Source organism: Euleptes europaea, chromosome 4 (genome assembly GCF_029931775.1).
Source record: "Euleptes europaea isolate rEulEur1 chromosome 4, rEulEur1.hap1, whole genome shotgun sequence".
Taxonomy (NCBI): Eukaryota; Metazoa; Chordata; class Lepidosauria; order Squamata; family Sphaerodactylidae; genus Euleptes; species Euleptes europaea.
The window spans coordinates 43,037,439-43,109,527 of NC_079315.1; positions in this window are offsets into that span (position 1 = coordinate 43,037,439).

Sequence of the window (72,089 nt, forward strand, 5' to 3'; positions counted from 1 at the left end):
TCAAAAATCCAACAGATAGGATGTAGGATGTTGATGTTAGAAAGAGCAGATCTATCAACTGGATTTCATAATATATTAGGGACTTTTAAAGCAACCAGGATTCCGGTTATATCTAAACAAACAACAGAATGTGATGTAAAGCCAGCTCTTTTAAAAATCTGGAATAATGATAGGAAAAAGATAAGTCCCTCACCACCTATAATAATGTCTCCTCTAGAAGCCTATTATGAGGAATCCATTTGAAAGAGCTGTAAATATTTAACCTACCGAGACAAGATCAATGAGACTGGGGAAATTAAACACATATCTGCCTTGAAAAGAGAGAATAAGGATTTAAATTGGTTGACCTATCTTAAATTGAGATAAAGATTAAAAGAAGATTGTCTGAGAACACAAACAGAATTTGAAACTATAATAGTTAAACATCAGATCATCTACTTGGGAGGATATATAAATTATTACTAAAGTATGATGCAGAAATGTAACAAGTCAAGACAAATATCATCAAATGGATGCAGAATTCTGGTGGAATGATTACAATGGAGAAATGGGAATCACTATGTACCACAGAGATAAAATTCACAGCCAGCCAGGAAATTTGAGAAAATAGGTACAACATGTTCTATAGATGGCATTTTACACCAAACATGGTAAAGAAGATGCATAAAACAAGAAAAAATGAATCGAGCTGTTGGAAATGCAGTGCGCAAGAGGGCTCATATTATCATGTATGATGGACCTGCTTTAAGTTACAGTTATATTGGAGAACCATCCATCAGGAACTTCAAAAGAAGTTTCAGCAGAAATTCCCATTAGACTGTAAGAACATGTTGTAAGGTATTACACTATCAAAATTGCCTCTGCAACTAAAAGTCCTATTTAAGTATGCTACAACTGCCGCCAGAATAGTTCTGGCGAGGAAATGGAAACAACCACTTCTCACGGATATAGAAGAATGGAAAGAAAAATTGATGGAATATGCTACTATGGCGAATCAATTTCATTGGTAGCCCTAAGTTCTTCTATAATGGGAGAGTAAGAAAAAGTTCTTTCTTACTACTTTCTTGATGCCAAGCATAATTTTATTCTCCAACAGAAGCATTGTATCAGGAAGCCAAAATGAGAGACTTGGTGTATGTGGTATTAAAACAGAAACCCATTACAGTGGGCATATAAAAAAAATTGGAGTGACACGGGAATCTTATTCCTAGGCAGGAACAGCAGTTTCTCATAGGTGGGAGAAAGTAGGTGTGAAAGATGAGTGGTGATGGAGAGTATGAGAAAGGGTGTGTGTGTTCTTATCCCTTTTTAATCTGGACCTTCCATTCAAAGTTTGAAAATTTCCGTTCAGCACCTTCATAAACTGCTTTTTAAAAATATAAACTGGAGGTAAATAAATATATAAAACGATGAAATATTGCTCAGAAAATCCAAAGTCAAGCATTTCATTTGAAAAGGATAAATTACTCGGAAATGTTGTTGCACTGTGTGCTCTTGATTCTATAAAGTAGCATATGTCCTAGAATCAGAGATTAACATATTTGGCATGCATTTCTGTTGTTTCTTTCTACCAATACTACCCCTTGCTGGAGAAAGAGGGCTACCTATCAAGGAGTATTTTAATTAATGATTTTTCCCTCTAAGCTCTTGTTTTCTGTTTATCATAATAAGCACAGCAACAAACTATTAGTAAACCAGATTAAAAATGGTTTTAAAAATATTGTTGACTATGAAAGCAAATGAACAACAAAGCACAGTTAGAAAGCCACATTAAACTGATCATGCCTCCACTCCAAGCACTAGCAAAAGCTGATTTTCTAATTGTCATCCTAAAAGGCAAAAAAGAATTCTTCTTAAACCACTGAAAAAAAAACTGTGTAATATCCATGTCCCCTTTGTTGCATTTCCCATAATCAGTAATTTTTCATGAAAGACTTTTTCTTATTTTTTTCTTAACAATATGCCAGCATCACTAATTCATGAGAGCTAATAATTATGGTACAGGTTGGTTTAATGAGATTAGTCTTTTTGCAATTATTATGGTAATACATTGCCTCTGAATTGTACATGGTCCTCTTCTATTAATTAGGCTGTGATTGCTTTGCTATAATTTAGTTTGTCTCATCATTTACGTTTGATAATTGTAAGTTATATATGGTTTTGACTTTAATATATACAGCTTACTTTACCCAACTGGAGTTTTATTGGCCCAACCAGGGTTTTATTTTTGTACTCAGTTGCTAGAAATTGAAGATGCAATGCCAGAAAAATTCCAGGCAAGCATTTCTTGCTATTAATGCACATCTGCATCCTATTTAGTGATGGGACCAAATTTTGCAATGGGTTATTTTTAAGAAATAAATTCTCCTGGTTGAGAATTTCAGGGCCAATTTGGATATGAGACCAATCACTCTTTTTAAAAAAAAAGATATTTTATTAACTTTTTTTTTAAAAGCCAAAAAAGAAAAATTATACACACACTTACATTTACACAGATTATGCTCCTTCAGGGAGTAAATGTCACCTTACATCTTATACATCTGAAAGGTTATTTCAGTGTCCAATCACTCTTGGAAGTTTGGACCTGGCTCATAATGGACTTGGCAGCATCTTGGCCAGCCACTGCCACAGAAACCTACTCGGTACACAATAAAGGGATTTCCATTATGCCTGAGGATGCTACAGTAGCTGTATCCCAGGTGCAAGGACCTCTAAGATATGAAAACATTTCCTCAGTGAGCCTTCTTCCTCGCTTGTTATAATGGCAGAGGTTTTAGACATAATTAAGGTACCAACCCTCCTTATTTCAATGTTTCTCTTCTACTGCAACGTCAGGTAAGCACAAAAGGGTCCAGTTGTAAGAATGGGTTCAGAAATAATCATTTGCTATACAATCCTATGCAGAGTTATTCCAGTTAAAGCCTATTTATTTTGACTGGCTTAGACTAGAGTAACTCTGCATGGGATTTCAATTAGGAGAATAATTTTTATCCCTCCTATTCTGATGGGGGAAATCATAATAATTTCTGCAGACGTTGTATATGTATGCACCTTAACATACCTCATGAGAGGTATGCCTCTTCATGCAGAAAGTATGAAAGTGAATGGCAAATTTGATCCCCCCCCCCCCCCCCGATTTTGCACATATGTGCTTGCCGGTACAAGTTAACCAGCCAGCCTACTAAAGCAAGTGACTGCTGACTGCCTGCCATTTCATCTCAGGCCATTCTCAAGCTGTACAGCATGCAGGCACATGGCAAACCTAGGCAGGCATAGAATAGGGTACAGAAAGCATTTCCTTCAGAAAGGAAAGGCATGCAACATTTGCTCTGTGTTATTTTTTCAGTTATTTTCTTGGAGACAGAGAACTCTTCATGTGCTCAGAGGCATGTGATGAGAATGGTGGCTATCATGCTGGATTGCTGTATGAATACTGGAGCCCCAACCTGTACCAGCATTCTTGAATTGGGGCTGGTATTATTATTCCATAGACAATGCCATACATAAACACTGCTGTTGAAACTCTTGGCTTTGGGAGATGTTGTTTATATCTGCTGTAGGAGGCTAAAGTGATCCTGTAAATAAAGTTCCAATCACATACAAGGTATACATTTCCCCCCCCCCCCACAGAAACGTTTTTGGTTTGCTGGGGAAAAAATCTTGATTATTACAAATCCTGACATTTGCCCTAAATACAGATCATGAAAAATAATCACTCTCAGAGCATTCCTTAACAATAATGCCAGGCATGATTTTAGAATATGCTACAGCTCAATCAACGCTCTACTGTCCCTGTCGACTGCTGCTACATAGGATCCATTCTCCGGCAGAGACAGCAAACGGCCGGTTGGGGTCCCGACATATTGCCAGTTCATTTGAGAATCCGAATGCATAGTTCCTAGACTATAACTCTTTGCTGCCTGTCATTTTTTAAAGTAGCGTACAAGTGTGAGATTTCTTTCCCAATTAATTTACCACTCAGAGAATGTAAAAGATTTATGTTGAAGTCTCTATATAACTATGCAGTATTCCTCCCGAAAGGAATTAGTGTTATATATTAAAGAGACTGAATTATACTGAAAGTCTACTGCAGAGTACTTCCCTCCCCTAATTACTAGGGTGTCATTTATTGAGCTATCTTCATGTGCTTTGATAAAGTCATGTTTTTCTGAACATGGCTAAGGACATTTTCCAGCATTGACCTTAATCCTTGGGCCTCTTGCTAGCCTTTTTTTTTTCTCAGCCTGAAATGGAATTGAAGGACACTTGACAGCTAAGAGGTATAAAGATGGGGAATGATCATAAACCTAATTTCTTTGGAAGTTTTAAAAACCTATATCAACTTGTAAGCCTGAAACATTATTTGGAACCCTTCTCTCAGGGGGAAAAAGTTTTAAACAGAAAACCTAAAACATAAAACCTTAATTACAGGGTGGAGAAATACCATATTTGGGGGAAAATAATGTTCTGTGTGATAAGTAGAATGCTAGTGATTTTCACTATTTTGTCCCATTACTTTCACATTGTCAAGCACTACAATGTGTGACCAGGTTCATAAAAAGGTCTTTGATTTTTCATCCCCTGGAAACCATGCTCTCTGTTGCCAGGTGCAGAAGTTTGACAGGGTATCCAAGTCCTTCATAAACATGGCATAGAAGGGCTCCTGAGGGGAAAATCTACCATACAGGGACTGTCTGTGGTTATGTAGTAAAAGAAGGAACTTCTTTAAAAAGAGAAACCTGGTAAAAAGGGAAGTTGAAAAGAACAGTTAGTAGGGTTAAATCTCTGGAAAAGGCTTGGGGGTTATTCAAGTCCGCAATACTAGAAGCTCAGCTAGATTGTATACTCAGGTCAGGAAAAGTGGAACAGGCTTCCTCGGGAGGTGGTAAGCTCTCCTTCCCTGGAGGTTTTTAAGCAGAGGCTAGATGGCCATCTATCAGCAATGCTGTTTCTATGAACTTAGGCAGATCATGAGAGGAAGGACATCTTGGCCATCTTCAGGCATGGAGTAGGAGCCACTGGGGTGTGGGAGGGAGGTAGTTCTGAATTTCCTGCATTGTGGAGGCGGTTGGACTAGATGACCCTGGTGGTACCTTCCAACTGTATGATTCTATGATTCTATGTCCAAGAGGTCCAAGAGGTCCAAGAGGTCCAAGAGGTCACCACCATGTCCAAGAGGACATCACCATGGCTAATGGGTAAGGTGAAGGAAGCTATAAGAGGAGGGAAAGGGCTCCTTCAGAAATTGGAAGAATTGCCCAAACGTGGCAAACAAAAGCTAACACAAACTTGCACAAAGGAAATGCAAGCAAACAATTAGAGATGCAAAAAAAGATTTTGAGGGACATATTGCTAAACACATCAAGACCAACAATAAGAAATTCTTCAAGTACATTAGGAGTAGGAAACCAGCTAGGGAAGCGGTTGGACCACTGGATGAAGAAGCTTTTCTCCCTCTCTCATAATACGAGAACATGGGGTCATCTGCTGAAGCTGGAGGGTGAGAGATTCAAAACAGATAAAAGGAAATATGACTTCACACAACACATAGTTAAATTGTGGAACTCCCTGCCCTGGGATATGGTGATGGCTGCCAACTTGGAAGGCTTTAAGAGGGAAGTGGACATGTTCATGGAGGAGAGGGGTATTCATGGCTACTAGTAAAAATGGATACTAATCATGATGCATACCTATTCTCTCCAGGATCAAAGGAGCATGCCTATTATATTAGGTGGTTTAGAACACAGGCAGGATAATACTGCTGCAGTTGTCTTGTTTGTGGGCTTCCTAGAGGCACCTGGTTGGTCACTGTGTGAACAGACTGCTGGACTTGTTGTACCTTGGTCTGATCCAGCATGGTTTTTCTTATTTTATTTTCTTATGCAAGCACAGCCACTGGAGCAACTAAAACTGTCCATTATATCAGCTGCAAGTTACTGACTTCCATGGCATCATGTGAGACCAGATTCGGGCAGAGCAAAAGTGTCTATTTAATTTCTTGTTTACATTTTTGTCAGTTGTTCATTTCTCCACTTTTGGCTGTTACATTTGTTGTTGTGTGCACATGTTGTATGGATTTTATATTCATAAAGCATTTGTGGTTATAGCATATGTAATTTTCATGTACAATACACATATGAAATATAATGCTGATATACTGATGCACAAATAACATTGAAAAATGCATATGCTTTTCAGGAATATTTAATGTGAAGAAGTGGGACATGTGCAAATAATTAATAGTTCATCTCGCAGACAGGACAAGCAAAACTAAAATGGGGGTCTTGAAGTTAAAAGAACAGGGAGGAGAAATTGAAAAGAATCTATAGATCTGACATAGGAGGAAAATAATCCTTGAAGACTGTAGATTAAGAGAAAGAACTTGGAGATAAATTCCATGTAAAATAAAAAATGACCTGTTGGAAAGGAGAGAATATTGAGTACTATGTGACTAGCAAGTAGACCAAGAGATCTTGAAATCGTAGCCCTGAGAACAAATTTTGTGGATCTCAGTAGTTCCTTGAGGTCTTCAAGAGAGCCTATTACTGGTTGTAGAGAAGTTCTTTGAAATGTCATCATGTATATTATTGCCAGAACATGTCTTTTATATCAGGAAGGGCCTAATGGACATTTTTAAAACAGCATACAAGTGGAGGATTCTTTTGGAACACAAATATATCTGGCTAGCTTCCTTCCATTGCTATCTTCTTGTGCCAGACTCAAAAGATCTGTCAGCTGTGTCAGGGCAACCTTTGGGGGAGTGGGTCATTCATATAAACTTTGGTGCTGCATAAAGTCTGGCTGGTAGAAGACAACCAGTAAGGTTAAAATCTCATGTCTAAAAATGTGCCTCTCTGTTTCCTCTTGGAACACTTCCTGCACAAACTTCACATAAGGGCATGCTTGTTCTAATTGTTACTTGGAAGAAATTAGATCTATGACATTTTAAGTAAGGAAATACAGAAATGGTGATCGGAAATGCTAGTGGAACCAGTGCTGCCATTATCAGCTGCAATAAAAAATGTCGTTCTTAGGACTACTTCCACTTTACATTTAAAAAATATGGCTGTACATATGAATGTCTTATGATGTATGAGGATGTTAATTGAACACATATAGAGAAAGCCAACCTCCAAAAATGAGTCACACAACTTCATTGACTGATAGATATATTGTTGCATATGTTTGTTAGTCTTCTAAATGTTTGTTAGTCTTCTGACGTGGCATATGCTTTCAGACCGCTCGATCTCCCTCTGGAGCAGGACCATCACGGATAAAATTAAATCCATAGGGATCTCCTTTGAAGCGTTACTTCCCTTAGAATCCTAAAACGAAGGATCACAGACATCGGGAAACAATCTCTTCTTGCTAGTTCCATAAGCTCTTGCTCGCCTCTACTCTATGGTATCTCCATGACTCTGAGCTCTCTACCTGGTTACTTCCACACTCTGACCTCCCCCTCCCTCAGACGCCTTTTTATGCAGGCCCACTTAAATATCCTTCCCTCAGCCTGGACCAGGGGCAGATATGCTAAGATCCCCCACACAAAAAGGCTATGTTCGTGTGCTCATGGCCAAGCCGAAACAGTGGCCCATGTTTTGCTACACTGTGAGCATGGCGCACCCTTTCGCAAACAGATCATTGAACCCCTCTTGAAAGACAGACCCGGCGGCACTGACAAGGAGCTAGTCAGATTTCTCTTAAGCGATAGTCACTCTCAGGTTACTGCAGGGGTTGCCAGCTTCCTGGGACTTATTTTAAATTACCCTAATCCACGTTTATGATTTTAAGTAATAGTCCCACTTTAGTTTTAAAATCTTCTTTTTACCTAAATATGTATATATTTATTTTATGCCAATAAAGGTTTTGATATTAGTCTTCTAAAAGCTGCCCAATATTTCTGAAGATCTTGAGCTGGGATTCAAATTAAGGCAGACCAATTATACCCCAATGAATTCATTCTAAAGCACAAGTATCAAGGGATCTTCAGACCACAGCTAATTTAAAACATTTAAGTGTTTGTTTGTTTTTGCGGGATGGTGGTGGATCTAATGATCCCCTTCTATAATGGGAATGATGATCTACTTGAGGAAGGACACTGTCTCATAAAACCAGAATAGGTGCCCTACTAGATCATCCAGTGATCCATCCAGTTCAGCATCCTATATTACAGAACAGATAGCCAGTTGCCCTGGAGAGCCAACAGACAGGTCACAGAGGCCAAAACCTTCCCCTGATGATGCCTCCAAGCATTAGTATGCAGAGTTTCACTGTCCTCAGCACGTGGGCTGCCTTAGCAGCCACTGATGGACATATCCTCCATAAATCTGTCTAATCTCCAACTGTGCTAGTGGCTATCACTACATCCACTGTCAGCGAATTCCACAATTTAATTACTTGTTGAGTAAAGAAATAGTTTTTTTGGTCTGTCCTGCATCTGTTAGCCATCGATTGCATTGGTAGCCCTAAGTTCTTCTATAATGGGAAAGTAAGAAAAAATTATTTCTAACTACTTTCTTGACACCAAGCATAATTTTATTCTCCAACAGAAGCATCGTATCAGGAAGTTAGGTTGTCAAGTACCATTGGCAGAGCATTTTCTGAAAGTACCCCAAATGTTTGGAACTCTTCTCCATGGAGACTAAAAAGGTGTCATCTTTTAGAAGACTAACAAGCTTAAGTCTTTTCTTTATGCAAATATTCTTTGAGGGCCTTTAAAAGTGATGGATTTATATACTGATTTACATATGATTTTAACAGATTTTAATTTGAAGGTTCTTTCTTTTTACTGGTTGTTTTGTTAGACTTGCTATCTTCTGTTGTGTTTTATCATTGTGTTTCTAATTTTGGTAAACTGAGTTAAATATAATTTTAATATAAAAGCATATACATATTTTCTAAAGTAATTCAGAAGTTTTAAGACGTTCTTACAGTGCAATTCTAACAAAGTCACACACTTGTAACTCTATGCTTAAGACTGCACTGTAAACGTCCAAGATCATTGAAGATATAGAATCCTCAAAGCCAAAAGTATACATTAAGAACAATGAAAAAGTATTAAAATCATTCAGGCTAACTGTTATGGTCTGAGTTTTACAGCAAAATTCCTTAACAAGCACTGATGCAGTCTTTCTTGTCAACATCCTTAGTCACCATTTCAGGGTTTATTGAAATGTTCAACTTTTAAAATATAAAAGTCATATCAAAAATACTTGTTTAAATCTTATATAGTGTCAGTGCCTACTTACTCCCAAACTTACTCCCAAACTACTTACTCCCAAACTCTTTAACTTGGTCTGCCAGGATAATCTACAATAGTATTGGGAAATCTACAATAATATTTCTTCTTTATCTTCTACCTTGCCTATTAAAGCAGCATTAAAATAGATGTCAGAAGTTCTTGAAAATTAACCATATGGTAGCATGGTTTTGTGGTTCTGAGAAGTAACTTAGCAACATTTTGCTTCCCTTCCTGAAAATATTATCTTGTAACTGCTGTACAGATGTCTTCAGTAATGCTTTGTATCTTTATGACATACACAAAATTGACTCTGGCTAACCTTTTGGAATGTTGATTTAGCTTCCTCTGTGACCTAGAGCTATACTACATTGACCACTGAATTGGTCACATTTGTGAGGCTCAAAAGCTTCCTACTCATTAATACCTGGTTTGATGATCTCTGGTGTACATTGCATACCACAGAGACTATATCAGTAACTTAGCAAAAATAATGTTTTCATACAAACCATTATTAGATCTTTTGGCTGAATAACGTTCTAAGAAAGGCATTTGGGAAAGGTACAGTACAGAGTCTAAGTGCTGTGTGGAACTTGGGGATCACAGAACATGGTGGCTGTCTGGGGAGGCTCAGTGCCTCCGCAGCATCTTCCCCAATGGGAACTTTCCCACCCAGCCGCTTGCCCTCCCAGTCTGCCCCTGGATTCAAATGAGCCAATCAGGCCTGTGCTCTTTGGGGGCAGGGCCTGGCAGGTGGACCAAAGGCCTGAGTTTTTAACTGAACCGCCAGCTGGGTATTTAATCAGCCCTCACCCAAACTCTGCCCAATTGCCCGCTGATTGTCCCACCTTCCTTCCCTATGGGGTATTCTTCATGGAGATTTGGTGCTGTTTCGACGCTGTTTTGCGTCGGAGGCAAATTTTGGTTATTCACTGCAGAGCCGTGTTTTCCCCCACTGAGCAAAATAAGCCGGTTTAAAAGAGAGGCAATCCAAACCACTTCTGAGCCGTACTTTCCAGTAAAAGAGCATTTTGTTGCTCGGATGCCCATGAAGAAATGTTTGCTTCGCTCCCCGGGACGTCTCCTTTCTCCTCCCCCAAGAACGGTGATTGGCTGGGGGAGTTGCCACTCTAACAGCATCGCACAGGCAGGAGGGAGACCCAAAGCAGACTGGCTGCCCCTCTTCAGAAGGGTGATGGGGGTTTTGGCTTGGATTTGCCGCTCTCAGGATGCCCCTCCCCAACACACACACACATAGGATCGCACCGGCTGGAGGGAGACCCAGAGCAGACTGGCTGCCCCTCTTGAGAAGGGTGATGGGAGTTTTGGCTTGGATTTGCCGCTCTCAGGATGCCCCTCCCCAACACACACACACATAGGATCGCACCGGCTGGAGGGAGACCCAGAGCAGACTGGCTCCCCTCTTGAGAAGGGTGACGGGAGTTTTGGCTTGGATTTGCTGCTCTCATGGTCCCCCCCCCACACACACACACACATAGGATCACACCGGCTGGAGGGAGACCCAGAGCAGACTGGCTGCCCCTCTTCAGAAGGGTGACGGGAGTTTTGGCTTGGATTTGCTGCTCCCGGGATGCCCCCCCCCCAAACACACACACACAGGATCATGGGAAGAGTGGGCGGGATTAGGCGGATTTGGAGCGGTGAGTCATGAGCGGCAGCAGACGTAAGCAGCGCAGAGAAGTGCGCTGTTTCTCCCGTGAAAAATTGGGATGGGGGGAGAATCTGCACTGCCATGAAAAAGCTATTTAAATCAGTTTATTATTTGCTCCGATTCGAAACCGAAGCAAAATCCACCGTGAAGAATACCCCTATATTTTGGCTGTTGGTTGTGTTCTTTTGCTTTCTTTTGATATCATCAAACCTTTGGCAGTGTTTGCATGGGGCCAGATCTTTTCCCCCACTCTGGGGATCCCAATAAGGGATTTCAGGGGAGGCCTGGAATGGGGCATGCCCAGTTGGGGGCTGTCAGAATGGCCTCCCACTGAATAGCAGCGAACCACACAGCAGACTCCCATCCTAGTGGGTCTCGCATACTGCTATCCCAGGCTACTCCCAGAAAGTCCTCCCAGGCAGTTGGGCTGAGAGTAGGAGGTACATCACCAGTCAGCAGGCAGGCCAGCCGATGCCCTGGATCCAGCCCCTATGCTACGCCAATGCCCTTACACTGTAACCAATAAAAATTGTGTCCGTTTTTCATCCCAGCCAGTTGTCTGTGTCTTTAATTGTGTGCCAGGGGCTTGGTTATCATGGGGGGTTTCACATACTATTTGGCCTGCTCCAGTCACTCCCCAGTTAAGCGCTGGGTCAGCAAATCAGTTTTCAACATATTATTTGAGTAGTCTTCTGTCAAACTGTTTAATTTGTATACATTTTTTTAAAAATAGTGTTTTATGCTTCCCGTCTACCACTCTAAATACAACAGCATTTTATAATGCCACTTTTGAACAGCAAGATAGTTAAAGTGGCACAGCCATTATTGCTATATTGTAATTTATTATATTAAATGCTTCTGAAATGTCAACTTATGAAAGAGTCTTGTGGGACTTTTGACTCACACATTTATTGTAGCATAAACTGTTGTAAGCCAGAGCCCACCACATCAGCTGAAGAAGTGCACTCTGGCTCACAAACGTTTATGCCACCATAAATGTGTTGCTGTCCATTCCTGAGGTTCTGGGCTGAAAGTCCTCAGGAAGGCACACAAGTGGCTATGCTGGTGCCTGTGCCACTTGTGCCAGCACCCGTGCCACTTGCACCGCCAACACTGGCATGGAAGCTGGCATTGGGGCACTCATGCCAGCCTCTCTGGACTGCCTCGGCAGCACAGCCCTGGGACGCTGGCTCAGCCTCCTGCTGGCATCCCATCAGTGCAAGCCCACACACCATCATCCTCAGGGGCATTTTTGGAGCATTCTGTGAGGCAGAGCTACCGGTAGGCAGCTTCCTGACCCCTTTCAGGCTGGGAATGCCCCCTCACACCTCAGCAGTGCTGCAGCAGGTTTTTGCTGGCGCAGCCTCGCTTTTCTCTATGGGACTATTTTACTCATTTTCTATTTTCTATTTTTAAAAGGCTTTTTTAAGCCTTGCGGTGGCCAAGGAACATGGAGGCACTGTGGTAGCTCCTTGGCTATGCCGTTCCTGGCCATTGCAATACTCAGGAATGGGCTGTTAGACTTCAGAATAATTCCTTGTTTTTGATGCACTAGATTAAAAGATATAAGAACATAGTAACTTATGTCTTGCAGCAACTGCAAACTGGGTTGACATCTGCATTCAGTAATCCACTACCACCCCAAGATCCCTTTCTTGGTCTGTCGCTGCCAGCACAGATCCCATCAGTGTATATGTGAAGTTGGGATTTTTTGCCCCAATATGCATCACTTTACACTTAACTCACATTGAATTTCATTTGCCATTTTAACGCCCATTCTTCCAGTATGTAGAGATCCTTTTGGAGCTCTTCACAGTCCGATTTTGTTTTAACCACCCTGTAATTTCCTGAGTCCCCCCTGGAACCTTTTTTATAAATGGGTGTTACATTGGCCATTCTCCAATCCTCTGGTACAGAGGCTGATCGAAGGGACGTATTACATATCTTTGTTAGAAGTTCAGCAATTTCCCATTTGAGTTCTTGAAGAACTCTGGTCCCTGTGACTTATTAGTTTGCAGTTTGTCTAGACGTTCTAGGACTTCCTGCCTTGTTACCGCTATTTGCCTCAGTTCTTCATTTTCCCCTCTCCAAAATCTCTGTCCAGGAGAAGGAATTTGCCCTGTATCTTCAACAGTGAAGACAGATGAGAAGAATTCATTTAGTTTTTCAGCAATCGCTTTATCCTCCCTTAGAGTTCCTTTACTCCCATTGTCATCCATTACTCCCATTGTCAACAACAAACCATATAAGCAATTTCACAGGAAAAAGAACTCAATATGAAAACAATTGTGTTTCATGTTACTATCACTGCCCAACACAGAAGAGGAGCAGGTGGTGTTCTAAATTCTTCATTTATTGATCTTTGTGGTGCATTCGATTCCATATCTCTTGTTAGACTTGGCGGGGAGGGGACTCTTTAATATGGGCTTGCCTGGCAGATTATTGATGCTTATTAGAAATTTATCTTCTGAAAATCTTACATGGATTTGTATATCAGGTAGCTCTACCCTCTTGAACTCAATCAAGATAAGAAGAGGTGTAAGGCAGGGCTGCATCCTGGCTCCACATCTATTAAATATATACATAAATTATTTTCTACCTAGCCAGGACTGTAGATCCTGTTCTCCTCAGCTAAGTGGCCAGCCAATACCATACTTAGCATATGTAGACAATCTAGTATTGTTAGCCTGTACACTCCCAGGTGAAAATTTTAGTGAACATTTTAAATGAGTTTTATGATTATTGCACTAAATAATATTTAGAAATAAATTTTGATAAAACGAAAGTTTTAATTTTCACTAAATCTAAATTTTAAAGGGTGCGTACCTTGCGGTCATGTTTACACACAATCTTTCTTGGGACTTACATATCCATATGTTAATGCAAAAGTTAAATTCCTTGTTTATCTTCCCTAAATATATATATATTTTGCAAAGGAGGGCAATTAGTACTGGCCCTTATGATCGTATATAAAGCAATCATACATTTTATTGTTAGATATGCTGCTCCAGCTTGGTACACTGGCCATATAGAACATCCTGATAGTCTTCAAGTTAAATTTTTTAGAAACCTGCTGGATATTCCATGATGTATCTCCTCCTCCACTATATGGTTAGAACTGGGGCTCCCAAACCTATAATCCATTATATATCAAACAGTCATTAAATTTTGGAGCTCCCTCTTTGAGCAATCAGCACCTCCTGATATGTTTCAGTTGTTGATCACAGTTATCTCTGTGTCCACCTGGACTAGTAGGTTAGAAAAAAGATTTTCCTTTGCAATAGAACAACTGAAAGCTGCAAGGAATAGTATTCAGAAAGCAAGCTGTAAATAATTACAAAATAGGATCTTAAATGAGGATTGGTCCTTAGTGTTTAAGGATGCAAATCGTAAATGTTCACCTTGTTTCTTCCAGATAACCTTTAACAGAACTTTCTCCTTGCCAGACTATTCCAGCTGGTTAGAAACCCATAAATTTAGACTAGCTTTCTTATCGGTAAGATTTGTAATGCTTTACTCAGCTGAGACACAAGGATAATACAATAAAATTATTGCAGAAGAATGCAAATGCCCATTTTGTTCAGCTCAAGTACAGGGCCTAGCCAACATTGTTTTAGCATGTCCACAAAATAATACTGCATGAAATAAATATATCACTCCCTGGATAAAACAACTAAAGACACTTTCTGAGAAGTGGATACTGCATTATCTACTGTCAAGTACATTGGTCAATTGCATGAGAGATATGGCAACTTTTCTTTTTATAGTGTCAAGAAAAAATAGATTTAATTTCCCCTTTTAAAATTTTTGAAATGGTAGATGAATAGCCAATGGCTATTTAATCTAGGGAAAGGAAAACAGTTGTGTACAAGAAGTAGGAAAGCTCTAACAGCCACATCAGTTCTTTCCAGCTCCAGTGCCTCTCCTTTCTCCTTATCAGTCAATGAAAGCAGAGCTGAGTCTGTGCACAGCAGAATGCTATAGCAGAATGCTATAGTTTGGCTGCTTTAGGAATAAGTTCACACTCAGGCTTATTACTTTAGAAAAGAAATAGAAGTTCTTTATTGTAGGTGAACTCTGTACTAGATAGGAAAGGCAAAGGCTTCTAACTATCTAAGTAAGCTAAGATGGAGAGAGATTGTAGAACACATGTCCAGGCCTCATGGTGGACAAAAGAGAGAGAGAGAAGGAAGGAACTGGAAGGAAAAGAAACCCAGGGTAGCATTCTGGGTAACAAAGGGACAGCAGTGGGAGTGGTTAAAAGGAAAAAAGGTCCTATCTACCCCTATACTCTCTACTGCCCTCCCCTGTACCTCCAAGGCCTGTGCTAGCATTAAGCGATATTGCACAGTCCATTCCTTCCAACAGTCCATTATCCTTTAATGAACAGGCTACAACACCCACACATCCAAATCCAGATGATTTTCATTTAAAATTGCAAAGATGTACAAATATAAGAAACATTCAGTACTTAGAAACAGTTATAACTGACAGCAACCTTATCACAATGGCATTTGCATGGCATTTGTGGCACATGAGTCACTCACCTACTCTAATCTTTATTTCCAGCCATAAATATTGTTTCATTTTGTACTTCTTAATGGACAACTTCTGTTGGATGGATTAAAATGTTATTAAAAACAGGAAATAATAGAGTTGAAATAAATGGACACTTGTTGCAATGGAAGGAAATGAGCAGGAGGTTTTCACAAGGATCAGTATTGGGACTAGTACTATTTAATTTGTTCATAAATTATTTGGAACTAGGGGTGGAACCTGTGGTAGCTGAATATGTGGATGCTACCAAATTATTCAAGATTAATAGGAGCCAAAGTGAGTTGGGAAGAGTTACAGGAAGATCTCTCTAAATTGAGTGAGTGGTCAACAACGTGGGAAGTGAAGTTCAGTATAAGTAAGTGTAAAGTGATGCACATTGGAACAAAAAAAATCCTAACTTAAAAATATCCTGATGGGGTCTGAACATGCTGAGACTAAGAGGAAAAGAGATTTTTGGGTTTTAATGGATAGCGTGATGAAAATGCCGACTTAGTTTGTGTCAGCAGTGAAAAAAGGAACCTCCATGCTGGGGACTATCAGGAAAAATAATTAAAATAAAATAAAATTGCCAGTATTGTAATGCCCCTATTTAGATCTATGGTGTGGCCTCATTTAGGTTACTGTGTACAGTTCTGGTTTATGTATCTCAAAAAGGATATTGTAGACCTGGAAGAAGTACAAAAAAAAGCAACCAAGATGATGGTCAAGTTTGCAGATGATACCCTATTATTTAGAGTGGTTAGAACAAAAATGGACTGTGAAGAGCTCCAAAAGGATCTCTCCATACTGGAGGAGTGGGCATTAAAATGGAAAATGTGATTCAATGTGAGCAAGTATAAAATGTAAATTCCATGCTGGCCAATATTAGACAAGGAATAGAGAATAGAACTGCTGCCATCATACTGCCCTTGTACAAATCTATGGTGAGACCACACTTGGAAAAGTGTGTACAGTTCTAGTCACCACACCTAAAAAAGGATATTGCAGAGCCTGCGAAGGTGCAGAAAAGAGCAACCAAAATGATCAGGGGGTTAGAGCAACTACCCTACAAGGAGTAGTTGAAACATTTGGGGCTGTTTAGCTTAGAAAGAAGGCAGTTAATTAATTAATTAATACATAAGTTTGTTTAACCTTATCTATCCAGTTATTTAGATCTGGGAATTTGTTTCCTTTCCATTATCTGGCAAAGTTAATTCTAGCTGATGTTATCATATAAAGGAATATGTCTTGAAGATCTTTTTGTATATCTGGTATATAATTTAGTAAAATTGTTTCAGGATTTGTGGGAATACAGCCAAGCCAACCACAGCAGAAGCCCCCCCCCCTAAATCAGTAGCCTGATTTCACACCATCAAATCACCGCCTGGAGGCTGGTGAACTGGATCCCCCCACAGGCAGAAATCACACAGCTAAGGCAAGGCAACACTTTAGGAACCAAAATTAACCTCTGGCAAGGAACACTCAATCAATGCAGCTGTGTGAGTTTGTTTGTGATCTAAACTCAGCCTTGCTTGGAGCCAGTCAAGCCAACCACAGCAGTAGCCCCTCCACCCAACTCTGCAGCCTGAGAGATTCAAGCCAGAGATTCACCAGCAGCAAAAAGGTGAACTGCCCACCACACACACAGCCAGAAAACCAACTGGGAAGGCAAGCAAAGAACTTCAGTAGCAAACCAAGGAACTTATCAGCAAGTCACCACTTGCAAAGAGTGACTTAAACCAGGAAAAAAGAGCTGAGCTCAAACCCCACAGCCCACAAGTTCACTGGAAAACAGCCCCCCAAAAAACTCTGCAGCCTGAGAGAGATTCAAGCCAGAGATTCACCACCAGCAGGAAGCCAGTGCCCCCCCCCTGCACACAAACACACAGTCAGACACAGGAATCAAGTTTAGAAATAAAGCCCCAAGTAAAATAAAATGATAGGCAAACTGTTGGATGTCTTCTCCTCCTCCAGGTAGCAGGCAGGAAATAGTCCAATGAAGCAGGCTGTAATACACCAGGTCTGCTCAGGATGAGGCTGCAGGAGCAAAAGACAAGGTTTTTGCACCAGAACAAACACTCTCTCTCTGTGAGCAACAGCCAGACTAGGTAGTATAGCTTTTGGCCAAAACACAGAAAAGAATCCAGCTTCTGTGATTGGCCAAACAACACTCTTCTCTCAGGGCTAGCCACTATCTGGGAGTTAATTTCCCTCCTCCCTCCCCCTTGTTCAGTTGTCCAGGAAAGGTAGGTTGCACCAAGTAGAGCTTGAAAAAACACAGGGAATAGCCTCCTCCATTAAAGATACATTGTATCTCTATGGAGGAGCTGGGCAAATCCCCCCCCCATTTAAAGCCCTGCTGCTTCATTGTGAAGCATAGAGATTGCTCTAAAGAATCTGCCTACAGCCACTCAATGCTTTTAAATGGAGGAAGATGGGGCGACCCCTTCCAGACCCCATAACTCCAAACCCCCTGACCCAATCTTTACCAAACTTTGGGGTTCTTGCAAAGAGAGTCCCTGAAAATGTGGGATCTCTACCTGCAAAAATGCCCCCGCAGGAGCCACAGAAAGACATTGCTAAAAAAAAAAGCCAGATATTTGGGAGTGGCAAATTCGGCTTTGCCAGCCTCCCGGATTTTGTGGACTCGGTAAACCCGAACCAGAAATTTACCGAATTTGCATTTATTCGGTATTTTTCCTCTTCAGTTTTTACCGAATCAACAGCCCTAGTCCTCCCCAATTAGTGCTCCAAATCTCAAGGAATTTCCCAAGCTAGAGTTGACAGCCCTAAGGACAACAGATCTACTACTCTGTATTCAATCCCCAGAAAGAGAAAGAGAGAGATTGCATGGCACCAGGTTTCTGCAGCTTCTCCCCTCTCCTTCTGTCATTCACTGAGCCATAGTGATCAAGATCCAAGCCCACTACAGTATTATTTGGTTTCAGCCTAACAAATTAAAGCAGGTGTCTGCAGGTTTTGATTATTGTATTGGGGACACTCTACAGGCAAGCACCCTGTTTACTGTTTTTTTTTTAATATTGCAAATATGTGCAAATCTAGTCAGAGGAGGAGTGACAGAAAGGCTATTTTTTAAAAGAAAAAACTTGACCCTCATATAAATTGTTAAGAAACTTTTATTTCAGAAATCATCAGTACACCAATATTTACAGATGTTATACCAACTTCTGGGCAGCTGGATGGTTTAAATGCACACTTAAAGCGCTAAAAGAGGCAGAAGATAACATACAAAAAAATACAGATAGACCCACTTCCAGTCTTATTCCCTTTATTCCCCCTGTTTCCACTGATCTATGCATATAGCACATTCATGGCTACTGAGTATTGCAGATATTGAGATAAAACCTAATGAAGATATCCTCCTCATCAAAGGACATGATAGAGAAATATACATAATGACAAACATGGTAAAGAGGCATCCGTTTAATTTTTATTCCTTCTTTCCTCTCCCCCCCCCCACACCTTGAGGAGCATGACCCAGTTTGTAGTCAGATCAGCATTTCCTAATTACTGTACTTGTCTAACCTGATTGATGGCACAAACACTCCAGCATCACAAACACCTCTGCATTTGTCTTCCTGCTGAATTACAGCATCAACATTAAACACATAATAAAACAAAGCTATCTTTTGGAACAGTCTTAAGCAAATGAAATAATAGGAGAATGTCTCATTTGGAAAGATGTACTGTAGGGAAATAATCTTTTACTGCCAATGCAGAGCCCAAACCTAAACTCGTTTACTTGAAAGCAAGTCCTGGTGATTTCAGTGGGACTCACTTCCATAGAAAGGAATGGAGTCAGAGTAACAATCATCCCCACCGTGTTTCTCTCTGTAGAAACATAGAACATAACTTCATAAATTACTTATGCGTAGAGGTGACAAAAACTTCATAGTGAACTTTGTTTGCCAGCAATCATCCTGTTTTGGACAGACACAATCACTGGTGAGCTGAGCCTTGGATCTCTTCATCTTATAGCTTTCTGACTCAAATAGTTGATTAACAGCTTTGTAGCTGCATGGGTTATTGTAGTGATGAAATACCATTTCCTTCTGCTTTGCAGCTGCTTTTGTGTTTAAACAGTGGGTTAGCAAACTGACAGCCCATTCCTGAGGGGGAGGGCTGTGCCGGTGACTGGTGGCAGCACAACTGTGCTGTCTCCAAAGGAGGTCCCCCCCCCCACTGAGGCCGAAACCTTCTCCTTCCCTGGAAAACCTGTGCAACCACTCCATTGGGTTACACGAGGATACATCACCTAAAAATGTGGCATATCTCCAGGAAAAGGAAAGGGGGCGTTCCTGGGCCGAAAGGGCTTAGGAGGTCGCCTAAAGGTGGCTCCTCCCCAGGAAGTGCAGGAATGTCCCAGGAACATCCCTGGGAGGACAGCACATGGAAGTGCACTGTCTGGATGCTGCTGCCACCCAGGAGGATGGCGTCTGGATGTCATGGCCCAGCCTGGGCTTAGTGCCAGTGAGGACTCCAAGGAGGAGGAAGAGGCCTGTGAAAGCAGACCACAGTGGACTCCAGACACCCAGTCTGAAAAACAAGTACAGGCACTCCCAGAGACACAGCAGCCTGCTAGCTCAGAGGCACAGCCAAAAGACCAAACACAGGCACTCCCAGATACACAGCAGCCTGATAGCTCGGAGGTACCCAGCCTGTTTGAAAGCATCTGGGTAAAAATTAAGGGGGAGAAAAACAGTGATGTCATTGTGGGGATCTATTATAGATCCCCAAACCAGACCAAAGAGTTAGATGATGCCTTCCTGGAACAGATGGCCAACCATTCAAAAAAGAGAGATGTAGTAGTAATGGGAGATTTCAATTATCCTGACATCTGCTGGAAGACAAACTCTGCCAAGACAATAAGGTCCAACAAATTTCTCACTTCCCTTGCAGACAACTTCATTGTCCAAAAAGTGGAAGAAGCAACAAGGGGGACAGCCATTTTAGATCTGATCTTAACCAGTAATGATGACCAGGTTTATGGGGTGGAAGGAGTGGGATCCTTAGGTGGGAGTGACCATATTCTCCTGGAGTTTGTTATACAGCAGAAAGGAGAAGCAAGGAGTAGTCAGACACGCATTCTAGACTTTACCCTACCAGAAAATATTTTTGTTAGTCTTTAAGGTGCTACTGGACTCTTGCCCTTTTTGACCATTCTAGACTTTAAGAAAGCTGATACCAATAGATTTAGGGAACTACTGGGTGTCATCCTGTGGGTAAGAATACTGAAAGAGAAGGGAGTGCATGAAGGATGAGAATTTTTTAAAAGTGAGATATTGAAGGTGCAATTTAAATCAGTTCCAATGAGGAGAAAAAATGGTAGAGGTTTGAAGAAACCAGGGTGGATGACTTAAGAACTTTTAGTTGAGATAGGATTTTAAAAGGGCATGTAGAAGAAATGGAAAAAGGAGGAAATCAACAAAGAGGAATTCAAACAAGTAGCCAGCACATGCAGGGAGAAAGTCAGGAAGGCTAAAGCGCAGAATGAGCTCCGGCTTGCCAGGGAAGTTAAAAACAATAAAAAAGGGTTTTTTGGTTATGTCCAGAGCAAAAGGAAGATCAAGGTAATGATGGGGTCATTGTGTGGAGAGGACAGTGAATTATTAACAGGGGAGGCAGAAAAGGCAGAATTACTTAACACCTTCTTTGTCTCAGTCTTCTCCCAGAAGGGAAATAGTGCTAAACCTGGGAATATAGGAGCAGAGGATGCAGTAGAGGGATTACAGCATAGTATAGACACTGGGATAGTATGTGAATACCTGGCTACTCCTATTGAATTAGAGTCTCCTGGGCCGGATGTACTGCATCCAAGGGTGTTAAAAGAACTGGCCGAAGTGATCACAGAACCATTGTCAATAATCTTTGAGAATTTCTGGAGAACAGGAGACGTTCCAGTAGACTGGAGGAGGGCAAATGTTGTCCCCATCTTTAAAAGGGGGGGGGAATCACAAACAATTTTCGCCCAGTCAGCCTGACATCAATACCAGGTAAAATACTTGAGCACATAATTAAACAGACGGTCTGTAAGCACTTAGAAAGAAATGCCGTGATCACTGACAGTAAACATGGGTTTCTCAAAAACAGGTCATGCCAAACTAATCTCATATCTTTTTTTGAAAGAGTGACAAGTATGGTAGATGAAGGGAATGCTGTAGATGTAGTGTACCTTGATTTCAGTAAAGCCTTTGATAAAGTCCCCCATGATCGTCTTGAAACAAAGCTAGTAAAATGTGGGCTAGACACTGCTACTGTTAGGTGGATTGGTAATTGGTTGACCAACCAAACCCAAAGGGTGCTTATTAATGGCACAATTTCATCCTGGAGAGGAGTGACCAGTGGGGTGCCACAGGGGTCTGTCCTGGGACAGTACTATTTAATATTTTTATAAATGACTTGGATGATGGAATAGAGGATAAACTAATCAAATTTGCAGATGACACCAAGTTGGGAGGGGTAGTTAATACCCCAGAGGACATGGTCAGAGTTCAGAATGACCTTGATAGACTGGAGAGCTGGGCCATAGGCAATAAAATGGATTTCAATAGGGAGTAGTATAAGGTTCTTCACCTAGGCAGAAACAACATAAGGCACAGGTACAGGATGGGAGAGAGTTGGCTTGACAACAGTACATGTGAAAGAGATCTGGAAGTCTTAGTGGACCACAAACTGAACATGAGTCAACAGTGTGATATGGTGGCTAAGAAGGCCAATGCAATTCTGGGCTACATCAATAGGAGTATTGTGTCTAGATCAAGGGAAGTAATACTACCACTGTATTCTGCATTGGTCAGATCTCACTTGGAATACTGTGTCCAGTTTTGGGCTCCACAATTTACGAAGGATGTTGACAAGTTGGAGTGTGTCCAGAGGAGGGCGACCAGAAAGGTCCAAGGTCTGGAATACATGCCCTATGAGGAGAGACTTAAGGAGATGGGTTTGTTTAGTCTGGAGAAGAGAAGGTTAAGGGGTGACATGATAGCCATGTTTAAATATTTGAAGGGTTGCCATGTTAATGAGGGAACTAGCTTGTTCTCTGTTGCTCCAGAGACTAGGACACGGAGTAATGGATTTAAACTAAGAGAAAAGCGATTCCACCTAAACATTAGGAAGAACTTCCTGATGGTGAGGGCTGTTCAATGGTGGCATGCGCTGCCTCGGAGGGTGGTGGAGTCCCTTTCTTTGGAGGTCTTTAAGCAGAGGCTGGAAGGCCATCTGTTGGGAGTGCTTTGATTGTGGGATCCTGCATGGCAGGGGGTTGGACTGGATGGCCCTTGTGGTCTCTTCCAACCTTGTGAACTTGTGAACTTGTACCCCCTAACCTCAGGGCAGTGGATCAGCCTCAGACCCCCAAGTCCCCAACACCCCAGGAATCATGCAGGAAGTGGCTGAGACCAGATTTGCAAGCTAGAAGATGCAGCACACCCTTGGTTGCATGCCAGGAACTAAAGCTGGAGAGTGATTAATTGCAGGACACAGCCAGAGACACAGCCAGCACATTCCTAGGACGAGGTATAAAACCTCTGGACAAAGAGTGTGGGTGTGGATGCAACAAGTTTGCTTCACTCTGACCTGTCTGACAGCTGACCATAGAACTCCTGGAATTGTGACCTTGGACCGTGACTGACCATGCAAATCTTTTGGGCTTCCTGTTGACCCGGGCACTCCTGGCCACACTTATTCTGAACAGAGACCGACTGAACCAACGGCAGGTACGGTGGTCCCTCTTTTTCTCCCTGTTCCAGTTCATAGTCACCGATATCCCCAGCAGCCAGAACAGGCGAGTGGATGACCTATCCAGGAAGCCTGAATACTTAGCCCCCTCATACTCAGAACCACCTCTAGCCCCAGTCTTGCCTCCACGCTCCGAGAAAGGATCCAAGATCAGCAGCAGCTGGACCCTTGGGTCCAAAGGCAACTCCAGAGCTTTCAAGACACTCACCAGGGCAACTCCACACCATACACTGAGCAGGAAGGAGTCCTCACCCATCATGGGTGGGGTATATGTACCACCCAGGCCCCTGAAGCTGGAGGTCCTGCAGCTAGCCCATGATGTAAAACCAGGTGGGCACTTCGGTCGGTACAAGACTCTCCATCTGCTCATCCAGGAATTGTGGTGGCCACCGATTCAGGCCAATGTGGCCTGATACAATGGCTCTTGTGATGTCTATCAATGGGCCAAGGATCAACACGGAAAGCCCACAGGCCTACTCCAGCCCCTACCGACTCCTGCCAGTCCCTGGAAGACTGTGTCCTTGGGCTTTATCACAGACCTTCCTGACTCCAATGCGTATACCAGCATCCTTGTAACAGTGGACCTCCTGACCAAGATGGCCCATTTTGTTCCCTGCACTGGCCTGGGAGACAGCCCATCTGTATGTGCAGCACATATTCCAACTACATGTTCTTCCTGACCACATCATCTCAGATCAGAGCACCCAATTCACCTCCCACTTTTGGTACATCGCACACTCATTACTGGGTACTCAGGTACACCTGTCCTCAGCGTATCACCCCCAATCGGATAGGCAATAGTTAAGTGGCTGACTGGCTTTAGTCAGATTCTCTGTTGTGAATGCCACTCGGATTTTTCAATGGAGGAGCAGGGAAACCCACCGCTTTAAACAACGGGCCATTTAAATCAATTGCCACTTAAAGCGGTGTTTAAAGCGGTGGGTTTCCCGGCTTCGCCATTGTTTAAAGCAGTGGGTTTCCTGGCTCCTCCATTGAAAAATATGAGTGGCATTCACACTACAGCCCATCAGCCACTTCACTATTGCTTAACTTTTCTATGGAGGAGAATCGGATGGGGCAACCCCTTCCAGACCCCATAAAATTGGACCCCCTGATCCAATTTTCACCAAACTTGGGGGTTCTTGCAAGGAGAGCCCCTTGCAGCAACGCTGCAAATTTGGGGGCTCTACCTACAAAAATGCTCCCCCAGGAGCCACAGAAAGCCCCATAGAATTTATTGGGCCCAATTTTTTTCAGGAAATCCAGAAACAGCCGAATTCCCATATTTACTGGTATGGGAATTTGGCTTTTTTCAGGTTTTCCCCCCACACCCCAAAAATTGGGTCCAATAAACTCAAATCCGAAATTTACCTGTGTTTTGTTTTGTTTTTTGTTTTTTTTGTTTGTATTTTTGCACAGCCCTACTTCGGATATATTTTTGTCTTGTTCATCCTGAATCTGCATCAATTAATTTAATTAGATGACTGCATAGAGATGTGAGGTAAATATACTGAAGGAATGTTCCAGGTAAGGGATGGCTGCAGAAATTCCTGGGGCCTCAGACATGATGTCCACTAGCTCATTATCATGATTTCCATGTTTCCTTTGTACTCTGCCAGAGGGAGCACAACACAACCCTTCCCACACTCATTTTTTCCATCTTCCCTTTTCCTTCCACACATCAGGAAATGGGACATCATACCATAAGCCCTTGCAGCGCTCCACCCAAGTCTCTCCTGCTCCTATTCACCTGACAACCAGACAAAAAGGACTGTGCAAGAGTTGTTTTCTGTAACTTTCTCTAGGAGTACCTTCAGTCAGTAAATGGATTATTTTGCCAATGTGAGGATTTGTGAATTGTGAGCTAAAAAGAGCATGAGAAGAGCCATGACCTGTCTCCTGCATAACTGTACTCATTAAGAAACCCAGAAGTCCTAGAATGTCACAGTACCCATTTCCTGATGGGAGGATATCTGGAAGAGACTGCAGAGTGTTACTGTTGAAAGCAGAGCTGAATCTCTGCTCAGCAGAATTCTATAGTCTGGCTGCTTGATGAATAAATTCACCCTTAGGCTTGTTACTTAGAAAAGAAATAGAAGTTGTTTCTTATGAGAGAACTCCATGCTAAATAGGAAAGGCAGAGTAAAGACTTCTAGCTATAGTGTTGCCAACTTCCAGGTGGTGGCTGGAGATCTCCTGCTATTACAACTGATCTCCAGCTGATAGAGATCAGTTCACCTGGAGAAAATGGCCGCTTTGGCAATTGGACTTTATGGCATTGAAGACCCTCCCCTCCCCAAACCCCGCCCTCCTCAGGCTCTGCCCCCAAAACCTTCCACCGGTGGTGAAGAGGGACCTGGCAACTCTAGTCCGTCTATCTGTCTGTCTGTCATAGGATGGGGAGAGATTATAGAAAGCATTTCCAGTATTCTAGTGGTTAAGAGTGGTGGATTCTAATCTGGAGAACTGGGTTTGATTTCCCACTCCTCCACATGAGCAGTGGACTCTAATCTGGTGAACCAGGTTGGTTTCCCCACTCCTACACATGAAGCCTGCTGAGTGACCTTGGGCTAGTGACAATTCTCTTTTGTATATACAATATCAGCAAGGAGAAGGTTCTAAATTATTCTTTTCCTTTGCATACTGCTCAAGAAACTTTTGGTTTCTGGGGAAAAGATGGAAGAGAGAGGAGGTTTAAGACAGCACAACAGGCTGTTCACACACACACACACACACACATGGTTCTTGCCACAATTTTAATCTAGAAAATAATTTCATAGAGAGATTCTTAAGATCTTTTGTAATAGCAAATAGAACAAAGCTGAACAACTGTGCCAGACATCAGAGACAGAAATGGCACTGCAGCAGTTGTGATGACAGCCTCTACTTATGTTTCTTGCAACAGGAACAGTTGAGGGGTTTGGGCGACTCATCTGCAGAAAAAAATTTTAAAATTCTAAATTGGTCTTAGCTGAGATAGGCAGTGTGCGTTCCTGACCCAGCTGTACCATATTTGTGGGTGATTTAAGCAATTAAACAATCAGATCCAAAATGCTGTTTTCTAAAGTTGAAAGAAAAGGCATTTTTTCCATGAATGTTAATAAAGTTTACAAGCTCGGCACTAAATTATAAACTCTGTATTGCAGCTGCACATTCCAGCATCAGATTTTTGTTTTGAGATCTACTAAAGTTTGGTTTGCAAATGCTGTAGAAGTTCTTTTCAGTATATACTCGGTGATACTTGTTATATGCTAGTAAATAGCATTTTTGTTTAGCATTTCAAAAATAGCAATCATGTATAATTTAAAGCCATCCCCAAATGAGCAGGGCTGAACAATCCTGGAACCTATATTAAGATCAAAATCCAGATGTATTCAATTGTAAGCATAAACTGAGAATGCTATTCCCTAGCAAACAATATTTTACAGTATCCTTGGCAAGTATATGCATGGAATGATGAAAAAACCTGCAGTTAAAAGTGGTTCCCAGGCCAGTTTGATTCCCCCACAGTGGTTCTTTAAATTGTGACAGGCCAAATTCCTTATATTTTAAAGGGTCATTGTGGAGGGACCCTCAAGCTTAAGGAATGTGCATCTAAAGAAATGTATTCTCAATTCTGCTATTCTATAGTCTGAGTGCACTTCACAGTTTACAAAGGGGACTTGGAAGAGAGTTGGATTCAAAGGACATGCACCTAAGATGCATTCTTCAGACCTCAGTTCCCTCCTTTGGACTTCAAGCTGAAAGTTTACAAGTAGTTGGCTTTTTGCTTCCCTTCAGCCTAATTTTTATCTGTGATAGTATTTTTTCTTTTTTGAAAAAGCATTTTACTTTGATTCAGTAGGACCTTATCTGTTCCATATTAATAAAATAAAGTTAATTTAATTCATAATGCATCTCAATGCAATCCTAAATAGTTACAGTACCTTTTTAAGTCCACTGAACTACAAATAAGTTGTACAAGAAGTTCTATGTGTGGGCTGCGGATACATGTTTTCTAACACACTTGAGCACAACTCTAAGATCACAGAACATGGACTACTTAGTCTTTAGCACATTTTAACTAAATACATTAAGATAAAATGACTATTATATTTCAGTAGTGTCAACGCAAATTAAAAACTAGAGTGCTTATTTTAATTTGTATTTACTTTAAAAATAAATGGCACTTAATTAATCCAGTATATAAAAACAATAACATGGTTTAGGAGACTGGAAACATTCTTATAAGATCACAATCCAAAGGTGTAGCCATTTTACAGTAACCGTTCTGTTACAGTTCTTAAAAACTTATGATAGCTTAAAGACTTAAAATTGGTATTTTATGCATGGGTTGGATCTCCCTGCTTGGACCTGGGTTCATCGTACATTAAAGTAACCCGGGTTGGGGAAAACTGTATGCATTGGCTTGAATGTTCAGGGACGAAACTGTGTGCTAATCAAACCATGAATACAGAAAAACAGTCTCCCAAGCTCAAATCAAGTCCCACCCTGGGGGTAAAGGGAAGATGACTAGGGAAGGCACTGGCAAACCACCCCATAAACAAAGTCTGCCTAGTAAACGTCAGGATGTGACATCACCCCATGGATCAGTAATGACCCAATGCTTGCACAGGGGACCTTTACCTTTACCTTTAATTGACTTACTTCGCAGTGCTGCCTGTGAGAGAATATTTCCTTCCCCCCAAACCCAACTGCCGCATAAAAAAGTATTTTAATAACAAAAAACAAAAAACGGAGCAATCTGAAAGAAGGTGGGGGGAGAAACCAAAGCCTTGTTTTAAAAAAGCCTTTATTTTGTTAAGAAAGAGCTCTGAGGTAGCAGGAAGCACTTGAATCCCCGGCTCTTTACACACTGCTTTGTGATTGGCTGTGAGAGAAGCCAATCTTATGTTTTCCCCTGTTTAACTATCTGCATGCTGCTTTAAGGAGGGGATTGGAAAAGAGTGGGGCGTGATGGCATGGGGAAGTGCAACCCGAAAATGGAATATGCACACTCTGTGACTCCAGAATGAGCCAGGATGAATGGTTTAATTCAGGCCAGAAGAGGAATTTATTTTGTGTCGAAACAGCATTGAGCTTCCAAGGGATGAGATATTGTGCATACTGAAAAGTTTGATCCTGGCTGAAACAGGGAATAAAGGAGGTTAAAGCGATCGTGCATAAAACACCATTGATAATGTATTCCTAAACAGAGTTACATCGCTGGGAATACCTAGTGCGGTAACAGCCTTTGTTATGTTTCTATAATGTTTGATTTTACCAGCATTCTCATTCTCTGGAGAATACGATAAAAATGAATTTTTCCTTAACTTTCTAAGACCATTCTTTCATATTAAAACCTTGAAACTCAATATAAAATCACATTACATCATTACATTACATCATTAGGTTACAGTTAGCAAAAATATCACTAAGTACCACTCAGAGTACAAGGAGAAGGTCATAAGCAAAATATATTCCTGAGAGTGTGAAAAGGTCAAAGGAAAAAATATTTCTGAAAGTGGAATCATTCAAGGACAGAGAGTGCAAAAAGTAATTCTGGCATAAGAGTGCAATAGTACAAGTCCTTGGCAAGAGAATGTCCAGGCTTGTTCACTTTTAAATGAAAGACAAGCCTCTAAATGACTGTACTTATGAACTTTAAATAGGAGAATTCTACAAACTCTTCTATACGATCTTTATGTTCAGGGCTGTAACAGTATTTCACCCAGAGGGGTAGAAAATCTGGACAGATAATGAAAATACTATATGTTTGATGAAAAGTCAAAAAATTTCAGTTGACACAAATCAAGAAGTGAATTTAGGAAACTGTGGTGAGTTGAAATGAATGGGTTTTATTAAAGCTGATTTTCTCTACATTTCAAAGTTAAAGAAGCATTTTGTCTAGGCTTACCAGGTCCCTCCTCTGCTCCGGCGGGAGGTTTTTAGGGTAGAAGATCGTGTGTGGCCGCACCGACGCAATCACAGCACTTCCGGATTACACCCAGAAGTGCTGCATCACAATGGGGTCTTTACCACTCAAACTGGGAGTTTGAGTGGTAAAAGGTGCGATGTGGTAGTTCCAGGTGTAAAACACATCGTGAAGGGCCGTTTACCACTCAAACTCCCAGTTTGAATGGTAAAAGGCCCCTTGCGATGCATGTACACCCAGAAGTGCTGCATTGCAACGGGGCCTTTACCACTCAAACTGGGAGTTTGAGTGGTAAATGGCCCCTTGCAATGGGGCGCTTCCAGGTATAAACCGGAAGTGTTGTGGCACCTCGGGCAGGCGCGCATACATGCATTGCCCACCAACCCTGTTTGTCGACGGGAAGCCAGGTGGATTGGCAGGCGTTTGCCCGCCACCACCTGACCCTTGGCAACCCTAATCTTGTCAAACGGTTTCAGCAAGTGGTATATACTTTGCATGGGTCTCTTCATCTCCTGGGGTTCATTGTCCTATGTCATAGTACATATATGTCAATGAATAATGTAATGATAAATAAAAATCACAGAATGATAGCAAAGTTCTATCTTATTCCAAAAATGGGTTTTGCACATATTCTGTTATGCTACTCCCTTCAACACTGTTTCTCCTCAAGTAAAAATAGGGGGGTATATGTAGACATGGCTTCTTTAACAAATAGAGACTGGATGGTACAGTTTGCTAAGATTATAAACCAGAAAAAGGGTAAATTTGGATAATCTTTTTGTAGGATGCTATCTAATATGAGACTGATGTAACTGATATAACTACAGTAGCTTACTGTAGTTTAAAATGCCAATTCTAGTTACCTCTATTTTTGGGTTATAGTACTATGAAAGATTATATTTTTTTCAGTGCCTGCATATGACTTGGCAACCACTACTTTTCTGCATTCTGTTGTGAGTTAACCCATATTTTCAGAGAGTAACTTATTTGTTCAACCATATATTATGCATACTAAATCATGTTATAGAGACTTTCTGTATGCTTGACTTGGTTTTAAAATGAAGACTCAGGGGGGGAGGAAAACATAGTATGTAGCAAAAGGCCATATTGTGCATTGTGTTTATGGGTTTAAAAACATAGTGGATGTTGGAAGTGAGTCTTATCAGGATTTTGTCTCAAAATGGAGTACAGCTTAACTGTACATATTTGAGTGATACAATTTACATGGGTTTGCTATCTGGAGAATTAGCTGGAAAACATTTTTTTGCTGCCTAATAGTTCTTATGACCATATGATGCTATCTCATAATTAACCAGGCTAAGGATGCAGAAACAATGTTCATGCTTGTATGCTCAACTCAAACTTAGTTTCTTTCCTTTGGTTCCTGTTGTGTCATGGTACAAAGTACAACTGAACTGGTTTTATTGCTTGTCAGAGTTCAAGTACAGATATATTTCTGTCATTATATTCTTCTGTGTTTTTTTTCTACAGTGTCTCTTTTGGTATCTGTGTTGTTGTTGTTGTTTTGTCATTAACTTTTTTGTGACTTGGGATATCACTATTGTCCCCTACTAGATATGTTCCCTTAATAACTCCCTTGATGTTCTGTAATAGTAATGCAGGAAAAAGGATTATTTTGTCCTGAGTGGGGAGTGGGAACAAATTATAAAATAAACTTGACCCTTTTAAGTTGAGCTAGTGTTAAAAAATTTACTACCATCTATATTTAAAAACTGACACGAAGAAGGGAAGATTTTGTGGAGGGCAGCAGTGCTGAGGCAGGGTTTGTTTGTTTTTCTACGGTGCATTTGTCTGAGGGAAATTCCTCCATTGCCGAGGCTTTATTTTATTTTACTTCATGTATATTCTACCTTTCTCCTCAGTGGGTATCCCAAGTGGCTTTCCTTGTTCTCCACTCCTTCATTTTATCCTTAAAACAACTCTGTGAGGTAGGCTAGGATGAAAGTCTGTGATTGGCCCAAGGTCACCCAGCTAGCTTCCATGTCAGAGTGGGGATTTGAACCTGAGTCTCCCATATATAGTCCAGCACATTTACCACTATACCACACTAGCTTTAAGAGAGAAAAATACAGTTTGTGATGGAAGGGATGGGTGGAACAGGTGCATCTAATAGATCAGCAATGCAGGTGAGTGAAGAAAGGCAAAAGAAGATTAGTTCTATCTTTCTTCAGCAGCCATAACCACTAATATGGTGATTGTGCATGCACATACATTGTTTCTGCTGTATGATTTTAATAGTAACTCAATCTGAACTTCCTTTCCTTTCTTTTTATCCAGTAAAAGCTCTATGATACATTGATCTTGAGCTGTGGATAGTTTTTATTAATCACTTATCACCCAATAGACAAAAGGAGTAAAAGATTTTTTACAACTAGTAGAGTTCTTTTTGGATTCCTGTCAGTGAGTAGAAATGTGACTAGGGCATAAGAACATGTATCAGAATGAACTGGCTAATATGGTGAAATATAACACTTCCTGAGATTAGCATACAAAGGGCACACCAAAAGAATATGTGCAGTCATGTTGATCTTACTTAAGGAACAGGGGTAGACTCGTTCTGAATAAGGTAAATGTATGAACCTTCCCCTCATAACTGCTGAGGAGTGGGTATTTAGCCTGGCCAGGATGAACGCTCTTAAAAGGCTTTTGGAAGTCAACAGATAGGTACAGGTGGGAATAGATTCCTAAGGGAGAATACCCCAAAATTTGGATGAGCAGGTGTGGTGTGCTCCAAAAGCAGAGCTTCAATGATCAATTAATCTTACCCTCTCACCAAAGCAAATGCTGCATGAAGGCCCAGGTCCTGGATAGTGTCCAGGTTAATACCGGGAGCCAGGAGTTCTTCAAAGACAGTCTTAATCTCTATTGACCTATAAGGATCCTCTTTCAGCAGTGCCAGATAGTCCTTACTGCTCAAATATGACTTGATAAATAATCTAAATGTTTGCAACCAAGGCTTTGCCTCAGGGGAAGGTTGGCCCAGTTCTGAATGAAAAGCCACGCCAGCTATGCAACAAGGAATGTTTAATAAATGTTGCAAAAAATAGAAGATGGTCAATATTTTCATTAACTGAAACAATCCTTGTGGCTACTCTATAGAGAATAATTGGGACAGCTTTTTAGTTAAAAACTTGAACAGCACCTGGAACATAGTTCCCACTACTGTGGTTTTTTTTTTTTTTGAGGGGGGGATATGCTGCTGGTACAGGTTTTTGCTTTTTTTCCTGCATCAATGACTGATGTGGTCCCCATTTTCGATTAGATGGGGGGAGCCCAAATATGAAAATTCCTTCACTTGTTGGGTTTCTTCACCATTTGGAGTCTATCTCAAAACTGTAGGATTTAGTTTTTTGGAGAAGACAGCTACTTTAGATTTCTGGAAATTCAGTTTCAGGTTTTCCTTAATGCAATATTAAGAATTTTTTTTAATGATCTCCACAGATCATCTCTTGTCCGAGAGAGCAAAACAGTATCATCAGCATAAAGCAAAACTGGGATATTGCAATTGCCTAATGAGGTTAATGACAGAGCTCATTAAAGGACAAAACTTCATTCATATATAGGTTGAACAAAAATGGGGCGAAAAGGCAACCCTACCTATCCCCTTTATTGAGGTTTAATGGCTCAATCAGCTCACTGCCATAGCCGCAGTGTAGGTTCTCTTTCTTCTTACACTTTATTGGGTCTCTGTAGTATTTCTTAGGAGCCAAGAATTCCCTCAGAAGAAGTAAGGTATTATTGGTCTTTAGCTCCCTATGTTTTCTCTATAGTTCTCTTTTGATAAGCTTCCACTTTTTAACAAACCATGTTCCTGAATTCGGGGAGGCCAGAGGCCTTACAAAGGGAGCCCTATCAGGTGTAATTTTAGAGCACAGGGGCTTGAAGAGGGACAATAGCCTCTATAAGATAGTGAGGGAGCTCCTAACTATGTCAGACCCAAGTAATGATCTCATGAGAGCCGGCATGGTGTAGAGGTTAAGAACAGTGGTTTGGAGCGGTAGACTCTGATCTGGAGAACCAGGTTTGATTCCCCACTCCTCCCCATGAGCAGCGGAGGCTAATCTGGTGAACTGGGTTTGTTTCCCCACTCCTCCACATGAAGCCAGCTGAGTGACCTTGGGCTAGTCACACACTCTCAGCCCCACCTACTTCACAGGGTGTCTGTTGGGGGGAGGGGAAGGGAAGGTGTGATTCTTCCTTAAGTGGTAGAGAAAGTCAGCATATAAAAAACAACTCTTCTTGTTCTTCTTAAAGATAGCAGTTCTGGGGAAACCATAATATCTTGGACCAGATGAGCAATGTTGTGATTCCACTGGATTTGACATAGGGAGTTTTGTTTCTGGGATATACGGTCTTGCCTGATTACAGAGAGTTGAACATAAGGCTGCCAAAGAGTCCACACCTGGCCTCAGCCCTGCAGGTGTGAGGGTTTAAGGTAGGAGGCAGATGCTGTGGAGCCCTTTAAGGTAGGAGGCAGGTGCTGTGGGTTAACAGTTCCAAAGCTGAGACCTACTCAGCTTCTCCCGGTAGTTCTGCCACCACTCTTGAAAAGGGTTACCCCAGACTGGGGCCAAGAGCACCCCAAGTCTGCCCTTTTTGTTGCCTCAGCAACCACACACCACCCCTGCAGGGTAGGACCACTGCACGGTTGGTGACAATAACAATACTTTTGGTAGCGGGTAGCCCAATCAGGCTGACTAGATTTAGCTTAAAGCCGACTAGAGTTTAAGGAGCCAAACACAGAATTATGCTTAAAGATTTTATTTAAGGCTTGCACTTTAGTTCAGGAAATAACATACGAAAGTACAGCATATAAAATAACAAAACTAAACAAAATTTCTAACGCACAGTAGGTTCAGGTTTCAGCAAGGCTTTTTTGGTATGCCAAAATAATTACCAGTTCATGGTTCTGGTTCACGGGTTCCACCTAACTCAGCACTCCAGAGTAGAAAGAGAGTACATCTCTCCCTAGAAGAAAAGAGGCAGCATGGTGAGATCCTCAGAGCTAGTGAGCCCAAAGGACCACAGCCTGGCTAACCCATTAAGGTAGTCTTATTCCTTGCGGGCTGGGGATGGGAGGAGCTCCAATCCAATCCCCGCACGCCACGGATCAATGCCAGGTGCGATGACTTAACTAGGTAGAAATTACCTCTGCCCGAACAACAAGTGGATAGTGATGAATGGCAGCCGTCCACCCATCACCCTTCCTCTTAGTGAAGGTAATCTTACTGATCTTACTGATGTAACCCGAATTAGGTTGTTTAATTGCACCACGGCCTTGAGGCCTGAAGGGAGTAATCAAGATTGCTCCCAGCTGTGCATTATCGGGAAAGTGAGAAACTCTCCTGAAAGCTTCCCACATCCCCACATACCAACTGTAGCACATTATAACTCAGCCTTGGTCAAAAATCAAGCCTGAACCAAAAATAATTCATCATGGAGTTGTAAAGGTTTTTACAGTTCCTTGACAAAGGCATATTCATATGCACTACAACAGAGAGATTATCAGTGCCTAAAAGGACAAAATTCCTAGGAAACTAGGCAATGAGCTGAGATCAGGAGACACAATAAAATAATAAGGCTTATTGCCGTGAAGCCCAAGAAGGTATTATCCCTTCTAGGATCAATTCTCTGGTGGCCATTCAAGATTAATAAATTCCACTGGATAACAAAAGTGCCCAGTTGCAAGCCATTGGCATTTATTACCACGTCTTTAGATGATCGGCAACTAAATAAATTTTCATTGTTAGGACTATACAATTTTTTGATTAAATCATCATTGTTTGCCCATATTCTTGCATTAAGGTCTCCTGCTAAGATAAACGAGCTGTTTGGAAAACTGCTTTTAATTTTATTATACATTTTGTCCAGCTAGGCCCAGTTATCATTTGATCCATGTGAAATTGCTGAAAGCATATATACTATGAATAAAATTATAGAATGGAACCCCAGTGTTAACTTAACAACTAAAACAAAATCCTCTGCCATAACCATTTCAGAATCATGGATTGGCAACATTGGAGAAATTAAACATGCTAGCCCTCCTCGGGGACAGCCCAAGAAGCCTTTTGATACACTCTGAGAGAAAACTAAGTAGTCAGAAAAATCTGTCTCCACCATCCCGGTTTCCTTGATGAATATAATATCAAATGTGGATTAAATGTCCTGGTGTCCTCATGGGTAACTTTAGAAGACCAACCTGGCAAATACCAGTTTAAGATTCTAGTGGAAGGAGATAGTCAAGCTGAGAATTGAGTAATTCGTCAATGCTGGGTTTAACAGAAGGGTTTATAACAGTAGGTTCTAGGGAATGGTGTGGTACCCACTGTCTTTCCAGATGAAATATATGTAGATGACTCTTTAGATGGGGATATTCCACAGATTTTTCTCACACCTGCACTAGCTGCCAGATATCTTCAAGATAGATGACCCTGTCCACTTTTGCATTACTTCTGCTTCAAAATGGCACAGAACTATATTAAAGCAGACAAGCCCTATGATCAGTACTTATGCTACTGGATTATATGACTTCAATGTGACAATGAAACAGATTTCAGAGAAAGGATTGGCACAGTAATTTTTGTTGGATATATGCTGTCATCATAAATAACTACACTACACTACACAAGCATGTTTTGTCTTCTTCTTTTTCAGTGTCTTTTTAGTATGATTGCCAAAGCTGTTAAAGATTGACTGAAAGATGACCATAAAATATGTGAAGAATACAAGTGGATTTACATTGGGTACAAAACTATGGACTAGCAGCTCTTTATCATTTTTGTTTTTATATTCCACGTTATTTTATACAGCTTCCTTAATGAATGATGTAGGAATAAACCTGTTCCTTCCTTTATACTACTCAGAATATAAATTTAGTTCTATTAAAATAATGGAACCACAGTATCCTGCGGCCATTTAAATGTTTTGGGAAACTGTAGTCCTAGTTTTTTTATTATTACTATTTTGGTACACAATAAATTTCATTATAAAAATTGCCATATCTTACTTCTGCACATGCTGGTATCTCTACCATTCTCTAAGCAGAAAATAAATAGTAAAATGGAGCAAACACTGAAAATAGCCGGCAAACTCCACTAAGAAATTATGTTTGTGTTTTTGAAGAAAAGTATTAGGATAATTTTCTCTTGCTTTTATATAAAAATAAAACTTTAAATTTTCCACTTTTGTGGTATATCTCAGCCTGTTGGAACTCCATGAGATTTTTTTTTCCAAAGTGGTGGACTGGTGTTTTTTCTTCTTTTGGAATTCACATAGATTGGGCACAGGTTGGAAACATTTTGAAACATGGCATAGTTCACCAAGCACTCTACTGTGTAACCTCCATGCATTTCAGTATAATTTTGTTGTTGTTGTTGAAAAACCAAATTAAATACACGGGATCTTTAGCAGCTGTTTTGGAAGTGAAAATTAAGGACTCAGCAAGTGACGGTGTTCTCTTTGAAGGTATCTTGCACTATGACACTCATGAATGGGTATGATCTGGAAATATTTTGTTCCAAGGTGTTGTGACATATGTTTTATTAGTAGTTTTGTATCACATTATTCACTGCTGTCTCCCTCTTGGTAAGAACAGGCCCATCAAGGCACCAGTCAGGGCGAGGCATCCCCCACCTAGAGCTCCCATTGTGCAATGGCAGGGGGGGGGAACTCACTAGTGTCACAAGCTAGAAGTGACATCATCCTACTCACAATGAACCTACCACCAACTCTCCTGCCAGCCTGACAACCCTATGGTAGAATGAACACCACTGCCCCAATAAATTAGAAATATGTATTTCTTTTTCTGCCTAGAAATTAAATTCCGTGAAGAAGAAAATAGAAATCTCTCTCTGAAATATACAAGAATAATTAATAATCCTGTCTCCTCCATTCTCACACTTAGAGATAGATTTAATGTAAATATTCTATGTGTCAAAGGTAATTTTCCAGGAATCATTAACATAAATGGAATTAGAACTTGATCAGGCAACCAATCTAGGTAAGTAATATCATGTAAAAGTAAAGAAGTGTTAATAGATCTGCAAGGAATAGTATACTTACAGGGCACTTCTATGTTGTGATCTGCTCTGAGCCCTGCTCTGGCAGAGGGAGGGCGGAATATAAATAAAATGATTATTATTTATTATTGTTAACATTTTCCTGTGGGGTAACCCTGATTGACTAGACCTGAATAGGATTCTGAGGGGTTCTTTTTATCATCAGGCGAAAACTCATGGTCGCTTTAGCCTCCTTTATTCCCTGTTTCAGCCAGGATTCAGCCAGGATCGAACGCATACGTTTCGCCGAACGTGTGTTCGATCCTGGCTGAATCCTGGCTGAAACAGGGAATAAAGGAGGCTAAAGTGTCTGTGCGTTTTTGTCCTGTATCGCATACTTGATTTATGGTGACCCTGTAGGGTTTTCAAGGCAAGAGATCTTTGAAGGTGGTTTGCCATTGCCTGCCTCTGCATCATGACCCCAGTATACAATCTCCCATCCAAATATTAGGCAGGGTCAGGGAGGATTTTGAGTAAACCTGGGGGAAAAATGTTGTTTTTAAAAGGATTAATTAAAGCCTGGAAATGTTTCTTGAAGTCAGAAAGTGTTCTTTATAATTTTTTAATGTCTAAATAAAAGAGTTTCTTTCATCTAGTATAACAAAACTCATGGCTGAACGAAGCTGAGGTGGAATGAGAGAGATGTTCTGAAAGGCTTTTCATAAGCATAATGAGGTAGAGTTGCAGTCAAATTTTGCTGAAGTTGATATGTTAAATTGAATTTGTGGAGACTGCTCTGTGTGTGTGTGTGTGTGTGTGTGTGTGTGTGTGAAGTGCCGTCAAGTAGTTTCCAACTCATGCCGACCCTAATGAATCAATGTCCTCCAAAGTGTACTATCCTTAACAGCCTTGCTCAGATCTTGAAAATTGAGGGCCGTGGCTATATGTGCAAAATATCTCATGTTTTGAGGAAAGCAAAAAAGAGGGGATATGATGGAATGTTTTAGGAGGGTTTTATACATCCCTAAGTTGCCACTGAATTTCACATAAATTTTGAGTGATAGTTGTATATCCTGGCTTTGAGGATTTCTCATCCAGAGAGGGAAGAGCTTCATGCAGACCAGTAGAGTTTCTTAAACACTTCCAGACAGAGTGGACATCTCATGTCAAGACCAGGTAGAATATTTTCATGAAATGTTGCCTATGCATATCTAAATTGGTACTCTTAGTACTGGCACATACTTCAACATGCACTGACAAAAATCCTAAGGATTGGATCCAATGACTCTTAACCAGGTTTGACCCAGTTCCTCTTTCCTCCAACTAAGAAAGGCTTTGTTCAATAAAGAAAGACTTTCTCTGTCAAATGAAGATTTATTCTTTGACCTGATGAAAGGTTTTGGAAGGTCGAAAACTATCAAAAGTTTTGTTCTATCAAAAGGCAAGGAAGTCATTGGATCTAACCAGGTGAAAATGAGACATTGGATCCAGCTTCAGCTTTAAATCTCTGGCATGCATCAGTGTCGCCCTGACCTGGATGGCCCAGGCTAGCCTGATCTCGTCAGATCTCAGAAGCTAAGCAGGGTCAGCCCTGGTTAGTATTTGGATGGGAGACCGCCAAGGAATACCAGGGTTGCTGTGCAGAGGAAGGCACTGGCAAACCACCTCTGTTAGTCTCCTGCCATGAAAACCCCAAAAGGGGTCGCCATAAGTCGGCTGCGACTTGAAGGCACTTTACACACACACACATGCATCAGTGTCATGAATTTTGTCCAGGTATTAAGTTTTTGTTTTTAATATTTGAGTTTTAGTTGTGTGAGTATATCTCAATTCTGTTGGCCCATTCCACAAGTGGTGAAACAAATGCTGCCTCTCAGAGCTGTGCACAGGGTTGCCAGCTCTGGGTTGGAAAATACCTGGAGATTTTGGGCGTGGAGCCTGAGAAGGGCAGGGTTTGGGGAGGGGAGGGCCTTCAGTGGGGTGTAATGCTATAGAGTTCACCTTTCAAAGCTGCCATTTTCTCCAGGTGAACTGGTCTCTGTCACTTGGAGAGCAGTTGTAATAGTGGGAGATCTCCAGCCACCACCTGCAGGTTGGCAACCCTAGCTGTGCAGTTGGGTTGCACAGTGAACTTCAAGGCTGTGTGCAATCAATATTAAATGTGTGTGTGTGTGTGTGTGTGTGTGTGTGTGTGTGTGTGTGTGTGTGTGTGTGTGATGTGAAAGGGAATCCTGTACAATTCAGAGATGCCATCCTCCAGGTAAGGCCTGGTGGTCTCCTGGAATTACAACTGATCTTCATACAACAGAGATCAGTTCCCCTTGAGGAAATGGCAGCTTCAGAGGGCAAAGACTAGATTCTAGATGAAATCTCTTCCTAAATTTTCCTCGCCACAGGCACCTTCCCCAAATCTCCAGGAATTTTCCAGGCTGGAGTCAGCAGCCCTAATAATGCCCTCTTTTGGCTTTATTGCCCACACATAGTCAAACCTACCTTCATTAATTATCCTTGCCAATTACTAGGGTTGCCAGGTGCCCCCTCCCAATCGGCGGGAGGTTTTAGGGGGCGGAGCTGTGGTGGCTGTGTGTGCGCACATGCATGCACACAATGACAGCACTTCTGGTTTTACTTCCAGAAGCTTCACATCACTGCAGCCGATTTAACATTGAAAACCCCAAATGTTGAGATTTTGAGTGTTAAAACAGCCACGGTGATGCAGCACTTCCGGAAGTAAAACCAAAAAGTGCTCTCATCGTATGCGCATGTGCCCGCAGCCTCATCTCTGGAGCAGCTGGGTGGATTGGTGTGCAATTACCCGCCAATATCACCCACCTGGCAACTCTACCAGTTACACAAATATCAATTTGGTTTTAAGGCCGCAGTTCTGAGAGCCAGCGTGGTGTAGTGGTTAAGAGTGGTGGTTTGGAGCAATTGACTCTAATCTGGAGAACCGGGTTTGATTCCCCACTCCTCCACATGAGCGACGGAAGCTAATCTGGTGAACCAGGTTGGTTTCCCCACTCCTACCCATGAAGCCAGCTGGGTGACCTTGGGCTAGTCACAGTTCCCTCTCAGCCCCACCTACCTCACAGAGTGTCTGTGGGGAGGGGGAGGGAAGATGATTGTAAGCTGGTTTGATTCTTCCTTAAGTTGTAGAGAAAGTCAACATATAAAAACCAACTCTTCTTCCTCTTCTAAATATTAAGAAATGTTTATTATTTATTTACCACCATGCTGTGCAGTATTCTGCAAATTTTCTTAGTAACTGCTAGTATATAAATACCACCCAAGGTGTAGTTTTAAAACTCATAGATCAAAGAATATGAAATTGTTTTTTTTCTTTGCTCCATAACAGTAATTAACACAGCATGCTTCAGAGCCTACAACAATTTTGTGATTGAAATAAATTCAAGTGATAAAAAGTTGAACATGACGAACAATTACTTCATCATTAGAATATGTCATGTTTAAATTCCCAGTAAAGGTTCAATTATACTCATAATATGCAGTTTTGTTTGGGCAAATATACAGAACTAAATTGGTCCCAGTTGCCACAGCATGTTAATTAGAACCTTGTACATGACAAAATAACACTTTGGTACATTATATGTGGTACTTGGAAGTGGAGTTTAGTTTGTTTCTATTCCTCTCTCCCCACAGAAGACAGACTTAGAAAGCTGTTTGTCTGCTGTCTTCTTGATATCAGCCGGGCTGCTGAGAAAACGACCATATGCTCCAGACCATTCCCTCTGGGCCCTCACTCATTCTACCCAGCCTGAAACCAAACATAATACAAAAACATATCACTTGACCTATAGTATGAATAGGCTAATAATTTATTATCTCTATGTACACTTTTAATACTTCACATGTATATCCCACCATTCCTTCACAGAGTGCATGCCCCTCCCCATTTTATCCTCACAACAGCTCTGTGAAGCAACTGGCTGGCCCAAAGTCACTTTCCTACCCCAACAAGAAAAGGTCCTCTGCATTTATAGCTACTCACCTTCCTCAGCTCTGTAACCTCACAGAATGATACCTCCACCTGAAAATTTGTGTCCTTAATCTCTCTATAGCGGCTGCTCTGATATTGGAAAAGATCAAGAAGAGAAGGCTGCAGGGAGAGTTCTTCTCTGTATAGGCCCAGCCTATACAGGGAATATGGTGGCAGAGTAATGAACACAGCAAAGGAGCACAACCTGATTGAAGTGTAGATAAAAGATTTACTCCAGAACTTACATACTTGATAGTGAAGAGGAGATACAGAGGTAGTGTCCTAACTACATCCCCAGCTAAGAGACAAAGTGTAGAACATCTGAGAAGAAACAGGATATCGCCCTAACAGCGCATTCCTGAGAGGAATGCGTGTACCCGGCTGAAACCTTCGCCCTGCACAAAAAAAACCCCATGCAACCCTCATAGGGTTGCATGGGAGATGTATTTTTGGGGGGATGGGGTGTTCCTGAGCTGAAACAACTCAGGAGGCCGCCTAATGGCGGCCTCACCCCCTGGCCTGCGCCGTTACTCCCCGGGAAGGCCTCCCAGGATGCTGTAATGCCCTGGGAACGCCTCCTGGGTTGCCGGCACAGCTTTGTGGGAGTCCAGACACCGGCAGCAGGCTCCGCCAGTGTTCGGGCCTGGCTCTACCGCCCCAGTGGCCGGAGACCAGTGTCCGGCCCAGCACACCGGCGCTGGGGCCACAAACGCCGGTGTGTGCCTCCTGGACCCTGGAGGGTTTTTGGGAGCAGCCACCGGCGCGGCTCAGGAATGGGCTGTAAGCATAGCAATCTGGAGACAGACAAGAAATGACATTTAACAGGAGAAAAAGTGCTGGCCTCAATATCCTATCTAACTGCCGTTTTGCTGCACCCTGCAGGGTATTCTTCTCTGTACATTAGACGTTGCCTGTTCCAACAGAATGCACACCCATAGAACCAGTAATTGGTCTGTTGTGAGTCAAGGTTTGGCACTGAGTTATGAACACTCACTGAGTTATGAACACTCAGTGAGTCAAGGTTTAACACTGAGTTATGAACACTCTTTTTTTGGGGGGGTGGCAAATACCACTTGCTGCTTTATTATTGTGGCTGATTCTTGCTTTGTCTTGATAATTGTAGCAATGCTGTTTGTCTCTGTCTAATACAGGAGAGCTCCAACAGAGTTGAGGATAATTAGGGTATAACTGCATGATACACACTCTCAGTTACATCCATGGGTTGGATAGACATATGTAGTCTGGGAGTTCTACCCTTCCTAGTTATGCACAGGTCATGTTTTGTGTGCCACAGGGCACACAGAGGGAAGCTTAAGCCTTTTTCTCTCCTGTGCTGTCTTGCTGCACGCTGTCCTCCCCAAAGCCCAAATACAGCATAGTCTATCCAGCCTTTTGCTGCTTTGTTTTGTCCATCTAGTTAAACTGTGGAAGGAGGCTAGCCTACCTTCCCAAGCCTGCATCTATGTGGAGATGAACTGAAGTTCAAGCCTGCCACTTCCAGCTGCACATCCAGATACTGTATGTGTTCAGAAGGATGTCACAGTGAGTTCACCTGGATTTACTCCTGCATAAGAGTGCAAAGGATTGTGGTTTCAGTTCCCTCACCTCCACCTCACAGCATTAGGTGGTCAGCACACAGAGAGCTTACTTTATCTGGCTAATACATTGAGGATCAGCTTCAAATAATGTTTCTGTAGATTCTGTGTTGAATAAGCAATATTGAATAAATGTACAACTTCTTTGTGTGTGTGCGTGCGTGTGTGTGCAGACCCCCATGCATGAAATTTGATTAACTTCAGTACTGTTCTTGTTACTGCTATTAGCATGCAAACAAAATAATTGCAATTTGGGACTCCTTGAGAGCCAGGGCATCGCCTAGACATACCACAGCCACTACTGGCTGGAATAGTGAACACCCTGGAATTGAAGTCTTGTGTGGTGGGTGACCCTACTAAACTGCTACCACTTCCTATACCATCCTATATTGGGCCATTTGGATTCCACCCAATTGGATGGTATAATTTTGAAAAGACTTCATCTCTAAATTATGGTCAGTTAATGCATTTTATCATGTTTTAGAACATTGGTGATTTCAGTGTCCTTTCAATTTTAAACAAGCTGGGGGTATGAGAAATTGTGTATGAGAAGAAATAAACAATTTGGACATTTCTCCCTTTTCATACCCAAATCTCTTCCTTTGGGTTTATATAAATTCTCAGGACTACTTTCCCCATCTCCTTCTTGATTCCCTATCACTATCTTCTGTTCTCAATTTCCATGCTTTCTCGAACAGTCTCCATACATCAGCCACATTTTGGAGATTTCTCCCCCTCTTTCTGTTAACTTCTAAAGTCAATTTTCTGGAATACCTGCAAAAACCTACAAGTTTATGGGTGATCCCATTTTGCGGCTTTGGTGATTGAGGTCAGCCACCCATTTTACAATTAGACAGTGATGATGGTGATGGGGTCCCTATTCCTTCTCAGTTTCCAATTCTCATAGCTCCAATTCTTGGAGCAGTTATTATTTTCTTATTCAGTCTAATGGAACTGCTCTGGCTGTCTAGTCTGCTAGTTGCAGTTGTAGAAAACATCTGCTAGGATTTGAAAAGCAGTCAAAGAAAAGGTAGTGAAAAACAATTGTACTCTGAAGGAGTACTTTGCTATATTTTTAATTAAATCCTTATCTGGAGTATCACACTTTTCGAAAACTCCTGAATAATGTTTATTTATGACTTGTGCAGCACATCACCTCTGATACCCAGTCTGCCACAATTGACATCTCTACCACTTTCATTATTCTGCACATAACATTTAAATGTGGCAATTCATACACATTTTTATTCAAACATGATTATGATTTCTGACTACACATTCAGGTAGTTGTATTTTTGTTTACATAGGTGTAGAAAAAACACAAGTACTCTGAGGCTGATATTTCAGCATCCCACAGGGAGACTCTTGAAAAGATTCCTCCATAAATTCTTGAATGTGAATGAAATTTAGTTGCTGATTAAAGGAATGTCTGCATCTTGTTTGAAGGTATGGATTGCAGCTAGAGGTAAAAGGGCTCTTCTCAGAGAGCTTTAAAAATATTCTTATACTAGTAAAATGTAGCATTTGAAAATCTGTGCACACTCTCTTGAATATGGGTGCTCAGTCTGAAATTTATAATTGTATCCTGAATGTAGATGACTGTGAATTTTGATATCTCAGTCTTCAATGAAAATACCATGTTATGTTGTATATTTGTACCACCTTTCTTGAAATGTCCTGGGGTCAAAGTGCAGTTCATTCAAAGTGGGGAATTCATAGAACTGAATTCTCTAAATATACACAACAACTTCTGTTTATGATATATTAATCTTCAAGGTATAAATGTAGGGCTGTGCAAAAAAAAAAGGGGGTAAATTTCAGGTTTGGGTTTATTGGTCCTGATTTTTTTGGAAAACCCAAAATAAGCCGAATTCCCATATTGATAAATATGGGAATTTGGCTTTTTTTTGGGGGGGGGGGTTCCCAAAAATATCAGCCCATTAGAGACTATGGGGACTTTTTGCGGCTTTTCACAACTCCTGGGGGGGGCATTTTTGTAGGTAGAGGTCCCAAATTTTCAGGGTATTTTGAAGTGACTCTCCTTGCAAGAACTCCCAGGTTTGGTGAAGTTTGGGTCAGGGGATCTGATTTTATGGGGTCTGGAAGAGGTCGCCCCTCCAATACAGAATTTGTTCCCCTCCAAAAGATCAAGTCAGCCACTCAGACCAGGACGAAAACCACACACACACCAACAGGCCAAGCCCTGCCTGGTGGCCTCCACCAAAATTAAACTGTCAGGGAATTACCTCTCTCTAAACAAACTGAGACCAATGAGAAGAAAATCCAAGCAGCGCCCCCCCCCAAAAAAAGGTCAAATCAGCCACTCAGACCAGGAGGAAAACCACACACCAAAGCCAAGCACACACACACACCCCACAAACAAAGAATGAAAGCAGCAAAGGTCTTCCAACCAACCAGTGCCTCAAACTAGAACCCCCCCCCCACCGGCTTTTAGCCAAGTTTAGAAAATAAGCCCCAAATAAAATTAAAAGGATGATAGGATCTCAAACTATTGTATGTCTTCTCTTCTCCAGGCAGCAGACAGGAAATAATCCAGTGAAAACAGCAGGCTGTAATCCACCAGGTCAGCTCAGGATGAGGCAGCAGGAGTAAAAGCCAAGGTTTGTGCACCAAACTCTCTATCGGTGAGCAATGGCCACTCTGGGAGAGAATTCAGATTGTATATGTGCTCTTTGGCCAAACACAGAATGGCATTCCAGCCTCTGTGATTTGCCAAAGAACACTGTTCTCCCAGATCTGGCCACCTGGCCACTGGGAGTTCTAGTCCTCCCTCCCCTTCTTAGGGTGTCCTCCAGTCAAGGTAGGTTGCCCCAGCTGAAGCAAGGAGAGCTTTCTCCTTGCAAGCGAGGGAAATAGCTGAACCCGGAAAAGCCTAATACATTTTCGGCTTATTGGAGAATCACCCATTTTGGCTAGGCTATTTTCCTGCCTTTTTTAAAGCTGGTAAAACCCAAACCCAGAAAAGCCAGAAAGGCGATTTTTCGGCTTATTTTCAGTCTGGGTTTACTGGTATGCACAGCCCTATATAAATGTTTTCAGTCCCTCTCGAAAACATGTATGGGGTTCACATTTAAAGTACCCCACTTTATCCTGGCACATTAACTTTCATTCTGACATCCAAGTTTTAATTTTATTCTATTTTATATTTTCATTTTCCTCTCTTTGAAAACTGGGGTGGGGATTAAATGGGCATTTAAGCCCAAACTTAAAGTTGTATCCTGAATGTATCTATAAATCTTCATTCCAATGTTTCAGAGCTCAATGGCACTAAACAAACTAACCAGCCAATAACTGGTTTGCTGACATATTACAACATTGCTCTGGTAGCAGTCCAGTGCCAGCAACACAATATCCCATCACCACATAATGGACAGCCTGGTGGGGTGCAGAGGCACTTGCCAACAGTGGTAATACCTTTGCTATAGGATTGCATGTGTGTGTGTTAAGTGCTGTCAAGTCGCTTCCAAATCAGTGTCCTCCAAAACATCCTATCGTTAACAGCCTTGTTCAGGTCTTGCAAACTGAAGGTTGTGGCCTCCTTTGTAGAGCCAATCCATCTCATGTTGGGTATTTCTCTTTTCCTGCTGTCTTCGACTTTTCCTAGCATTATTGCCTCTTCCCACTGCTATGGGTTTAGCTGCTTTAATATAAAAAAGGGCTTATAAAAGGAGGGGTACAATCAGTAAAGCCAATTTCAGGAGTGCTGTGTGTATAAGATTTCTTGTTCATGTTTTGATCAAGTGTTTCAGGGTTGTGTTGAAAAGCTGTACTTCAGTTCTGGGATGTATTATTGGTCATTGTAGAGCACATGTTTTGCATTTCCCAATCCCGTCAACCCTAACATGCCAATTCAAAAGGTCTGCCAGGTCACAGGCACCTTGCTCTATGTGAAATCTTATAAAGCTGCTTCTGGTTGGATTAGACAATACTGAGCTAAATGCACCAGTGGTCTAAGACAGCTTTATGTATATTCAGGAGTGTATGGAAAGAATTGTCCTGGCTCAAGTATTATTCCCAGATCATCAATAGTTGCCAATGGAAACAATGTCCTGTGGAAGAAAATAAAAGGCTAAATGGGGATACCAATGGACTGTGGTTTGAGTACTTAGTGTTCTTGGTGGCCACAGCATCTGTGGTGGGAGCAGGTCTTTTGCATTGTCAAATATATGCTGTTGTGCATCTCTGGATATTTTGTTCCATAGAACCCCAATGGAGCCAATACCTTCACAATCCTACTCTTTGTTCTATTTCTTGGCCACTGCACAACATAGGACTTGGCTTTTACATAAGGAAAGAAAAGCAGAAAAAGACCATTACCAATAACAGCTAAGCTCCACTTCTACCTTTCATTTGTCTTTCTGTGAGCCCATTTTCATCAGTACTGTGTTTCTTGTGCACAGGGGTGGTCTTGGTGATTCTGGACCCCTGGGCAAAAGTCCAGAATGGGCTCCCAGAATCACTGACCCACCATCCCGGAAGCACTTGTCCTGTCCAAGGCAAGTGGGAGCAACAGCAAACTGACAGCCCAAGCCTATGCAGAATTAAACATGTCTCAGGGCCAAACAAGATGTCCTATCCTTGGCCACTGACATCATTTTAGAGGCAAATTCAGCCATTTAAAAATCAGGCTTGTGGTGTAGCAGGAGCAGGGAATCTTGTCAGGTGCCAAAACAACCCCTGTTCCCTGCTGTGCATTTTTAAATGGCCACATTCTTCTCTAAATTGCCTTGGCAGCCCTTTCTTGCTCATTCATGTGGGAACAAATGATATTGCCCAACATAGCCCAGAACGTATTAAAAGGGACCATGTGGCTCTGGGTAAGAAGGTGAAGGACCATGGGACGCAGCTTGTTTTTTTGTCAGTTCTTCCTGTCGAAGGCCATGGCTTAGTAAAGGAAAGAGCAATATTACAAATTAATGACTGGCTGTGTAGATGGTGTCGTCAAGAAAGGTTTGGATTTTTGGACCATGGCTTATGCTTTCGAGATGAAGCTCTTCTATCAGGAGATGGTTCACACCTCATGAGGGCAGGAAAAAAATGTTTTTAGTGAGAGCCTTGCCAACCCGATAAGGAGGGCTATAAACTAAAATCTATCAGGGAGCGAGACAAGAACTTAAAGTCTAGCATGATGACAATAACTGGAGATGAGAACAATAAAGATTTGCAGTGAGTGCCATGTATGCGAGGAAACATAAACTTGTGGGTAAGTTCAGAAAATGAAAACCTCAGGGCACATAAACCATGGATTCCGATGTCTGTACACCAATGCACAGGGTATGGGTAACAAGCAGGAAGAACTTGAAGCCCTAATACAGGAAGGGGATTTTGACCTAATTGGCATTACTGAAACTTGGTGGGATGTCACTCACGATAGGAATATTAAGATTGTAAGGTACAACTTGTTTAGAAGGGATAGGCAGATAAGGAAGGGGGAGTAGCATTGTATGTCAAAGATATGTACACTTGTGAAGAAGTACATGAATCTGAGCATGGTAGTTCAGTCGAGAGTCTATGGGTAAAAATAAAAGGAGTAAGAAATAATCATGATATTATGGTGGGGGTCTCCTATCAACCACCAAACCAGACAGAGGACTTGGATGAGATGCTCCTAGACCAGATCACAAAGTTCTCAAAGACACGGGACACAGTGGTCATGGGAGATTTTAATTACCCGAATATCTGTTGGAAGTCCAGCTCTGTTAAAAATGCAAGATCCAATAAATTCCTGACTTCTCTTGCTGACAACTTCATATTCCAGGAAGTGGACAGGGAAACAAGGGGATCTGCTTTCTTAGATTTAATTCTTACCAACAGGGAAGAACTGGTTGATGAGGTTAAAGTAGTAGGCACTCTGGGTAGTAGTGACCATGTAATCTTGGAATTTACAATCGGGGAAAGGAAAAAAATGTACATAGTCAGATATATAGATTGGACGTTAGGAGAGCAAATTTTAACAAATGTAAATGTATGCTGGGTAGAATCCCATGGTCAGAAATACTGAAGGTGAAGGGAGTTCAAGAAGGGTGGGAGTTTCTTTAAAATGAAATACTGAAGGCACAATCACAAACCATTCCTATGAGAAGGAAAAATGGGAGGAGCCTAAAGAGGCCAGGGTGGCTCCATAAACAGCTTTTTAAAGAGTTGAGAAATAAAAAAGACTCATTTAGGAAGTGGAAGGAGGGCCTTATAACCAAAGAGGAATATAAACAAATAACTAGTGCTTGTAGGGAGAGTGTTAGGAAAGCTAAAGTTCAGTATGAGCTTAGGCTAGCGAGAGATGCTAAACACAACAAAAAAGGGTTCTTTTCCTATGTACAGAGTAAGAACAAGGACAAGATAAGACCACTGCAAGGACTATCTTGTCTGTTCATTTCCCTCATCTGTGGGTTTAAAAATTAACACTCTGTAGCCCAGTTCAGAGTTAGATATAACAAGTGGGGACCTGCAAGTAACTTGCAAGAGCAACCATCCCATTTGTTAGCCGAATTGCTCCGTCAATATGGGGAAATTAGCTGAGCAATCGGTAACTATGTATTTATAAAGCGGGGTCGCACTCAGCTATACCAAAATCCGTTTAATGAGACCTTGAATAAAGACAGATACAGGATTCCGAATTAAATAGTGTTTATGTCTTTCTCATTCAAATCAATGATGCATACACACATACAGAGAAGCCTAGGAATATTCAAAGACAGTAGTACAAGCACAGATGCCAACGTGGCAGGAGGTTGTTGGTGGGGGTATATTTACCTTCCAGACGAGGTGTTGTCCAAGCTCAAGCAGACTAAGACGGATTGAAAGTTAAAGCCGAGATGGGGGCAGGGGTTCCCGTAGACTTGGCCACCAAGGCGGGAGGGAGCGTGGTAAGGCTGCACAAAACCAAACCAACAGAATAACAGCAAAGGTGCCAGGAAAGACCTAAGGTGACATAATGGGCTGGGGGCACCCCAGATATACTGTTTTTCTGGGGGCAGGGAGAGGGGTTTCACCCCTCCTAGGTTCCCAGGTGGCAAAAGGTGGCAAAAGGATTAAGCTGTGGCTACCGGGGTAGGGTAGTGAGAATTTGGAAATCTATTCTGATTCCGATGGCTTTTGCAACCCGTGAGGAACTGGAAATTCTCTGCTGACCAGATTAGCATTTTGGAACAAAGGGTGCGATCTATGCAAACGTCCTGGGATCGCTGCTGCATAGCAGGAGGAACGACTCATCTTGATATCAGGATCGCTGTTGACCGGGGTGGGGTAGTGAGAATTTGGAAATCTATTCTGATTCCGATGGCTTTTGCAACCCGTGAGGAACTGGAAATTCTCTGCTGACCAGATTAGCATTTTGGAACAAAGGGTGCGATCTATGCAAATGTCCTGGGATCGCTGCTGCATAACAGGAGGAATGACTCATCTTGATATCAGGATCGCTGTTGATGGCCCATTAAGCTATGGATGTTGCAAGAGGGAGGGGGTGTTTGATACTGACTATGTGACTGTCTGATTTCTATGACATGGCTGCGGCTGGAACAGAGGTTGTACAGGAACATGGCTTCTCTCAGGTTCACCGGAGGCTGCCCCTGCATCTGCTTCCTAGCTGCTAGCTGCACAGCGCTCGCAGGAGCGGCTGAGTCCGTTACAACGGAGCGCGCAGCGACCGTCCCATATCGTTTGGGGCGGGCACGCGGCCAGCACAGTAGTCGAGTGCCTGCATAGCGGGCTGCCAGGTCCAGTCCGGGAGGTTTGGGCAGGCCCATATGCTATCATATTCTCCCACCTTTGATACCTCCCCTCTCTTCCCCCCACTTCACTCAGTGTTTCTCTATCTCTCTCTCACACTCCCTCCTTTACTGTCTGTTTTTCCACTCATGTCTGCTGTCTCTCCTTCTCTCTTTCTGCCTCCTTCACCCCATCACTCTCTCTCTCTCCTTCTGCCTCCTCCATTGCATCATTCTCCCTTTCTGCATTAGTGGCATCAGCTCACTTAGCACCTTCACCCAGCAGCTTCATTGTCTTGGCAACAGTGATAGCAGCTCACCCAACCCCAACCCCCCAGGAGCTTTGCCACCTCAGCAGTTTGCCTGGCTGCTTGCCCAGCCTTTACACCACCTTAGCAGCTTGACCAGCCACTTGGCCGCCTCAACAATGGCAGCAACTCCTCCTCCTCTGGCCTGCAGCTTCACTGCCTTAGCGGCATGGTAGATGGAGGTGTACAGAAGCTTTGTCTGCACTTATGCAGATAGTGCTCTTGATTTTGGGAGGGCTTAAACTTCTCTATGTATTGTTTATGTTTTAGAATTTTTCTGCAAACCTGGGGGTCCCCCAACTTTGCAGAACTGTTTTCTCTCAGTGTGGGCCTGATCTGCAGATTTAAATATCTGCAGATGGGCCCATGCTTGACTATCAGAAATATGATGATTATTGGTCTCATATGCCAAAGTTTATTGGGGGGAACCCATCCATTTAAATATGCAAATGTTATCAACTATTGATGGCAATGTACATGTATTTTTGAAGTTTAGAATTGGGGATTCCCTGTATTTATCTGCCCAGAGTCTTAGTACTGAAAGAGATTAGAACAAGATTGTTCTGCTTTTCCTTAGATTCTTCTGCACCATCTATCACTTTTTATGTTTCATGCCCTTGGTATGACTACCACCTCAGGAGCAGCAGCAGCTACTGGTGCAACAGTAGCCATCATTGATACAATTGTGCTTTGATTGTTATGTCACGATGAATCCACCCCATGATGGTTTCTTGGCAGTTTTGAGACCCTTGAGCCCAATCCTGTGAGTTACCAAACTTGCATAACAGCTAATAGAATTAGGCCATTGATGGCCATTGCTCACAAATACTATTCCACAACAGCTGGTATAGTCAGCTGGGTACACAGTTAGACACCCAGTGGTACATCCAGTAGAAAAAGGTTCTTTTCATGAACTCACTTGGTGTCGCTGGGAAAGTTGCTGTATTTCAATGCTCTGGTTGTAAAATAAAGACAGTGACCTTTGTTGTGGTTGGAATGAATAAGAATTATACTTTGTTTTCCCTACTTACTACATAAATAATTTTTTTCAAATCAAATATAATATTTTCCTAAGCAGAAATCCCAAAATCAGGCTTTAAAAGCTAATTCCAAAGCTAATATGTGAGTAATTCTGTCTACACAGTGATAAATGTGTTTTATCTTCAATCTCACTACAAAATAAATCTGCAGAAAGAACTGATTGTACATTGTCAGTCAGAGCTTTATTATGGTCAATTGACCACTTCCAAGAGAGATTGTACATTGTTCCCTCCCTAATTTTTTCCATATACATTCTCTTCTGTTTATATACATGCATATACAAGACAGATTAAAAAATTCTTACATTCTTAGTGCTTCCATTTTTAATTGAATACGCTTCTTAACTTTAAACCATTCTGACCTTAGTAAATCAAAGTTCTCATTCCTTTGGAGAGATATACATTTTGGCATAAGAAAAAACTGCTTCCCTTTATTGAGTCATTCACTAACTTCAGGCATCTTGTTTGATTTCCAATAACGTTCAAAAGTTAAACATGCTGCAATAATTAGATGCAAAGCTACATCTCAGAACCTAATTGGAACTCTTGGCACATAATTCAATAACAAACATTCTGGTTTATTTTCTATGGTCTTTGCCAAATGAACATTCACTAAAAAGGCAACCTTTTTCCAGAATAAAAAAAGCTCATGGGCAAAACCACCACATGTGGATAAAATCAGTTGATTCTGCATTACAATACCAGCAAAATCCAGAATTTTGGTGATGGTTTTGGGGATTAAATGTAACTGAGGAATCATTTTCCATAGATTTTCCCTGAAATTAAAACATATAGAAAACTTAGATCCATGTGACAAAGCAAATTCCCAAACTTTCATTAAAACATTGTGTCTTAATGCTGAGTTCCATTTTTGTTTAAACTTTGGAATTTCTATTGGTTTTGTTTTATAATCAGCTGGTAAAATTTAGGGTGTTTGAATTCTTCAAATTCATTTTTAGGCCTTATCCAGTAACCCCTACAAATTAAGTTTGATATGAAATTCTTCATCTCGTACTATTCAAACCATGACATCTGACCATTCCCCCCTAAAATTTTATAGCTTTCCTCAAGCAATGGAAAATTATACTGACATGATTTCACCTCAAGGTTAATTGAGCCAGTGAGTGGATATAATGAAGAGTTTTGCTAGTGGTATCCAGTGGTGTTAATGGGAAGGAAAGCAATTTTTACCTTATTTATATGTTGTTTAAATATAAAGGGATCTCTCTGCTGAAAGCTCAATTTTCTTTATACCATTTCAGTAGGGGTTGTAAGTCCTATGCAAGAAATATGATCTTTTATTGTAAATTACAGTACAAAAGTTGAATTTCTAGAAACAATATACCAAACTACTAACTCATGATAGAATAATTAAGCAAACAAAAAATGTAATCCAGATACCCTTTTAAGATTTTAGCTAGCCATTTTCCTATAGCTGCAAATGATTATTAGATAATAGTCTTTGTTGTAGTTTTTACATTGCAATATTCCAAATTAAAGTTTGCAAATGATGACAGCAATTTCATAAATTTATCCATTTGGAAATGACCCATATCTTTATGGGATATAAATTAGTTAAGCAAGCCTTATAGAATCATAGAGTTGGAAGGGGCCAAGCAGGCCATCTAGTCCAAGGCCCTGCTTAATGCAGGATCAGCCTAGAGCATCCCTGACAAAAGCTTGTCCAGCCTCTGCTTAAAAACTGCCAGTGAGGGGGAGCTCACCACCTCCCTAGGTAGCTGATTCCACTGTTGAACAACTTTTACTACAAAAATGTTTTTCCTAATATCTGGCCGGTATCTTTCCACTCGCAATTTTAACCTATTATTACCCGTCCTATCCTCTGCTGCCAACAGAACAGCTCCCAGCCTTCCTCTACGTGACAGCCTTTCAAATACCGTATTTTCCGGCGTATAAGACGACTTTTTAACCCCGGAAAATCCTCTCAAAAGTCGGGGGTCGTCTTATACGCCGGATGTATGAGGGCGGGTGCTGAATTCTGAGCCGGACTGGAGAATGCTGAGGCGGGGTTGAGATTCGGGCCTCCGGGGCCTCGCCAGCCTGCATGCTGGCTGCGCCGCCGGCTTAGTGGGCCCCTGTGTGCGTGGCCGGGTTCATGCAGGAAGGAACCTGGGACCTCCTGCAAGCGGGTGGGTGCCTTTGTGTGTGTACGGGGGAGGGGCATGAACCGGGAACTAACCTGGGACCTTTTGTAAGCCGGTGTGTTTGCGGGGAGGGGGGACCGGGAAGGAACCTAGGACCTTTTGCAAGGTGCCTGTGTGTGTGTGCGCGCGCAGGGGAGGGGGGGAACCGGGAAGGATTCCATGTTCCTTCTCGGCTCCCCCCATCCCCTGCACACACACACACACACACGCACCTGCTTGCAGAAGGTCCCAGGTTCCTTCCGAGTGGTGGGGGGAGGGAGAAAGACGCTTCCCCCAAGGCTGCCCCTACAGCCACAGTGTGCAGGAACATAGCGGCACACTTCAAAAAACCCTTTCACTGCCTCAGCTGTTCCTGCACGCCGCGGCGGCGTGCGCAACCGGGCTTCACCCTTCCCGCCTCCCTACCCCGCCCCCAGAGTCGCCTAATCGCCTCCTGTGCAGATGCTCCGCCGCCGGGAGCTGCTTGGCTTCTTCCCTTCTTCCCCCCTCCCTCTTGCCACTCAACAGCTGACAGGCGGCGAGGGGGGTAGAAGAAGCCAGACGCTCCCGGGAGCCGATTAATCACTCTGGGGGTGGGGTGGGGCGGGGTGAGGAGGCGGGAAAGTTGAAGTCCAGTTGCGCCGGGTTGCGCACGCCGCCAGGTGTGTGTGTGTGTGTGTGTGTGTGTGTGTGTGTGTGTGTGAAGGCTTTTCTCTCTTTTCTTCCTTTTTCTGTCACTCCTTTCTCTCCCTTTCTTTCTTCCTCTTTTTCTGTCTCTTTCTTGGTCTGTCACACTCTGTCCTTTTCTTTTTCTCTGTCCTTTTCTTTCTCCCCCATCCATCTCTCTCTCTCTCTCTTTCTTTCTCTCTCTCTCTCTTTCTTTCTCTCTCTCTCTCTCTCTCTTTCTTTCTTTCCCTCTCTTTCTCCCTCCCTCCCTCCCTCCTTCCTTCCTTCTGCCATTTATGCATGGGAGGTTTTGCCTTGGATTTGCCACTCTATAGACTAGATGCACATTTTCCCAATCTGAATTCTCAAAACTCAACAATAAATCCCATGCAGGGTTTTGAGAATTCAAATGGGAAAAATGTGCATCTAGAGAGCAGCAAATCCAAGACAAAACCTCCCATGCATAAATGGCCTTTCTTTCTTTCTTTCTTTCTTTCTTTCTTTCTTTCTTTCTTTCTTTCTTTCTTTCTTTCTTTCTCCCCAAAAACCTCCCTAGTGTCGACCCCCCCGACCCCCCACCCCCCGCTGGGAGATCTACAACCGGTATGGCATTGGTATGGCCCCCGAATGATGTGATAAATATGCAAATGGCCCTTGGCAGAAAAAAGGTTCCCCACCCCTGCCGTAGAGAAACCACCTCTAGCAGTCGCAGCCGGGTAGATGATCACCCGTGCAAATCTCCTGCCGCAAAGAGTTTCTCTGACACCATAGGGGTGGGACCTTCTGCTCGCTGAGCGGGTGCTCTGCCATTGAGCCATGGCCCCTCCCCTATGGGGTCAGAGAAACTCTTTGGGGCAGGAGATTTGCACGGGTGATCATCTGCCCGGCTGCGACTGCTAGAGGCGGTTTCTCTACAGGCGCTTCTACCCACTCGCCTCGCTCTGGGCTCAGAACCCGGCTGGGGCAGAGTGCGAACTACACTTCCCAGCGTGCCTCGGTTTCTCTTCGGGCACTTCTACCCACTCGCCTTGCTCTCGGCTCAGAACCCGGCCACCATTTAACTGTGCGTTGTGTGAAAAAAAAAACTTCTGTTTTGATTCTCTCCCCCTCCAGCTTGAGTAGATGTCCCCGCCTTCTAGTATTATGGGAGAGGGTAGTCTTATACGGTGAGTATATCCCAAACTCTATATTTTAGCTTGAAAAGTTGGGGGTCGTCTTATACGCCCAGTCGTCTTATACGCCGGAAAATACGGTACTTAAAGAGAGCAATCATGTCCCCCCTCAACCTCCTCTTCTCCAGATGAAACATTCCCAACTCGCTCAGCCTTTCCTCATAGGGCTTGGTCTCCAGGTCCCTGATCATCCTCATCACTCTCCTCTGTACCCACTCAATTCTGTCCACACCTTTTTGAAGTGAGGACTCCAGAACTGCACACAATACTCTAGGTGCGGCCTGACCAATACAGTGTACAGTGGAATTACGACATATTGCGACTTGGATGTTATGCTTCTGTTGATGCACCCCAAAATTGCATTAGCTTTTTTTGTTGCTGCATCACACTGACTGCTCATATTTAACTTTCGGTCCACCCGTACCCCAAGATCTTGTTCACACATGCTGCTACCCAGAAGTGTATTCCCCATCCAGTATGCATGTCCCTCATTTTTGTTACATGATGGTGCCTTGAAAGGATAAGCAACAGGGATAGGTTTGTTTTTGGCCTCTACCTTCTTAAGGTAGGCTGTTGTTGAAATGGAAAAAAAAGTCTACCCAGGTCACGCTCCTGGAAGTTATCCAAAAATAAGAACAAAACCATGTAACACCTTATATTAGAATCAACCAATACTAGGTCTGACCAGTGTTTGTTTTTGCCAGCCACAATGGTTGACATTGTATACTTCCAGTTTCTTTTGTGCTTGAAGAGGGCTCTGAGCAGTGTCCCAGATTGCTCATTTGTTCATGGACCATGACATTGCAAGTTTAAGTAGGGATGTGGTAAACAGTGCCATATGAAACATTTATAGTTACATATGTCCCATATGGCGCTATTTACCACATTCCTATTTTCAGGTGCCTGTCCCTAGGAAGTTTCTGTCCCTATTCTCACTCTTGCCTTTTGAAGACACCTTCTTAAAGTTTCTTAGTGTGATTTGACAGCATTGCTAGTGCTCAGCACCCTCCTAAGTTTCTCTAGAAGTTAAATCTCTTAAACGACTGGATGCATCTTTTCTTTAGTACACCGATAGGTTCATGTGCATGAACACTAAGGCACCATGCAATGCACAATCTGTTTTTTCAATCTGCAGCTGGTGAATTGTATTTTGAATTGCTGATAGTATACTTTTTCTGATACATCTTTAAACAATAGTACCCAAATATATAGACATGTCAGGCCTGTTTCATCCAAAGCATCCTTTTCACATGTAAGGTCTGACTGTGCCACCAGGGCCATCATTCTGCAGTTGAACAGTCTGATGTATACCTGGGTTCTGATCTAGCACAGCACTCCAATGAGAACGGAAAAATGAGAGAGAGAGAGAGAGAGAGAGAGAGAGAGAGAGAGAGAGAGAGAGAGAGAATCTCAAAATAAATAATCTTTATTCCTCTAACAAGATACAAGGCTAGAAAGATGAAACACAAGGGATGTCAAAAGCATGACTTTTGACTTCCGGTGGGACCCGAGTGAGGAGCGGATCAGCTGATCCAAACTGCTCTCAGCACATATCGGCTAGGAGGGGGATCTGGGCTCAGAGACTCCCTGGGGCAAAGGGATCACACCCTAAACCTCCCCTCTACAATGTCAGTGAGGTTTGGGTGGCGCTGAGCTCCAAACGAAGCCAGTCTGGTGTCAAGCTCTGCCCGAGCTGGCTTGTGCCCACCATTCCCCCCCTCTCTTCCCCAACCCCAATTTTTTTCTCTGAAAAGACTACAAAAGTGGAGAAGTGTCTCGGACAGGTGGAGAACCTGTTTACCAAAGTGCAGAGACTTCTCTCTTTTAATATCAAAAATAACTCAAAAGAAAGAGCAGACGAGCCAGGCTGACGGGCGAATTAAAAGCAGAGCGGAGTGACCAGGGAAACCAAGAGCAAACAGCATGGCAAGTGTTAACAACTTTAAAAGACTTTAAGGGGCACAAAGGGGACAGGGAGAAGAACGGTAGATGAAAGGGTGAAAAAAGGAGGGAAATTGAGAAGATGGGGAGAGCTGGGGTGAAGCAGAGTCACTTTCGTTTTCACAGCCGTGGCTAGAGTCGAGGAGCAGGCGCGGGGGGGTGGGAGGGGGAAAGCACTTGTCCAACCAAACAATTGACTCTTAACCCACCTTCCTTGGATTTAAGGCGCAGCCCCTGCCACTAGCTGGGAAATTTTTGGCTAGCTGCCAGATAAACTCCATTGTGCTTTGACTGAACTTTTGCTGAGTTCTGGCTTCTTCACGGAAGGAACATAGATGCAAGAGATAGAGGAGACGACACCAGATTTGAAGACACCAGTGACACCCAGTGGATTTTAACAAAATAGCACCCTGCAAATAAAGGTTATCCTGTGCCATTAACATTCATTGAGCCTGTTTACAGAAGTCAGTATTATCCCCTTAATAAAGTAATTAGCTTTAATTCATAAATAATCAATTTTAACAAATTAATTTTGGGAACAATATATTAACCAAAACTAACCAAATTAACCAATTTAACAATATTAATTTATTTTTTAATTGAACTTATCTTAAAGTTACCAAATCAATTGAATTGTATTATCAAGTTGAAATTCATGTTTTAAATTATATTTTAAGGTGATTGAATTGTTAACAAATTGACTGATTGATTATTGTACAAGTTGAATCAATTTTATAATTACACTGTAAAATTGAACAGGTTGACTTTTTGTCAATTATAAAAATGGATAGGACTGTTTTCTAAAATATAATATAAAACAGAACTCAACTCCACTGAAAGAAGAGCATAAGACAACAGCTGTGGGCCAATTGAGAGCAGTCAAAGAGGAGGAAGTAAAACCCAAGACAATAATTCAAACTTTTTTTCCCCAAACATTCAAAATTTTCTATATCAAGCAGGAATGCCAAAGAACAAAAAGTCGAAGGGAGAGGAGGAAGATTCCCAAATCGACAACCTTAAGAATCTGATAATAAAGTTAATGAAGAAAGCGCCAAAAAACAAGAAGAGAGCCATAAAAAGCTTCAAGAATCATTTCAGCAAAGCTTGCAAGAGAGTCAACAGAAACTTCAGGACACACTACAAGAATCACTTCTGAGAATTGAGAAGAAGATAAACAATAATACCAAGGAGATAAAATCACTCCAACACTGACAAAATAAGATTGAAGAAGAATTAGAGCAACAAGCCATTACTTTGAACTTATATGAGGACAAACATAACATTGCAGAAGAAAGATTTGACCATCAAGACATAATTAACCGAGAACAGAATTTAAAATTTAGAGGCTTTGGAGAAAAATTCGGATTAGTGGACCTAGAATCAGAACTACAATTTCTGCTTCAAGAAACCTATAATTTAAAAGAAGAATTACTCTAAATAGAAAAGATTGTCAGAATCAACTCGGCCTATTCTAATAGATATAACACCCTGAGAGACATCTTAGTTAAATTCACCCATCAAAAGACCAGAGACAAGATTCTACATCTACAAAGAGAACACCATCTCCAACACGAAGGGAAAGACATCTTGGTCCTAGCAGACTTACCACCTGCAGTGATTCAAAAAAGAAAACAATATATACTTTATTTCTATCTTAAATTCACAGTATATCTTTCGTAGAACGATTTCCAATTCTGTTTGTATTCTACCGGTGACGACTTCTTCATCTGCTCTAGTAGCGATAACAGATTGGATACAAAAACCAGAAGACCGTATGATAAGACTTGAGAAATCATGTTTGACCGGTGGATTCCATCATTGGTTGTGGCCAGGAGAGAAAATGACAATCCCAAAAGAAATTAACCAAGAGAATCTAACGTTCCAACTATTAAAAACTTGGCAAGAATTAAAAGAAATCATTAGACCATCACCACCACAAATGATGTCTCCAAAGTAAGCATAATGGGACTGGAAAACTAGGTTAAAATACAACTTCCTAACTTTCAAAGACCTCATTAATAAACAAGGCCAAGTGAAAACTTTTCAAGAGTTAATCGATGAGAAAATCAAGCTATCATGATTTCCATATATGCAAATTATTCATGCATTAAAAACTGACTATTTACAGAAAGAGAAAGCAAGAAAACAGACCAAATCCATAATAAACAAATCACAAGATCATCTACTTTTGAAAATCTACAAAATGTTATTGGCAATAGAAACAGCTTCAGAGCAAGTAAAAGTCTGCATGGTGAAATGGATGCAGAATTTTGGACAACAATACCTCTGCAATCATGGGGGAAAATGTGGCAGAAATCAAATTTTCAAGTCCCCAAACAGTTAGAGAAAATTGGTACAAGATGTTCTACAAGTGGCACTTTGCTCCAAAAGACCTTCAGAAATGTATAAATCCAATCAAGCCAATTGTTGGAAATGTTCAGAGACTGACGGCACCTTTTTTCATCAATAGTGGAACTGTCGAAAGGCACAGAAATATTGGAAAGAAATTCATGGAGAATTACAAGTGATTCTTCAACTGAACTTTGATTTACAGCCTAAATACATTTTGCTAGGCATGGCTCCTTCACAACTAAAATCCTCAGACAAAGAACCTTTTTATATGGGATGACTGCAGCAAGAACACTCTATGCAGACATGGCCAGACTTTCTAACTGGATGAAGAAGTCGTCACCGGTAGAATACAAACAGAATTGGAAATCGTTCTACGAAAGATATACTGTGAATTTAAGATAGAAATAAAGTATATATTGTTGCGACCCAAGACACGAGTTAGAATAGTTAAAAGTGAGAAATGTTAGAATAATTGTCTGATCTTTATGAATTATATAATGACTATAGAGAAGAAATGAACTTAAAATAGAAATTAGATAGAATAGAAATTCAATTGTTAAGAAAAAAGCAAGAACAGAGAAGACCTGTCCTGGACGCTAACTCAATAAGGCAAGTTAAGACAATTGTTCCTTACCCCCTTTTCCCTTTCTTTATGTATAACCCAAAAACCTAATAAACTATTTTTTGTAAAAAAAAGTGTGACTTCCAAGCAATGCTACAATGGGTTGTTGCATAATTAATAGGAAATATGAAGGGAAATAAAGGGTCAAAAAGAAAACATGTTGCCTCATCCTGAAAAGAAGAGTCTGTTGGGCTGTGGTCTGGGGCAGAAAAGGGGAAAAGCTGGTCTGGAACAAAGGAAGAATCCAAACCAAAACCAACTAAGAACACAGGATTGAAGTTGAGGGATTCAGTGATTCAATAAGTGAGTAAGGTCTGGGAAGCAAATCAGTTGCAAAGTTGAAAAAACAGGCTTGGGTACAAAACCAACTATAGAACTGGAGGGGCTTGGGGTGCCATTTGGGGGGGCTTTGAAAAAGATGACATTGGGATTCACAGCACAATTATATCAAATCTGTGGGGGTACTAAATGTGGGAGATGGTGAGAGTTTTAGATGGGATGATAGAATTAGCAGCACTGGGGAACAGCTGCAGCTGATTTAACAAAAGCTGAGTAGCAGTTTGATATTTCCCTAGGCTCAGGATTGAATTGCCAGAGTAGGCTGGATAAGGAGCACATCTCTATAGCCTTTGGTTATTAGACAGCAAACTTAACTCAATCATTGGTCAACTACACATTACATTTCTTCACTTGTTTATACTTGTCTTCCCATGTTCCCCATAGCCACACAGCATCTGCAGGGAACTGTTTAGGGAGGAAAAGGAGAGCCCAAATAGACTTGGAACAGCACAACAGGGGAGGGGTAAGGACTCCTGCCTTCCCCTCAAGCAGTTTTCTCACACAGAAACCATGCTGGGGGGAGTTATTTCACCAATTTTGCCACTTCACATGCAAAGATACTTCACCTCTTAGACTGTGAAGTTTTCAGAATAGAACCCCTAATTTTTCAACTTTTTAGATTATGCCTTACAGAGAAGCTAACAGAAGTTTAAAACAAGTCAATAGTTATATGGCTATTTAATAGGGTTTCCAAGGTCCCTGCTGGGGGCGGTAGGTTTTCCACCCCTGCAGGTGTTGCCCACTGATACTCCAGCAACTGGTGGGGGAGAGGATTTTTTAAATTGCCATTGGTGACTGCATGACATCACTTCCGGGAAAACCTGAAAGTGATACCACACCTCTCTAGTTATGGTAAAACCATAAAGAGTTTTGCAAATCTTAGAGAGGAATGATATCATTTCTGGGTTTTCCTTTGTCTCCTGCTGATTGTCAGGCTGGGCCTGGCAACCCTACAACTTAAGTAGAATATCTTTTAAAAGTGTACTGGCATGTTTTTGCACCTGTCCTTTGAAGTTCGGGATGCATTATTCTGTACAATATCAGTCATTTGGGAGGAGCACATAAAACTGCAGATTAAAAAAATATATATCTGTTGTAATGTTAAGCAGAGTAAAAAATAAATATTGCAATACAATTTGAGTCAATTGGTCTTTGCAGACCTTTTACAGCCTCCGAAATTGTGCTTCTTGGCCATTGCCTACAGATGCAGAAACAGGAAAGCCAACACCTCCGTTGGGCAATAAAAAGAGCCAAGGTTATTTATTTACATTGATCAAAGCACATCTGCAGTGCCCACAGGCCAAACCCCATTCCAAACCCATTTGCAGTGCAGGCAATTGGTGGGATGCTGTAGAATCAGGCCTCCTCTTGTTTGCTCATCCCTGAATTTATGAACAAGGCCACCCCACCTCCGAGCCTTGAGCCATCACATACTTACAGCTCAGGCTCCTCTTTGCCAACCCTGCATGATGTTAGAGAGGTTTGCCACTTCCTGTCCCCCTAACCACAGGGTGTACAAGTCAAGGATAATGACACCACTCAACAGCTTCCTGTCTCAGGTCCATGAAGAAACAAAGTCCCCAGGCCTGCTTTGAGGGTTAACCCATCACCATCCAAATTATGCTGAACTGAGTACCATTCAAGCAACTTGACCCACACTGCTACCACCGCAAGAGGGGACCAGTTAACCCCTGCCCCACTGTCCCCCAATAGGGGCCATGCCACAGATCCCCCTGAAAGCAGTGTGGTAACATTCATGCTAGACCCTGCCAGCCCAAATCAGCAAGGTGGTTATACCAGGCTCCCCAATCCAGGCAATGCCAGCAGGCACTCCATGCCTCTTCCAAGTGCCTCTGCCATGATCCATATCAGGACATTTCAGTCAAATCAGTAAAGTGGCCACACCAGGCCCCAAATCCAGCATGGCCACAGCACAGCCCATCCATAGCTCTGGCTAGTGCATCTGCCATGATCTCTGCTGGATCCTGGCAGCCAAACTGATAGGAAATCCAGCTGGGCCCCAGGCCTGAAGCCTGAATGGCCACCAGCTGTGCTGTTCCCCCACATCTCTCCCTGTGGTTGGCCTGTTTGCCATCAATGGACACCTAAGGTTGCAGGATTAAAGGTTTCATTGCTCCCTGACATCGTGGGCCATCCACAGGTGGAGAATTCCTAGTTAACTTCCCAGGAAATGGAAGAATTAATACTCACAGAATGATACTTAGTGATTGATGCTTGCCACTAGCAGGTGAGTCCCATTCAGCTCCCCTGGTAGAGTGAAAGGTATTTGGCTTATCCTTCTGCTACTCCTTCTCCATCCTCTCTGAATTGCAGATTCAGGAGCTGCCAAGGGAGCAAGAAAGGATAGACTCTTGGTGGAGGGCATGCACATACTTCCCATTCCTCACCATAGGCTTATGTAGTTCCTACATGTGAACTACCATCCATTTTTCCTGATTCGAATCAGTTAACCCATTCCTGATTGGAGGAATCTTCATTTGTTATGACCATGGAAATAATGGATTGTGTTTATTTCCAAGTAGGGTTGAGCATATAAATATGTGTGTGTAAAGTGCCTTCAAGTCGCAGCCGACTTATGGCAATCCCTTTTGGGGTTTTCCTCTGCACAGCAACCCTGGTATTCCTTGGTGGTCTCCCATCCAAATACTAACCAGGGCTGACCCTGCTTAGCTTCTGAGATCTGATGAGATCAGGCTAGCCTGGGCCATCCAGGTCAGGGCACATATAGATATACCCGGAAAAAAATAGCCTCAAAATTAGCCTTTTCAGCAATATTCTGGTTTTGGTTTTACCGAATACCAAAACCTGGGAATCTTCCCAAAGCCAAATAGGTGATTCTTGAAAAAGCTAAATAATATTTTTGCTGTTATGGGTTCGGCTATTCACCTTTGCTCAGATGCATGGCTCTGTGCTTTCTCCCATTTTTCTATATTTTTTTACTGGTTTTGTTAGGGCCCCATAGGGCCCCTTTTGAGGTAGGGGTCATGTTATTGGAGCCATCTTTGTCTGACCAACTGACAGTGAGCTGATCTGCACTTTAAAAAATGGGGCTAATGTAGTCCCATCCGGAGGAATATACCCTTCAACTAAAAATTTACCACTTCTATAGCTACTTATTGGGCTTTTGAAGAAGACTCCTCACCCGAGTGGATGAGCGCCTTCCTTCACAAAAGCTGCCTTGGTCATGACTTCAGCTGGCTACTATATCACCACCACCCCCTGAAAACCTGCTGTCAAACTGAAGGTCACCCCAATTAGAGGCTTTGTTTCCCTGCACCATGACCATCTCTTGAAATCAGATTTTTGATGACTATAATAAAGGACTGTTCACAGGATGTCATTTGCCAACAAACGAAATGTTTTCCATGCCTTATTTTTCTTGTACTTTCCTCAGTTTGGAAGCTAATTTGCATGGACATTCATGTTATGCACCCCAGATATGAAGGGAGCCCCCAGACTCTAAGGCGTCAGCCTGCCAATCAGCTCTTTCCGCCAGTCCTCGGCAACATTGAACTTCTGAAACTAAAAACCGACGGACAGCTCTGCTTACAAATGCCTGGAGGATGGGGGGTGACCTGTTTGCGGGCCCATAAAATTGGATTCCCTGTCCCAAAGTTCACCAAACTTTGGTGACCATCTAAGGAGAGACCCTTGAAGGCATGCTACATATTTGGCGACTCTACCTCCAAAAATGCCCCCACAGGAACTTCATAAAAATCCCCTTAGTCTACAGTGGACCTGAATTTTTCCATAAACCCAGAAATAAAACCAAAATACCCCTTTACCGGTATGGGTATTCAGCTTATTCTGGGTTTACCAAAAAAAATCAGGCCCAATAAATCCAAACCCAAAATTTACCAAATTTTTGTTTTGTTTTGCACAACCCTACTTGGTTTCAGGTAGCTGGATCAAGGTTGACTCAGCCTTCCATCCTTCCGAGGTTGGTAAAACGAGTACCCAGCTTGCTTGGGGTAAAGGGAAGATGACTGGGGAAGGCACTGGCAAACCACCTTACAAACAAAGTCTGCCTAGGAAACGTCCAGATGTGATGTCACCCCATGGGTCATGAATGACCCGGTGCTTGCTCAGGGAACCTTTACCTTTTTTTTTTTTTTACTTCCAAGTACTTCAGAGGATGTTTAAAAAACACAGGGAATTTTTTATATAGTTAGTAGTGGTTAGAATCCTTGCTTGTTTCTTCTTTTTTGTGCAATATCAAATCACTAATATTTGTGTTTTTATGCCGTCTCAGTGAATACAAATAAAAATTACGATTCTCTTTCTGTTTCTCAATAGGAGCTGTGGTTCACAAGGTTGAGGTAAGATTCCAATCTTAATAAAAGTAAATTAGAATGAAATATTAAAACATACAACAAGCCTTGTCCATCAGGGTTAACGCACCAAGAATAAACAACGTTTAAACAAACATCTTATCTTTGTCTGATCGCACCCAAAGCCTCCCCAATGGTCCTGGAAATGATTTGAAAGTGCCAAATCTCCATGCTTTCAACATATGCTTATAGCACGATGTTTCCATTTTCTCCGTTTCAGAGTCGTTTTCCCCTGAGGAGTGTACACCTTTAAAAGGCTGCATATTTCTCCGCCCCTCTGTAGTCAGTTGTGTAGCCCATCTTCCCTCCCCTCCTCTTTCCTCCTGGAAACCATTTGCCGTGCATTGTTTTTTGTTTAATAAAAGCACTAGGATTATCAAAGTATTGCTGGAACGTTGGAACGCTGGGCAAGACAGATGGTGCAGCTTGATCTTTCTCCCAGAGAAAAAAGTGGAAACAATGTGGAGACTGAAGGGATTTTTTTATTTATTTTCGGGTGTCTGGAGTTTGTTTTTATTAGCATGGGGATGAGTAGCGTTAAACCCAAACTCTTGAATGCTTGAGTTGATTCTCTCCTTTGCCCTTTCTTCCCATCCTAATCCCCACCCCCAGACAGGAATAAAGGGAATAAAATTCCCTTGCACTTAGCAGGGCTGCGTTTCCTAAAGTTGCCCACACGCGCTTCTCTCCCCACTCCTCCGGGAGCTTTCCCTGGAGTTAACCCTTCGCTCTCCGAACAGCCAATCATGCTCCTGCCTCTCTCAAGAGAAGGGGGGAACGTTTAGAGCAACAATACAATGCTGGAATGCTGGCTGTTCACACCAGCACCCCTTTTCTTTGCACAGGGGAGCAATCACCAGAAGATCGGCTTAAGGGGGGGGGAAAGGAAAAAAATTAAGAGGGTGGAGGGGAGGAAGCTTGTCGCACTTCCATGATGTCATGGATTATGCGATGCTGCCCAGGGGAAAGTGCAGACTGACAAAGTTGGAAATACAGCAAGGGAAAAGTTAAGATGCGGATTGGAAATTTGAAAGTGCAGCCTAACCGTGCAGTTTGAGCACGGCGATAATTTGTGGTAAGTAAAAGGTGCGTTAACAGTCCATGAATGGTTGCTTAACTTTTGGATGAAATCAAGCATGGCTCCTGTGGGAATTACAGATGATCTTTCTGGTTACATATGGAAGGTTCATTGTTATTTAAATGTTGTCTTGAAGTATGCCTGCTCACTTTTCACAGATCAACACAGGTTTCTGTGCATGCCAGTCAATTGTCTCATGACCATCTCAGCCCTTAGCAATGTAACTAAAAGGCACCACGGGGTGAATAATAAGGTGGCTATGGGAATGGGCTATGGGAATGTCCCGTGGCGCAGAGTGTTAAGCTGCAGGACTGCAGTCAAAAGATTGACTCACGACCTGAGTTCGATCCCTACGGAAGTCGGTTTCAGGTAGCCGGCTCAAGGTTGACTCAGCCTTCCATCCTTCCAAGGTCGGTGAAATGAGCACCCAGCTTGCTGGGGGTAAAGGGAAGATGACTGTGGAAGGCACTGGCAAACCACCCCGCAAATAAAGTCTGCCTTGGAAACGTTGGGATGTGACGTCACCCCATGGGTCAGGAATGACCTGGTGCTTGCACAGGGGACCTTTACCTTTATGGGAATGGGATATCAATATATCATACAGGACTGCACTCAGATCACAGGTTGACATCAGAATGTTTTAATCTTCCCATCTCCTAAAAACAAGCAAAAACCTCTTCCTGAATACAAAACACAGCAGGAAACAGGAATTTCCAGAGCAATCCTGAAGAAGGGGCGAATGGCCATAAGAGCCAGAGTGACCCCAGCACTGGTGTTAGTGCCACTTGCGCTGGATAAATAGGCACTAACACTGGTGCAGGGCCACTTACCCTGATGCCGGGGAGCCATGTGGCAGCGCCACACATGGTCACCGGTGCCGCCTCTGCGGCAGCATTTCTCTGCCATAAGGGCTTGTGCCAGCACTAAAGACGGCATTCCTGGGGGCAGGGCTGACTTTAGTCAGCTCCCTGAGCCCTTTCACTCTTGGAATGCCCCCTTTTGCTGGCATGAACTTGCAACTGCACAAATGGTGGTGCAGCCCCATTGAACTGAATGGAGCAGTTACACAGGGTTTGGGGATAATTACATTTTTGGCTTGCTGTGCAGGCCAGCAAGCCACTCAGGAGGCAGTGCGGTGGTGCTGTTCCCAGGCACCCCACAACTACCCGCCCCTTAGGATTGCTCTGCCTGCCTAACTTTCTTCTTAACATTCTAATTATCTTCTTGGAAGTTGTATCTATGTGGGGGGAGTTTTTGAACTTGCATTGCTTCATATGCAATCTGGTGGGACTGTCAGGAAAGTCTGGATTAAACCAGCATTAAATGAACATGCTGAAGCATGATCACTGAAAATTAAAACATCAGTGCTCATGAAAGAATCTGGAAGAGAGAACTTAATCATAATAAATCTATTCCCATGTTCACAGAGGCTAGAGAAATTGGCATTAGTGTCATGGGAACTCACAGATATAATGTGGTCATTATGTTTATGCGTTATTTTGTCTCCATGGGTGTGTGCAGAAGGGAATGCAAGTTTTCATATGTTCCAAGTAAGCACCACATGAATCATTGCAATGCTCCCTAGAGGATAAAATAATGTACAAACACTATGATTGTATGATAAATTACCTAATCTAATAACCATTGTTGCTGAGGCTGGACCTGGTTTGTTTGAACAACATGTGTGAGGAAGTCTGAGTGTTGCTGCTAAATCTAATGATTCTGTGGTGAAAGACAATTTATTTCTGTCTATAATGTCTATATTAAATGTATGTTCTATTTTCTCTCCATTTTCAGAGATTTCAATCTCCATTTTTAGTGAAGCATAGGGCATTGTGAAGTTTATACATCCCAGACTTTTCATAGCCTAGGGATATTCCTATCTACTAGATTAGTTGCTCTCTTTTTGAAACCCATTAAAATTTTTCACTCTGATCCTGATGTGACTATTTCTCCCTAGATAAGATAAGTGAGCCACCAAAATAGTTCTACTGTATTTTATTAGGCCACCATTTTTAACCCAAGTTGCACATCTGCTTTTTTAAAGGGTTTTCTATATGACAGCTCAATCGTGGTGTAGTGGTTAAAAGTGGTGGTTTGGAGCAGTGGAGTCTGATCTGGAGAACTGGGTTTGATTCCTCACTCCTCCACATGAGTGGCGGAGGCTAATCTGGTGAACTGGATTTGTTTCCCCACTCCTAAACACAAAGCCAGCTGGGTGACCTTGGGCAAGTTACACTCTGTTAGAGCTCTCTCAGCCCCACCTACTTCACAGGGTGTCTGTTGTGGAGAGGGGAAGGGAAGGTGATTGTAAGCCGGTTGTAGGTGATTTTAAGCTGGTTGTAGGTGATTGTAAGCCGGTTTCAGTCTCCCTTAAGTGGAAGAACCAACTCTTCTTCTTCTTCTATTTGCACCTGGTGTTACGAGTTTGTTATATTGGATAAAAGTAACAGGGTGTATTTGTACCTATCAGCTGTGCAAGTCATGCCTTATGGGGAAAAGGCCAAAGATTTGGGGTGAAGAGGAACTTTGTTTATTTATTTTGGGGTTAGATTTTTTGCAGTTGATTGCAGTTCTCAAGTAAAGGCAAAAAATATGCATAGCATCAAGAAGGGCACTGTCATGTTTCATAAATCAGCCACATAGAGATGTCTCAGAACCATTTGTTGACATGTGTGTTCAATAACTGTGTTGTAGGTATGATGGTGGTTTTGTTTGTGGTGGCAACAATCTAAAGAAAGATTTGTTGCCCAAATAGTGTGCACGTGTTTCTGACAATTATTGCAAAGATATGGCAAGTTGACCGAAATCCCATTGCCAGGCAGATGCGTGATAAGTCTAAAACAAAGGTTCCCAAACTGTGCTCCCTGGAGCACTTGGTGCTACTCAAAACATCTTCTAGTGCTTCATGAAGACATTGGAAAGAAAAATACTACTGTCATTCGATTTAGTATATAGGAGCTAGGTGAAAATTAGTGCTCTTTGATGAATTTCTCTCCTGAAAAGTGTTCCATGACTCAAAATGTTTGGGAACCTCTGGTCTAGAAAATGTGAAATTGCAAGAGGAGACAAAAATCAGGTTGTGACTTGCATGTGCAAATCAAGGAACCGTTCCTTATCAACCCACAGAAAGAGCTTTTATATTTCATAGTGTAATTTCAAACACATGGGAGGGAAGGCAGCATGGTATAGCCCCATCTCATCAGATCTTGGAAGCTGAGCAGGGTTGGTACTTGGAAGGGACCTCTAAGGAAGACTGCAGAGGTAGGCAATGGCAAACCACCTCTGCTTCTCACTTGCCTTGAAAACCTCTTGCTGGTGTCGCCATAAGTTAGCGGCAACTTGATGGCACTTTATTCACACACAGTTTCAAACACAATTCTTTTCAACACACAGTTTCAAACACAACTCTTTTCTCACATTCAGCTGTGAATCATCAAGCAATGTTCATGCAAATGTGAACAGCAGATTCCCTTTGGTACAGGTAAAACACACTGTTTGCAGTAACTTTGGAACTCAACATGTTTTTTTTTTCAGACTGAACTTGCAAATCCTTGTAGGCTCAAGCCCCTTTATTTAGAACAGAAATAATCTACACTGCCAAAAACCATCTCCATATGAATTACTTATTAGTTTTTAGCTTGGACTCCTTGTTCCTAACCTTTTCAATATAATAAAAATCATTATTCCTAATCACGCAGCAGGTTCCTCATCTTTTCTTCCACCAAGTACTGTTAATGTTAGCACTCTCGCAAACACATTTGCAGACTATCTGGTCAGGTGTATAACTAAAAAGGTCAAAGCAAAATATCAGCACGCTTAACAAATTATTTTTGTGCTGTATTCATAGGCATCCTTCCGGTTGCATGGCAACCATCTTTGCAATTACTACTCACAATTCTGTTTTTTAATAATTTAATTAGTATTTTCTTCCATTATATTATTAGATATAATAAATTTAATTCATTCCTTGCATTCTGTTCTTTTACAACAATAAACACAATCTAGTGTGAGATTATGCAGTGTTAAACTGGCTCATTTAACTTCCAGTGAAAAGGCACAGGTAATGTCTACATAATCTCAGCATTAAACATTACACAGATGCAAACTTATTCAACAAAAGATGAGTGATATAAATAAATATGAAAAACTAAAGGTCATTAAACTGATCTCAAAGGCAGTTCTTTCTAGAATGAAAATCAGTAACTGGTTTCATCAGGGAGTAACAAACTGGATAAATTATTTCAAAGAGAAGAGCAAAGGTTTTCGTGAACCACCTTCATCCAGAATACATACTCAGCTTTCCTCCCTCCCTTCATCAGTGGGAACACTTCATGATGCCTCTGGGTTCATGGGGGAGACACCAGTTTTTATCAACCAGCACCTCCAGATAGGGAGATATTATGTGCTGCTTCAGAAATTGTAGTAGCTACTTGTGCATTCATGCAATCAACACCTAGTCAGATTGTGAGTTGGACCGCACTGGCAATTGTGTGGGGTAGGTATCTGGACTGAGCTGTAGTCTCAGAGTGTCATGTGGTAAAACGTTCTGGACTATATGAGTAGCAAAAATATACTCCTGTGAAAAATCATTTTAAAGATCAAAGTCTAGCTGTTAAGGGGAGAGCCTCTCATCTGCTTCTACGCGCTTTCCTGAACATCCTATGCTCAGCTTTGTCATACTGTGGCCATCAGTCCCATATTTTGGGTAATGTAGGCTGCAAATTCTCTGCACTCTGTTCAGTGTCACCCTGCTGGCATGTTGAATGCACAAGACACCATTATCTGTTTTGGAACATCTTTTTTATTGAGAGAATACCCCCTAAAAGTCCTTCTCCATCCTCTTGATTTTTGGGGTGAGATTTCTAATTATCTCCATCCAATTGCTTCCTCCTGATTGGTTCATATATGGAAAATAGGTCATGAAAAAGACCTTTTCCAATCAGGTTCTTAAGTAGGCAGGAAATAATTCTATAGCAATGTGTTAAAACTTAGAATTGATCCATGTGACACCTGGCAGCAGCCTGAGGCAGACAAGGTTGTATTTGAGGGATTTGGAATAGTGATACTTTCCCTTCCAAGTTCTTCCTAGCTGCTGGGAGATTTGGTGGTGGACCATCTATTGCGATCCTATGGGCAAACGGCTCCACAGGGAAAGGCGAACCCAATAAATACAGAGACAATTGTTTCTTTGGGAAAAGAAATGGCCACAGCCTTATTGATTACAGCAGAGGGAGCATTGGTGGAGCATGGGGGCACATCCAGGGATCAGATGACCACCCTGTCATCTGATGTATCAAAAGCATCAATAAATGGCCCAAACCGCATGTTGGGACAGCAACAGAGTAGCACTTAGGTGACCCACCAGGACATAGATCTCTGTGTGAAGCCAACACCACCTGGAAATGGAGTACCCAAAACCCGCCCCTGAGCTGGGCAATGATGATGTATTCCATCCCAAGACCCCTTATGGGGGTCCCCAAAATGGGAAGGAAAGGCACCTCTTCCTAGCTTGGATCAGTCCCCATGCCAAAAACGGCCAAAAACCCGCCAACGCTCCAACTGCTGCAACCAACAAGGGGAGAGTTCTTAATAATACAGAGACAGAAGTCCTGCTCCCAGT